Below are 60,948 nucleotides of genomic sequence, written 5' to 3' on the forward strand. Positions count from 1 at the left end.
ACTTCGCCAGCAGAAAAATCATCAGCGGGAGATAGTAATGAATCCGAGCAAAACGAGAAGGCAATATGAATAAGGTCAGAGGGAGATTGCCAGCGATTCGAAGGAGACAAGAAGGCAATTTCCACATTTGTTCAAGGGCCGCATTAGTGGAAGATCGTCAGCGGGAAAGGAGGTGGTTTGGTTGCGTTCATCAGCAACTGAGTGAAATATACATGTATATAATTTATGTTAATGTCACATGGCTGAGATGGTGACAACTGACTCCTGAATGGTAATTTTTCATTAAAATCCACGTGCTCTAGCAGTTCAGATTGCCACAAAAAAGTCCGTAATTGAATTTTTATGTATTTTTATATCATTTTAAATTAATTTTATACCCCCCTTTCTTTGAAAAATATTCTTTCTCTTTTTCATTTACATTTTTTTTATTTTGAATGTAAAAAAAAGCTATTAATGATAGGTAAGGATAGTGGCCAATGAAAAATCCAAATGAACAGAAAAATTGAAGGCGTTATAAGTATTAATTAGACTTATTATACCAGTAATAGACTGATTATATCTATAATTCATCCTCTGCTGTATGCGTTGGCGGCCATTTTGGTTTATCCATACCAGAAACGCGGTAGTACGCAGTCAATTATCCTACTGTGTTTTTCTGGCAGGAAATAGGTTCACAAGAGCCACAAATAAAGTATATCTGTCGACTTTTGGTTGTTTTTCTATTTTCCCTCAAAAATTGACGGCCATATTGAAAATGCTCAAAGTCTTGGAAGTAGACACCAAGCTAACTTAACCTTTCTAGCCCTAAAGGATGGTTTTCTGTAATGAATGTTTACAGGAAAGATCATTGCAGGGTTCGACTATTTAGTATATGGGAGTCAGTATAGATATTCGCATGTATTGTGCAATATCACCCAGTGACGACATCATGACGTCATTATAACTGTTATACATGTGCACAGTAAGTGTATATTTCTCACATTTATTCATATTATCATAATTAACGCCGGTAGTGCTCATTTAAGGGAATTTTGAATGTACGTAAAAATGCTGAATCAGCATATTTTAAGAAAGCCGCTCATCCGGGTACTTGTGAATTTTGGAATTGCCCCCCGATCCAAAATTGACAAACACCCAATGGTCATTCATCGTGGAAAGTTTCATGCTTTTATCACTTTTTGCACAATTTTTTGGCTTAGCCGCCTAACTATATGAAAATTTAATGTTTGGTATTGTCAGTTACAGGGAGGTTTAACACACTGTTACTAGTGCACATCTCCATCCATTTCACTACTGGATACACTCAACACACACAATGCATAGACAGACAGACAGATCGATATCTTATTTATTTTGAATTGTCAACAGAAGCACAAGAAATAGGGAAAACATTTTAATTCATTTTAATTTACTCTCACAGTAGCAGCAAGTCAAGCAGTCAAAATTGAATTACATCTTTACATCTGTCTGCATTCATATAACTACCTTGGATGGGCTTGGTTAATATAAAATTGCTGTGAAACTAGTTATTGCTACTTCCACCTTGGGTCCGTTATTTATTTTTATAACATTTGAAATGCCCATAAGCGCTCTCCAAGCTTCCCTTTGCTTTGTGTAAAATAATAACGGTCAAGGTCACAAGAGAGTAAGCGTCAGTTTGACTGCTTGTATTGGCTAGTCAGTTCATAACATTGAAAGGAAAAAAGGCCCAGTATCTAAATTCAAATTATAACTCAATGGCACGGAATATGAAGTTGGCGGAACCAAAAGTAATTTTAATTATTATAACTAGTTTATAGCATTCCTAATATAGGTATTTTTCACTCGCAAAAATGAAAAAGCATTTTCACTTCTAAACGTATTTTCCCAAACGACCTACAGTGTAATGGGCTTTAGTTGAGGAAGTCGACTTACAAAAGCAAATATCACAAACTAACTCCAGCCGTTGTTGAAATGATCGCTATCACGTGCATTTTTAGGCCTGTAGAAGCACTGTGGTCAAAACAAAAAACTGCGTTCTTTTTTTATCCCAGCCAAAATTCTTTAAAGATGCATACAAGGTCAATTTTTGTCACAAAAACCAACCAAATGCCAGCATATAGTTTCAAGTAGTATAACTAAGAGAATTACTAAAAGGCATTGTTTAATTTTAACCGAAAATAATGTTTGGACAGATTCTTCTGCTGGCATTCTAAGTTGTATGTCAATGGAGCAGGAAAGTGGGTCACGAAAGTAGGTTAAAGGGATAATAACTCTTCGTATGAGACCTATATTTCACAATAAAAATCTTGTGAATAACTCATAGAAATATAATATATTCTGTTTTACCACAAAACAGCAGTTATAGCTTTTATTCTGATATTTGAACTTGTCTTTAGACCACGTGACCTCCATTGATGTCTATACTCTGTTAAAATCTCTTAAGAGATTTTAACAAAAAACCAAACTTTTTAGAAAAAAAAAACAGGGACTAACTTTGAATGTAAAAATGGATTCATTAACCATTGGTAAGTATGGGAAAATTGTTGTTTACTCCAGGAAAATTTATTTTTTGGCCGAAACGAAGAGTTATTATTGCTTTAAATTTACAACCAAATATTTAAAGAAAGGAGCAATCTAAAGGTCTTTTATGTCTGATCGAGTGATCTATTCAGTTTATTCTTTGGCATGTCGAATTTATTTGAGTCATATAAGAATCTAGTAGAAGTGGTTTACATGTGTCACTGGGAAACCACGCTCCACCGATGCTCGGTTCGTATGTACCTTTAAGCAAAAGTCGGATGTTGATGTGTTTCCCGGATACAATATTTTTCTAAACATCTACAGTCACAACAACATGATCCCTGGACCAACTGATTTGCTGACTAAATATGCCCGACTCACTTAAAAGCAAGCCACCTCATTCCCTGATGGCCTCCACGCATACATGCGGGCCATCGCTGCAGGGGCCTTGCAAATAAATCTCAGAGCTAAGATTTAATCCGTTATATGGTGTGTGTGGAAGTGGGGAAACAATCAGAGGATTAAGCAGAGCTGCTTATAAGTTTGGTCAGCCATATTTAATCGGTAGATCAGTTATAATATTTAAACATGAAAAATAACCATAATGCCTTGCTGAACAGTTTCTTGTTTGTTTTTATTCATTATTTCTTGAAAGGCATCAGTTGGATATTCCTTCATTTATGATGTAATTCCTTTCTCAAATTCACTGAGGAGAAATGACTTGACCAGAGAATCTTTTTATCCTCCAACTTGCTTCAGTCCCCAACCAACTGGAACACTATCTTGGCTTAAGGTACCTGACATAGGACCTGTGACCTTTGCATTGAAAATTCGAATTGACTGTGCACCTTTCCTAATTTTCAACACCGGCTCCATGGCAGTCTCTGAAAACTTCAGATGAAGACAAATCTGTGTGCGTGTTACTGGCTGAAATAACATCATCTCCTTCATCAACATAAAATCTTATGAGAGATGAGAGTCTCTTATGAGACTTTCAAGGGGAGCAGTTTTTGTTCACATTTGTCCTTGCCTGCTTGTGCCGAACGAAGAAGCATATCTGGTCAGATAAAGCTGGTATTTCTATGGAAAAAATAATAGGAGTACATCATCTAAATAATAATAATTATAATAATAATAATAATAATCATCTTTATTGGAAAATCGCAACCCGAAGGTTGAAGTTATATAATTATGTAATTTATTTAAATAAAATGAATATTCAAGTCAAGGAAGCCTGGTCATTTTTGCACTGGTGCACTCTGTAGACGTTCTCACCTCCCTGGGGAGGATACAGCTCGGCTGCCATATTAGGCGCTAATAGCTAATGTAACATTTCTGCACTGCCTGACCAGGCCCCTGCTTCAACCCCTTAATGCTGAGTGCCAAGCGGGGAGACAGCAGGTACCGTTTATAAAGGACTGGTATGTCCCCGGACGGGTTTTGAAACCACGTCCTCCCGCTCCAGAGGACACTCTAACCACAAGGCCATCCGGACGGTCTTAATCTAATATTTCTCCAAGGCCATCCACTTTTGTTTTCAGCTGGCAGCCAGATTTATCCAGCAGAAATATAACTGCAACCCAGTTCTAAGTGGCTTTCTCCCCGCAGTGGATCTGACAAAAAGAATGAAAATATTATTTTACAAATACATCCTTGCTAATAATTTTCTGGAAACTATGAAATTTACCCAGATGAAAGGCTTTTCATTAGCAAGGTCCTATCTAGCAATGATAAAATCCACCTTTAAAGCTAATTATTACAACAAACATCACTGTTATTGAAACAAACATTGATTGGAATACTAAACAACATAATAGGTTTCAAAGAGAATATCATATAATCATATAATAAGCCAAAGGAAGTTTTTTTTAAAGAAACTAATGAGTAATATAAAGAATGACGAATCTAAAGCAAAGGCATGGCACAGAATCTCATTTACCTCATACCCATTACTAGCATACTTCATGACCCCAGTGGTGCGAACACACCTTGGAAATCTAGACACCAGTCGCTTGATTATCAAAGGATTTTTCTTTCCCTGTATGAAGTGGGTGCTGGCACTCTCTGGATTGAGTCTATTCTGTCCCTAGTCGAAATCTGTGAGCTGGACATACCGTTAAGCTAAGTAGCTCTCTCTCAGAGCGTCTGAAGAATGGGCTCCCTATTATCCCTGACTTGACCCTGGACGCGAAGCACATTCAGATTTCGTAAATGATTCTCAACATGTCTGGTGCACTCCCCAAGCAAAATACAACTTGTTTCATATTTATAGGCACTTGTAGTGTATAAATATGGACTTAACAGGGGCAGATCCAGGATTATTTAAAGCCGGGGGGAGGGGAGGGATTGGGAAAGACAGGCCTCGGATGGGAAGCCGACCATCGCCAACAAGGCGTGAGATTCGGGCCTGCTCAAGGGCCCCGAAAACTTTTTGATGTTTTGGAGAGCAAACAGCGCCCTTAGGTACGGGTTGGAACTTTTCTTTCTCGATTTCTCAATTATGCGCAGGGTCTCCAACTCGTTTTTGCAGCGAGTCATTTTTTTGCACTAAACTTAATTTTATTGTACATTTGATCTTTTTTTTTGGTTGGGAGCAAAATGGTCTGAAACCAGAAACAACCTCGATGTACAGATCTAAGGCGATTGTCCGTTAAACTCGATCAACGACAAAAACCCTGTTTGCAATGACGTTGTACTGACAACCACTTACACTGAGTGCGCGATTAGGTTAAAACACCTTTTTTTGTGACCACTATTGTATGATTATATCATAACAATTTGAAACGAAATCCAGATTTCTTGAAATAGATTGATTGATGCCATTGACAGAAAAACTAATACCGCACTTGGAAAAGTTTAAACGATCCATTTTAATGCAATTCTAAAGGATCTCTTCCAAAGAGTGCTAAATATGGTTTTGAATGTTGTGTCTGGTTGTCATTAGTTTAATCATTTCAACAAGATGATGTTATGAAAATTTAATGTTTGCCATTGTGAGCTACAAGGAAGTTTTACACACTGTTACTAGTCCATATCACCATCCAGTTCAATATTGGATACACTCAACACACACAATGCATAGATGGACAGACAGATCGATATCTTATGTAATAGGGAAAATATTTTAATTCATTTCAATTTTCTCTCACAGTATCAGCAAGTCAAGCAGTCAAAATTGACTTACATCTTTACATCCGTCTGCATTCATATAACTACCTTGGATGGGCTTGGTTAATATGAAATTGCTGTGAAACTATCTATTGTTACTTCCACCTTGGGTTCGTTAATAATTTTTTAATTCATTTGAAATGCCCATAAGTGCTCTCCAAGCTTTCCTTTGCTTTGGGTAAAATAATAGCGGTCAAGGTCACAAAAGAGTAACCGTCAGTTTGACTGCTTGTATTGGCTAGTCAGCTCATAAAATTGAAAGGTAAATAGGTCCAGTATCTAAATTCAAACTATAACACAATAACACGGAATATGAAGTTGGCGGAACCAAAAGTAATTATAATTATTGTAATTAGTTAATTGCATTCCTAATATAGGCATTTTTCACTTGCAAAAATGAAATAGCATTTTCACTTCTAGACGTATTTTTCCAAACGTCCTACAGTGTAATAGACTTTAGATGAGGAAGTCGACTTACAAAAGCAAATATCACAAACTAACTCCCGCAGCTGTTGAAATGATCGCTATCACGTGCATTTTTAGGCCAGAAGAAGCACTGTGGTCAAAACAAAACAAAAAAAAAAAAAACTGCGTTCTTTTTTTAGCTAAGCCAAAATTCTTTAAGCAAAAGTCAGCTGTTGATGTGTTTCCCGGATACAATATTTGTCTACACATCTACAGCCACAGCAACATGATCCCTGGACTAACTGATCTGATGACTAAATATAGCCGACTCACTTAAAAGCAAGCCGACTAATTTCCTGATGGCCTCCACGCATACACGCGGGCCATCGCTGCAAAAGCCTTGCAAATAAAACTCAGAGCTAAGATTTAATCCGTTAAATGGTGTGTGTGGAAGTGGAGAGATAATCAGAGGATTAAGCAGAGCTGCTTATAAGTTTGGTCTGCCATATTTAATCGGTAGATCAGTTATAATATTTAAACATGAAAAATAACCATAATGCCTTGCTGAACAGTTTCTTGTTTGTTTTTATTCATTATTTCTTGAAAGGCATCAGTTGGATATCCCTTCATTTCTGATGTAATTCCTTTCTCAAATTCACTGAGGAGAAATGACTTGACCAGAGAATCTTTTTATCCTCCAACTTGCTTCAGTCCCCAACCAACTGGAACACTATCTTGGCTTAAGGCACCTGATATAGGACCTGTCACCTATGCAGTGAAAATTCACAGTGACTGTGCACCTTTCCCAATTTTCCACAACAGCTGCATGGCAGTCTCTGATAACTCCAGATGAAGACAAAGATGTGTGCATGTCACTGGCTGAAATAACACCATGTCCTTCATCAACATAAGGTCTTATGAGCGATGAGAGTCTCTTATGAGACTTTCAAGGGGAGCAGTTTTTGTTCATATTTGTCCTTGCCTGCTTGTGCCGAACAAAGAAGCATATATGTTCAGATAAAGCTGGTATTTCTATGGACAAAATAATGGGAGCACATCATCTAAATTAATATTTCTTCAAGGCCATCCACTTTAGTTTTCAGCTGAAATTTATCTAGCAGAAATATAACTGCAACACAGTTCTAAGTGGCTTTCTCCACGCAGTGGATCTGAAAAATGAAAATATTATTTTACAAATATATCCTTGCTAATAATTAACAGGAAACTATGAAATTTGCCCAGATGAAAGGCTTTTCATAAGCAAGCTTCTATCTAGCAATGATAAAATCCACCTTTAAAGCTAATTATTACAACAAACATCAATGTTATTGAAACAAACATTGATTGGAATACTAAACAACATAATAGTTTTCAAAGAGAAAATCATATAATAAGCAAAACGAAGGTTTTTTTTTAAAGAAAATTAATGAGCAATATAAAGAATGACGAATCTAAGGCAAAGGCATGGCTCAGAATCTCATTTACCTCATACCCATTACTAGCATACTTCCATGATCCTAGTGGTGCAAACACACCTTGGAAATCTAGACACCAGTAGTTTGGTTAGCAAAGGCTTTTCTTTCCCTATGTGAACTGGGTGCTGGCACTCTCTGGATTGAGTCTATTCTGTACCTAGTCGAAATCTGTGAACTGGACATACCGTAAAGCTAAGTAGCTCACTCTTAGAGCGTCTAAAGAATGGGCTCCCTATCACCCCTGACTTGACCCTGGACGCGAAGCACATTCAGATTTCGTAAATGATACTCAACATGTCTGGTGCACTCCCCAAGCAAAATACAACTCGTCTAATATTCATAGGCATTTGTAGCATATAAATATGAACTAAACAGGGGCAGATCCAAGATTCTTTAAAGCCGGAAGGGGGGGGGAGGTGTTCGGAAAGCTGACCATCGCCCACTATGCGTGAGGTTTGGGTCTGCTCAAGGGCCCCGAAAACTTTTTGATGTTTTGGAGAGCAAACAGCGCCCTTAGGTACGGGTTGGAACTTTTCTTTCTCGATTTCTCAATTATGCGCAGGGTCTCCAACTCGTTTTTGCAGGGGTCATTTTCTTGCACTAAACTTTATTCTATTGTACATTTATTGTTCATTTTTTTTAGTTGGGAGTAAAATGGTCTGAAACCAGAAACAACCTCGATGTACAGATCTAAGGTGACGGTCCGTTAAACTCGATCAATGACAAAAACCCTGTTTGCAATGACGTTGTACTGACAACCACTTACACTCAGTGTGTGATTAGGTTGAAATGCTTTTTTTTTTTTTTTTTTTTTTTGTAACCACTTTTGTAAGATTCTATCATAACAATTTGAAACGAAGTCCGGAGTTCTTGAAATATATAAATTAATGCCACTAACAGAAAAACTAATACGGCACTTGGGAAAAGTTTAAACGATTTATTTTAATGCAGCTCTAAAGGATCTCTTCCAAAGAGTGGTAAATATGGTTTTGATCATTTAATCATTTCAAAGAGATGATATCGATGCTATGAAAATTTAATGTTTGGTATTGTCAGTAACAGAGGGGTTTTACACACTGTTACTAGTGCATATCGCCATCCAGTTCAATATTGGATACACTTAGCACACAAAATGTATAGATGGACAGACAGATCGATATGTTATTTATTCTGAATTGTCAGCAGAAGCACAACAAATAGAGAAAACATTTTAATTCATTTCACTTTACTCTCACAGTATCAGCAAGTCAAACAGTCAAAATTGTCTTACATCTTTACATCCGTCTGCATTCATATAACTACCTTGGATGGGCTTGGTTAATATGAAATTGCTGTGAAACTATCTATTGGTACTTCCACCTTGGGTCCGTTAATTACTTTTAATACATTTGAAATGTCCATAAGCACTCTCCAAGCTATCCTTTGCTTTGTGTAAAATAATAACAGTCAAGGTCACAAGAGAGTAACCGTCAGTTTGACTGCTTGTATGGGCTCGCCAGCTCATAACATTGAAAGGAAAAAAGGTCCAGTCTCTAAATTCAAATTATAACACAATGGCACGGAATATGAAGTTGGCTGAACCAAAAGTAATTATAATTATTGTAATTAGTTTATAGCATTCCTAATATAGGTATTTTTCACTCGCAAAAATGGAATAGCATTTTCACTTCTAGACGTATTTTCCCAAACGACCTACAGTGTAATGGACTTCAGTTGAGGAAGTGGACTTACAAAATCAAATATCATAAACTAACTCCCGCAGCTGTTGAAATGATTGCTATCGGGTGCATTTTTAGGCCTGTAGAAGCACTGTGGTCAAAACAAAAAACCGTGTTCTTTTTTTAGCCAGCAAACTGGGTATTTGTATATTCCAATGTACCTGGGAAGGCGGCTTGAGAGCCAGGGTCTTCTAGGTCTTCCGGAAGACGGTCAGATTTTCAAGTTTACATTGACGGTATCTAATTTTTTCTGTCGGAGGACGGTCAAAATGGAGGATGGATCAACAAAGATAATTTGGAAGACTGTCAGAAAATATCGCTGTATACGCCCCTGAGAGCATGCCCAAATTCTTTAAGCAAAAGTCGGATGTTGATGTTTTTCCCGGATACAATATTTTTCTACACATTTACCAATTTGCACTACAGAATTCAATCAGCAATTTACAACACATCATTTTAATCTATATATAATTTTGGCAGTTTCCCTTTATTTTTGAATTGGATAGCATTAAGAAACCAATAGGTCACTTCAAAACCTAAATAGCATCTAAAATTTTTCATACATCATCATGCCTTGCCACATAACTCCGTGAATTATCCCACATCCAAGTCTAATTGCCCTTCCTATTGAATACAGTGACGTACAGAGGTATCTGCATCTGCCTCCAAAATTAGCACAGTTCTAATGGCATACTTATATCAACAATTTTTAACATATCCCACCTTGAATTTATACCATTGTAAAAAAGTTATACAGAGAATGAAATTCTGTCAATATAAAAACTGAAAAAATTAAGTGAGGAAGTCACCAAATGGTGCTATTCAGTCTCAATTTTTTTCATTTTCATTCCAAGATTTCTGTCATCGTCCTATTACCACCAGTGACTCTCATTTACTGGTTTGGGTTGCCCCCTAAAAAATGGAAGAATAAATTAAGTCCTGCGACAGTTCACCAGGACCATGTCATAACATAAACTCCATGCACCACTACAGTATCTTACTACACGTGATAAGTGTCACTTTCCTTAATCTCTTTTAGTCATAGACTGGGTTCCCATACCTAGATTGATCCATCTGGATCGACCTAACTCCGTGAGGAGTCTCACTAAAATGCTATCATCTAACTGGCTTAAATGTCTGTCATGCCCACCAAATCAGCTAGAGGTCAAGATAATTACCCCCTAACAACTTTACTAGGCGTGACAGACATTTATGCCGGTCAAGTTGACAGCAATTTAGTGAGATTCCCCAGGGAGATAGATCGATCCAATTATCTGTGAGAATGGTCCCACAATGTCCTTTCGCAGTCAGCAGCATTTAAAAAATATATCCACAGCTTCCTCTTGTGTTCTCAGTGTTGACAAAACCTTGGTTGACACTGAACAAATCTAGCACCCTGATGACTCTCACTTGGAATTCCAAGTTCATGAGCTGTCACACATTAAATGCCCCTCTTCCTGGTCGCTTTGTCCTCTTTCCTTCCTGTCTGTTCTTAGTTTCTATGTATCGTTTGAATTTATTGTCTTCCTCCAGGTCGTCCTGGCTGATGGGTTTAGTGTTGGCACATCCCGCCACCGGGCACCTGAGGGGAGACATAGACAGTTAAAAGTAGCGCAGACTAATTCCCTGATGGCTTCCCGCCTCCACTGAGGGGAGAAATTGACATAGAGGGCATTCACTAAAAGTTGATCCCTGGACAAACTGATCCACTGACTAAATATGGCCGACTCACTTAAAAGCAAGCCGACTAATTCCCTGATGGCCTCAACGCATACATGCGGGCCATCGCTGCAGGGGCCTTGCAAATAAATCTCAGACCTAAGATTAAATCCCTTAAATGGTGTGTGTGGAAGTGTTAGCTGTATACTAACTTGGTTGTCACCCCTCATTTTCAACATTGTGTTAGCTGTGTACTTACTTGGCTCTGTCACCTCTCATCTTCAACATTGTGTTAGCTGTGTACTTACTTGGCTCTGCTGCCTCTCTTCTTCAGCATCTCCTCTACGGCGGCTCTGTCATATCTGTGATCACACAATTTGTTCCTCATGGGGTTGATCATCTCTTGACCCGTGTACGGACACTTGGTGACCACCACTTGCTGGGTCATGGCAAGGTCATCATCATCAAGGTCAAGGCTGGCCTGCTCTGGCATTAACTCATCTGGACAATAGAAAGAAACATGAAAAGGTATTCCATCTTCATTTGAGAACATCCTTACTCATACTTTTTATCAGTCTATGTCAATCCTTCAAACCTACTTATATTTTCCAACTAATACCTTCAAAATGTTCCAACCCTTCAAATTACTACCTAACATTAGTATACATTCTTAAAATATATATATTATATTTTAGTATATATTCTTATATTCTTCTTCATTTGAGAAATGTTCCGACCCCTCCAATAACCACCTGATGTAAGTACATTTTCTTCAAAAATGTATAGGGAGACATGGTGGTTCAACATACAACGAAATGATTTAATTGAAAATGGTATAAAATATCCCAGTCAAGCAAAGATCCCTGAGTAAGAAAATATTGCTTATTCTTAAGGAAAATGTGACTTAGTTGGAAAGCCCAGATAGGATGACTTTGAACATTTACAGGTGATTTGGGAGGGGTGGGGGGGGGGGGGGGGGATGGAAGAGAATGACAGCATGCTTGTCAATGTCTCTGACAGTAAAAAGGAACATTACATGGAATGGTTCTCAAAAGCCAAATAGAAAAGTTTAGTGATCAGGTCGCCAGTAATAATGTAACGGTTCCAAAAGGGGTAACTAGAAAATGTGACACCAGTTAAGAGTACTTCTGGCAGAGCCTCACCTGGGTGAAGTGTGTCCCATATCTTCTGATTCAGATCTTTATATTTGATGTGTTCCTGTAACCTGGCAGGGTCTATTGTCTTTTTCCTCTCAGTGAATTCTCTGTCCAACATGTCCGCCATGCCCACCGTGTCACCAGTGCTCTGGGGTGGTCAAAAGGAATTACTTAACAATGAGTAAGCATACTGTTCTATGGGTACTTACACAAACTTACACAAGAATTTGAATAAAGAGGTGAATTAATTTGAAAAACACCCATATTTATAACACACTAACTGTTTGACAATCCTCTGTTCATAAGCAAAGAGAGTTGTACATATGTAACTGTTACATTTTCTTGTGTAAATCTAATCCAATCCTTTTTTTATCAAAGAATGCTGCTCATAGAAATGTACAAAATACAGTGAAATTGAATAAAAGAGCACAAAGTATAGCACAAACGCAATTTATGCAAGTTATTTGACCCAATCTAAAAAAAAATTATTCCAGAACCAAAAAAAAAAAAAAAAAAAGCTTACAGTACTGATATTTTCTACAAGACCACAAGATGTCACTTTGACAAGAGAAGACAGGTTCCAGTTTACCTGAGTTTTGACGTGATCAACTGCGGAGAGGAAATGCTGAAGCTCAGCCTCCATGCTTATATACTGCAGCATCATGTCTTTTAACTCATTCTCTTTATCCGTGCTCTCACCTAAATATAAACCATCAATATATGAACATCAAGACTTTCCACATCACAAAATGATTAGAAGTATTTTAAGCACTAAATCTTTGGAATGTAATGTTAACATCAGTCATGCGATCTGAAGTCTAGGGAGTGTTGATGATTCTTCCTAAAACCCGTTAGTCTAGATACCCTTGAGCTCAGAAAGAATCGGACATTACCAAAAGTAACAATTTTTAACAACTGGTTACGCCCCTCTTTTATACATGGATTGCGTTACTTGAACACAATGCATGAGTTATCAACAGACAATACATTGCAGCATGGGATGTTAACCCTGGTCTAAACAGAGGTATCAGCTCTAATACCCTATAACTATCACTGTTAGCTAGATATCGCTGTGAGCTAGCTGTTAACAGATAATCTAGAGGGTTCTTTCTGACCTCAACTATATGTGTTGTTGTTATTTACTTATAAACTGTTACACTGGTCAATTACAGCCAACTGCACATCTCACTGTGGGCTCTTTTCATTAATTGACCATCTCTCCCCCCTCTCTTCTCAAGTTAACGCCAGAATGTAGTTATCACATTTATCACTGTATGATCACACCTTTGTCACACTGCACAAAGTCTTGTGTCACGTCTATAACGGTCTCCATTCCAACTGTGATGTAGTCTTTCACTTTATCCAGCTTTTCCAGAGCTTGGTCAACCACGGCGAAGCGGGCTTGGTGATTGCCAGGCATTTTGTTGCTTGGTCTGCAATCAAAAACAAACACTGGATGTGTCTTAAACGGCTCTCAAATTCTGCCGTGCATTCTAGATATATTGGAATACAGAACTATATTAAAAGTGTAAATTACAATAAGAGGCAGGCATGATTTTTTTTTGACTGTATTAGGATTCTGCATCAAACATATTTAAATTTCTTTTCGCAATAATTCTTTTCATCTAACATTTGAATAACCCTTCAACGTGCCAATAATTTTGTGAATCTTTCCCAAATTTTTATTTTTTAAATGTGGCAAGTGACTAATCTGAATAAACAGGAAATTTGACAAATAGAAAGTGCTCTGTTTACAAACCTTGCCGCGAATTGCACGGAATTGTGGGATATGTCAAGTCCGCAGCAACTGGCTTAAAAATATTTCCTCAAGTTATTGTGAAAAAAAATTCCATTTTACATATAAAGATTATTCTTAACGCCAAAATAAAATGAAATACATTTCTTAGTTAACAGATTATATGATACTTGAAATAACTCTCAAAGATTCTGCAAAAATATAATTCGCTCCGTGACGAAGCTACTTTGAAATCGAGAATGGGAAGTGGGATTCAATCTCGCAGGAATTAATACTTAAACCTCGGGCTGCGCGTGCATCTGACGTCACGATGCCTGACGTGCTGTCGGTGCCAGAATTCCTGGCAGAAACGTGGGAGGATTTCCACTCCCCCACGACCTCTGCGTTCGTCAGTAAGATGGGGCAGTGCCGCAACACAGTAGCAGGGCTTGAAGAGGTGTGTATGAAATTCCTCAATAATCACTTGAAAATATTTTTTACAGGGACTCAGATTTCCTCGCTCTCTATATTAACATTGCACCTGTTTGCTGCAGTTGCCTTGATTGCGATGCCAACAAGTCGTGAAAATGAATTTTTCAATGATTTGTTGAGATAATAGATTAAAGGGAAGATAATCTCGTTTTTACTGAAGTCTAGAGTAATCCGTTTATATGCATACAACTAAAATATTGAAATGGAAATAAAATGGGAGGCTGCGTCTGCAAGAGTTAATTGCAAAAGTTAAAGCATTTGTCTTGTAAGTCACTCTGTTGGAAAAACCCTGCTCCCAGTGTGAAGCTCTTCTCTGGATCATACATGATTCATAGTGACTGAACAGTTGTATTGATCCTGATAATAATAGTATTAATGGTCCCTGCTTTGTTCTGTGAGCTGCTCTTTTGTTGTGTAGTGATCAACCCTGTTTTAGAATATTTCCAATAATTAGCGTCCATTGACTCAGTGGGAGTACCAGTGCATGTTATTTCACAGGAGGGGGGCGTGTACATACATGGATTTGTTTCATGTCAATATTTTTAATGAGAAATGTATATATATACAGTATCATTTATGAGTCAGAACTAACAGTGTGAGTCTGTTAATGCAGTAAAGTTGTGGTGCTGTAACTCACCATGTGATAATGATTGACAGTTTGCATGCAATCTCCTGGAGCAATAGATCTGTAATGTTGTCCTGACCCCTGAAACCCTAGATACGCTCCGTCGTGATTTATTGAGAAAAAGTCTACGGCTATAACTCATCTGTAACATTGACTGAATTATCTCCGGCCAAATCAGCATGTAGCTACTGCAGTGGAAATATTTTGAAATGAGTGAAACAGATACTCGTACTGGCCTGTAGCCCGCAAATTCAAAGGGGTGGTTCTTTTTCTAAAAAAGTGGACCTTTTGTACAATGAAGTCTATATGTGTACTTAGATCAAATGTTACCCAAATGGACCTTTTCCTGGCAAAATGGGCAGTTCTTTCGAACCCCCCCTTCCCCCTGGCTACAGGCCTGTCGTATGTCTTGTATTTTTTTAGTCGGTTGGTCATATTCTCTCTCTCTCCCTCTCTCTCTCTCTCTCTGTTCACTTTCCTTTCCTCCTTCCTTCTCTTCTCTTCTCTCTTTGTCTTTCTCTCTCTCTCTCCATCACTTCCTTTTTTTGTTTTTCCTTTCCTTCCCTCCCTCTCTCTTTCTCTCTCTTTTCTCTTTTTTCTTTCCTTCTCTCTCTCTCTCTCTCTCTCTCTCTCTCTCTCTCTCTCATGTGTTAGTTCAGGAGGTATATACTAGTATATCAGTGTAGATCTGCAGGCTGCAGAAGACATGTTTTGTTGTGGAGGATATAAATCAGTGCCAGGTGGGAGGGGAGGGAGGTCAGCTCACTTAGGCAGAAATTTGTCCTGGACAAAACTTGAATTTTGAGTAAAAATATTGAATCGGCAAAGAGAAAATCATAGCCAAAGAAAAATCTCTCGAGTTATTTCCTGTTTTGGCGATTTTTGGTGTCTGCCTTTATATGTTTTGTTTCAAATAATTACTAGTAGAAGGTGATGTTTTGGTCATGGTGAAAAAGGAGCTGTGATCAGATCACAGAAATATGATTGGTTTTAGAAAGATTTAGGGTAGTTACATCACAATTAATGTAAAACAAGTATAATAATAATAATAAAAAAAAAACAAGTACAATAAAAATATCAAATCACTGCTGCAGCAGTATGTTATGCTGTCAAAATCCCTGTTGAAAGCTGATTCATGACCAACATTTCACGATGGTAGTCTGCGATCTGCTATTAAACCAAGACAGTACTTGTAAGCTTAAAGGTGCTGGAGAACTCTGAAATTCTCAGTTGATATCCTCTTGGGGAAACCGTAAGTGCTCTGTATTGATTGTTGGCGTATGGTGTTCGTAACAAATCCTGCTCAGGAGAGAGAGATCCATCTCCATAGAGCCTTGCCAAAATTATAGATTAACTAGCTGAACTGATAACCAGACTCTTCCACTAGTCTCGGGCTCTACTAGGGACCATTCCCAGACCCTGTGGTACTTACTGTGGATCGATCTATCTCCTAGGAGATTCTTGCTAAATTGCAATCAACTTAAGCCTACTGAAGCTGCTAGGAGGTAATTAATTGTTGTTATAGTAGGGCTGTCAGACATCTTAGCCATTTAACCTGAAAGCATTTTAGCGAAAAAAAAAAAAAAAAACACTTGGGAGATGGATCCATAAGCTATTTAGCCAAGAAACCCTTGGAGATGGATTGATCCTGTTAAATCGATCTAGGTATTGGAACCCAGTCGTTGTCAATCTTCCCAATTTCCTTGCCACAATTAATGATAAGGTTTTTTAACTGATAACAGTGGGCTCTTCCGTATTTCTGGGTGTTCTCTTTTCCTTAACTGGTTCAAATTGGGTTATCTGTTATAACAGTGTTTAAGACAAAGAGAGCACACAACACGTCTGCCTGCAGGATAAGATAGTTATTACCGTACTGAAGAAGATGGACCCCAGGCAATGGGTGTATTAAATAATCTCTGGGTTGAAAGATGATCCAGGCAAAAAAAGGCTGGAAAATGTAGTTGGTGCTAGTAACTTTGCTTGATAGTTGGTAACAAGCTGCAATTTTTTTGAAGAAGTATTAATAGTCATTGTTTATAGAGGAAATCTGAGTACTAGTAATATGCTGTCTGAGATAAACAAGAGAAGACCACAAAAATGCCATAAAGTGTCTCTTTTTGTTTGCAATTCAAGATCCAAAGTGTAAACTGTAATAAATTTCCTACAGATCCAGATCCAAAGTGTAAACTGTAATAAACTTCCTACAGATCCCAATCCAATGTGTAAACTGCTATAAATCACTTACAAAGAAATTGAGATTTTTTGAGGTTTGTAGGTTACCATAAAAATTTCGTCATTTGCTGTATAATCTGTCTACATATATATTGACCATGGAGAGAGCTAGTGTGTGTTCACTATTAAATTATATGGTTTGTCTGCTCCCAGTGCACTTTACTGATAAGACCAGCCATCTTTATTTTATCATCACCATCATCCATAACCAGGGCCATCTTTACACTTATCATCCACAGGCAGGGCTGTCTAACCCAACCAGTGCTTACTGTCAAGTTTTATATTGCCAAATTTTGAAATCCATTTTCACTGAGGACCTATTTTGATGTGGGGACATTTTATTAAATCATTAATTGATTTGATTACAAATTCAGAATTTGTCTTGGCAAATACTTGACTTACTCTGGTATGACTTTTGCCTCAGTTCATATCTTTAAGGGAGACTTTTTACAGGGTGATAAGAAATCGTAATTCAGGAGTTATTAGGACGTGGCAGATCTGTGGTTCAAACTTCATGGCCCCGGAGTGAGGATAGATGTTAGGATTGATTGGAAAATATCCTCATCATTGTTATCCTGAGCAAGGGCACTAGGGTGTTATAGTTGAGACTGGTATAGTGGATGACTAATAAAAATGATGGAAGTGTTTTTGTGGTGGAGAATCATAGCACTGTTTTTCTTTGTTAAAAAATACATGGTGGAATATTAAAATGATTGGAAAGAATTTTTTTGTGTGTCTGGCTTAGAAGATAAATGGGCGATACATACAAGTAAGTAAGAATGATCATAAGATAGAGAGAATTATAAATGTTAAGCACAACATTCCAGGCCCTTGTCACACTTTCATGAAGATTTTTACAAGCTGCATTGACATTTGATACAACTCAAACCTTTTTCTTTTAATCAGAAAAATGTACTTGAATCAAACTTTTTTTCATCATCCGTTGTTGCCCAGATATGCATTTTAAAAAGTGGAAGAATTATATTCGTCAGTCAGGGTAATAAGGTAGAAATTTTTATTTTCAGACTTTGGATTTTGACCGGAGTGGACTAATAAAGATGAAGAAGTCAATTAAAGCCATTTATAATTCTGGAAACCGTAAGTAACCTAAACTTGTCAGCATCATTCCATTCATGTAACAATAAATATATATATTTTGTAGAATCCATTCTTTATTTTCTTTTAATGGATCAGTTTTGTGAAGTTGCCTAATTTGAAGTTCCATTTTTCCCATGGTTATTCCACACACACACACACACACACACACCCACACACACACACTACATTGTGTAACATTTGCATAATTTTGACTCGTCAAATTATTTTCTCTTCTTTATTCAATACAATACCCTCTATTGGACACAAATGTACAGTAGAAGCAATGTCAAAACATCATGATGGGGCTGAAATAATTTTGTGGAATGACCCTTCTGATATTTTATCCAAATGCTAATCTCGTCTATTAAAAAAGATCATAGGGGCATTGATGACTGGGTTGGGTTATCATATATCAGTGACTTCCTACAAAATGGTCTGCAGGCCGTGGTGTAAACAAATGTTTATTTCAAAATACTACAGCTATGTCCTGCGTGCATCACATTGCTTCTGCCAAATAATTAGTTGTATAGTCTATGAAATAATATTAAGAATAGGAAAACAAACAAAAGTAAGAATTGTTTTCTTTTTAAATGATATTTAATTGCATTTGGATTTTTTCTCCATGTATAAACTGGACAGTCCTGACAGAACTGTTTTCAATTATAAAAACAACATTTTTACATAATTACACAAGACAAATGATCTATAAATGTGAAATTCCTGATTTCGTATTTCAGTGCACGTAGCCAATGAACTTTATATGGCAGAAAACCTGGAGAAGCTGGGATGGAATGCCTTGAATAAAGAACAGGAACAAGAAATAGGTATGACACATTTGTGGATTTTTTCCCAGTGTTCAAGGGACATGTTTTTGAAAAGAGTTTAAATTATTTATAAAATACAGAAGTTTGTTTCCAGTATTCCAACCTTCAGCCCACTGTAACTCTCTTGTCGTTATATATTCATTTAGGAAAAAAAGCTAATTTTCATGCAGATATTTCTTGAAAATGATCAAACTTAAATTTCACCACAACGGAACAGATCTGACCAAATAAACATAAAGTTAGGCTACATTCAGAACAGTGGACTAACTAGTGCATAGGTCAGATATGGTGACCCACTACAAAAGCTTGTTGTCTAATCAGCTAATAGACACTGAATAGATATCCCGTGGGGAAGTATTCAAGTGGGTCAGCCATATTTGACCTGCGGACTAGTTAGTCCACTGTTCTGAATGTGGCCTTAGTTTAAAGCCGTACTTTAAATTATTAATATAAACATAGGAACTAGTCTCTGTTACTGATAATAACCATACGGGTGCTGTATGTCTTATTTTTCTGTCCTCCAGGGGCCGCCTTTCTCAAGTTTGCAGTCGTCACAAAGGAGTTGTCAGCACTCATGAAAAACTTGGTAATTTGATATGTGTTTAACACTGTCAAGAACAGTTTGAAGTTGGTTTATTTTGTAAACTGCAGGTTCCACTTTGTAAAGTGAAAAGAAAAAGAGATTTAAAGCAATAATAACTCTTCGTTTCGGCCAAAAAATGAATTTTCCTGGAGTAAACAACAATTTTCCCATACTTACCAATGGTTAATGAATCCATTTTTACATTCAAAGTTAGTCCCTGGTTTTTTTCTAAAAAGTTTGGTTTTTTGTTAAAATCTCTTAAGAGATTTTAACAACGTATAGACATCAATGGAGGTCGCGTGGTCTAAAGACAAGTTCAAATATCAGAATAAAAGCTATAACTTCTGTTTTTGTGGTAAAACAGAATATATTATATTTCTATTAGTTATTCACAAGGTTTTTATTGTGAAATATAGGTCTCATACAAAGAGTTATTATGCCTTTAAGCCCTGTTGCTTTAGATTTAAGTGCAAGTTATATGAAATAAGATTTAAGTCTGGTTTCTTCAAGAAAATAAATAGGTAAATGCAATGGCAGATATTAAGCTTATTGCACTATATTAGTTACTTTTATAAAGTCAGTTTGCTTTTATAAATAGAAAAAATTTAAGAATCTTCTTGAAAAAAAAATTATAAAAAAAAAATATTTCAGAAGAACAAAAAAAATTCAGAGTTGAAGTTGAACCAGTCTGTGACTATTTCAGATGCAGAACCTGAACAATATTGTGATGTTTCCACTTGATTCCTTTGTGAAGAGCGAGTTGAAAGGAGGGAAAGGTGATCTCAAAAAACCCTTTGACAAAGCCTGGAAGGAGTACGAGTCCAAATTGTGAGTATTTGTGATAGCTTACTTTAAGTTGACCCTCATGAGGAGCTCATTTGTTTCTTATTTATATATATATATATATTTTATTCACAAAAAGACATCAAAAATACATATGTAGACACACACACACACACAAGAACACACACAAGACATTCATTATACATTAAGTAAACATGAAATATATGTAGATAGCCAGACTATGTACAAAACAGTATATTACAAATGATGCTGCACATTACACGATACAAACATTTTACATTTTACATAAAAGAGATTAGCGAAAAAGTAAAGTAAATTTATAAGTGGAGAACTATGTATATTTTTTTAATCATACTGCAGGAAACTGACAATAGAGTCAGTTACTTCATTTGGTGCCGTGCTCATTCGTTATTCCTTTCATTTGTTAGTACTGGCATTTGAATAAACCATTCGTATTATTTCTGCTCAGATATAATCATTATTATTTGATAATTTTTATACCACACTACATGAAGTATATAGCATAGGTAGTGCATTATTACTTGTTTAATTGATCAAATATTTTTCAGTAATCTTTACTCAGTGCTTTTTGAAAAATATTAATGCTTTTAACATAGAAGCTTTATAGCACATGCTGTATCGTCCTTTGAAATGTATGCATGTTATAAAAAGTAAAACAAGAAATCACCTCGTAAGCTTGTCTGATATATATTTATTTTCCTAACAATGCGTCCTAGTAACAGCGTTAGCTCAGGTCGGCTGCCGTTACTGCTACAGTGGTATAACTTCAACAGTTCACAACATTTCAATGTCGCTAGCTTAGAGCCAGCTTAGCTTCTAGAGAAGGGATGCTTCTAGTAAGCCTTCTTGATGTATGCCTTGCTTGGGTAGCTTTGCTCAGATCTTGGCTTGGTCTGTTTGGAAAGTGTTTTTAAAGAACGTTTCAGGAAGAGATGAGGTGCTCAGAACCAGGGTTCTCCTATTCCTGTTTTCTCTGCCATCTTTTGAGGGTTCTATACAAGAAACGGTCACCACTCATTGGGTTTTATTTCAAATTCCTTGGCTAAAATTGTCCGCTAGACTTTTAAACTTGAGTGCAGTTTCAACCTGTACTGAAAAAATGGAGGTTATTTCTAAGGGACCATTCCCAGACCCTATCGTACTAACTGTGGATCGATCTATCTCCGAGGGGATTTTTGTTAAATTGCAATCAACTTAAGTGGCTTAGATGTCTGTCACACCTACTGAAGCTGTTAGAAGATAATTAATTATGGTTTAGCAGCTTCAGAAGGCGTGCCATACATCTAAGTCGCTTAAGCTGAAAGCAATTTAGCGAGAAACCTCTCGGAGATCGATCGATCCTGTTAGAGCCATCTAGGTATGGGTACCCAGTCTAAGAAACTGTCACCACAATTTGGGTTTGATTTCAAATTCCGAGGCTAACAGGTTTTCCTGTAGACTTAAACTTGGGGGCAGTTTAAACCTGTGCTGAGGAAACGGAGGTGATTTCTAAGTGAATAGTGACAGTGTAAGAGGCTGGTGGCTGGAGAAACGTCACAAAATGAGATTGCTGAAAATACGGTTCACAGAGTTGTAATTAGAATCTCATCTAAAACAGAAGATATCTTGAATATGTGACTTTAAATTTCACTTCCTGGAATAAAATGTTCATGTCTATCAAAGACTATTACTTTTAACTCTATACCTTTCGAAAAAATTTTAAATATATATATATTTTTTACAAAACCATACACATAAGGTTTGCACTGATATGTATTGCATTCCTCAATTTCAGTACAAAAATAGAGCAAGAAAGAAAGAAAATTGCCAAGGAAGCAGGCTTCCATAAGGCAGAAATCTCAGGACCAGAGGTAAGGTCAAGGTCACTGAGGTAAGGTCAAGGTCAGATACAACCAATGTCAAGGTCACTTGTTTTGATATTGTATCATCATACAAAGAAAATTTTTAGAAAATGAATAAAGTTTATATTTCACTTATGTGTAAAGAAGGTCAGTAGAAAAAACATTTAATGGAAAACATAATAGATTAAAAGCAAAAAAATTATGGGGACATGACATGCAGGAATAGAAAAAATTATTTTATCTTTTTTGTTTATTAATAAGGTATAATTTTTCAGATTGCGGAGGAAATGGAGAAAGAAAGACGGATGTTTCAATTACAAATGTGTGATGTAAGTTTTGACTGTTTCCCCATACCATTTCTTATCAAAGCAGATAAGACAAAAAAATAAAGAAAGGACTAGTGTATAATATTTTTGTCATTTTCACGATTTAATGATTTTATAGATGTGGATCATTTTCAACTTTCCAGATTCTAGATTGTTTCCTTTATCTTCCAGTATCTGGTCAGAGTGAATGAAATCAAAACTAAGAAGGGAGTGGATCTCCTGCAACATATGGTGGAATTCTATCACGCTCAAACAAAGTAATAGAGAAAACTCTCATAAGAAGATCTAGAATAGTGTTCACATTTTCATGCTTGGCACATGTTAACACCGAGGTTGCTTTTGGATCAGTAAAATGTCACAGATTTTTGACTTGAATTCTGCAAATAAGTGGTATTTTGCACAGATGACAATGAGTTAAAGATTACCTCAAAAGAAATTTAAATTTTTGACAAAAACTGTTAACTGTTTTTACCTAAATGGCATGACTGGTTGACCTTTACATTTGAGACAAAATGCTCATTTGCTCCACACAAGATAAAAATTGCAATATTTTAACTCCTCTGATGTGAAACATTTTTTCCTGCAGTTTTTACCACGATGGTCTAAAGACGATAGAACACTTCAACAGTTATATCCTGGAGCTGGTGACGACACTTGGCGCCATCAAACAGCGCCAGGACCAGGAGAAACGCCAGCTCATAGAACTCCGGGAAGAACTAAAGGGATCCATGACTACGCTGTACAAAGAGGTATAACAGTGATTATCTCGTTATTGTAACAGTTGTAAATATTGACCTTTTAAATGCAAAAAGGTGTCATACATCGCAATAAGACAAACAGGAAAGGGAAACTTTTTTCTTTCAAAGGTTGTGAGATTGGAGAGGAAGTTTATTATATTTGAAAAAGTAAGCCAAGAAGCAGTATCTGCATTGGTCTTGGCTTTCTTTATCTTATTCAGTCAGCATTTTCTTATAATATCCTTACTGTGTCTGATTTGGTAATTTGGTGATCAGACAGTCAGTTTAATTAGATTACAATTTGCAGGCATTTCATTGATTTCACATAGCCAAAGTGTTGTGTTGCAGTCAACACATTGCTGTTGCTAATTCACTGTCACACCTAACACACTGTCATATCTAACACACTGTCATAGCTAACACACTGTCACATTAATTACACTGTCACACCTAACACACTGTCACATTTATTACACTGTCACACCTAACACACTGTCACATTTATTACACTGTCACACCTAACACACTGTCACATTTATTACACTGTCACACCTAACACACTGTCACATTTATTACACTGTCACACCTAACACACTGTCACATTTATTACACTGTCACACCTAACACAATGTCACATTTATTACACTGTCACACCTAACACACTGTCATAGCTAACACAATGTCACACCTATTACACTGTCACACCTAACACACTGTCACATTTATTACACTGTCACACCTAACACACTGTCATAGCTAACACATTGTCACACCTATTACACTGTCACACCTAACACACTGTCACATTTATTACACTGTCACACCTAACACACTGTCACATTTATTACACTGTCACACCTAACACACTGTCACATTAATTACACTGTCACACCTAACACACTGTCATAGCTAACACACTGTCACACCTAACACACTGTCACATTTATTACACTGTCACACCTAACACAATGTCACATTTATTACACTGTCACACCTAACACACTGTCATAGCTAACACAATGTCACACCTAACACACTGTCACATTTATTACACTGTCACACCTAACACAATGTCACATTTATTACACTGTCACACCTAACACACTGTCATAGCTACCACAATGTCACACCTAACACACTGTCATAGTTAACACACTGTCACATTTATATCATTGTCATAACTAACACAATGTGACATTAAATTCTGTCTCAACCAAAACCACTACCAAACCCAGCACCATGTTATACATCAGATAGTAATCCAAGGTTAAAAGTCACAGTAAGCATATCTGCCCCTCTCCACTCCATTCTGCTTGGATGCTAAACACTCTGTTCTTCCGTGTTTCTGTTGCCAGCTGACCAAATTAAACAGCCATCGGTTTTCTGTGCTCCTCGCAGTGAGTATTCCCTGCATGTGCATGCGTGTCTGCATGGTCGTAAAGCCAGTGGTTTATGTTTCACTCCTAGTACGTTCAGTCATGGGAGACTGTTTACCACAGAACGGACTTAGACCCCATTCCCACAGACACCATTGGTCTGCATGGATCAACCCAACTTTGGGTACTCTCGCTAAGTGCAATCATTTTAACTGAAAGACACGCCTCTTTTTCTTTCTAATGTACTTGTATAATCACCAGATTTTCTGTATTTTACTTAATGCCAGATGGATGTGTGTCATTCAGTTCAGCTGATTGCACTTAGCAAGAGTCCCCGCAGAGTTGGGTGGATCCATGCAGACGGATGGTGTCTGTGGATGTAAGTCTAAAAGTAGAATTACGTACAGACTGGAAATTTAGCCTACTTTGATCCTAGATAAATTTGATAGTCCACTTAATGTAAGTATGTAAATATATTGATAAAAATTTATTTAATGTTTCAAGCCATTTCATATTCTCATTCAATGCCGAACTAACCACATTCTGTTCATCTAGATACTGATTTAGTTAAAGGTCAGAGTATCCTTTTATGAATTCCAAATTTTTAGTCTTTTATTGAAATTCAACTTTCTGTTGAACTTTTTTTAATGGAACATAATCTCAGCACTACTTTAAACCTCATTGTGAACAAACTTGCTTCATGATCAGCAATAGCTAAGGACAACACATCAACTGTGTATGTGCCTAAAACATTTTATGTATGTGATCCAAACATTGTGTTTCATACACTAGTTTTCTGTGCCCAGACTGAGCTTTGTGCATCCAAGTTAGTATGCTCTGTTGTAAAGTTTTCATTTAAGAGCTAAGATTGTAGATGGCTGCGCATGTGCATTGCATTCTCTGTCATGTGCATGCATGTGTGTCTTGACATCCTTCGGCTTATACATGTCCGCGTTCATACCAGGTTTATCTTAGGCCTTGTCTTGAAACATGCCAGATGATGTTCTGCTCAAAGTGAGATGTCATTATGCCATATCATTGCCTGTCACATGTTTTTATGTACAGACACAGATGTGTCTGTACATATAGCCATCATCTGCGTCTGTCGTCACCGTCGCCGTCGTTGCCGTCGTCGCCGTGCACTTTTACCGATAACACGATAAGTGGAAAACTGTTTTTTCTTTTTGTTTGAAACTTACAGAACTGATGAATATTCATAATATGCACGTCAAGTTCGAAAATCAGCATGATCGGGTCACTTTTAGGGAATTTGTGCTGTTTTTTCACTTTTTTCAGCATATATGCAGCACCGATAACACGATAAGTGGAAAACCATTTTACCTTTTGGCTTGAAACTTACAGAACTGATGAATATTCGTAATACGCAGGTCAAGTTCGAAAATCAGCATGATCGGGTCACTTTTAGGGAATTTGTGCTGTTTTTTATGTACAGACACAGATGTGTCTGTACATAAAAAACAGCACAAATTCCCTAAAAGTGACCCGATCATGCTGACACAGATGTGTCTGTACATATAGCCATCATCTGCGTCTGTCGTCGCCGTCGTTGCCGTCGTCGCCGTGCACTTTTACCGATAACACGATAAGTGGAAAACTGTTTTTTATTTCAGCTTGAAACTTACAGAATTGATGAATATTTATAATATGCAGGTCAAGTTCGAAAATCAGCATGATTGGGTCACTTGTAGGGAAGTTATGCTGTTTTTTCACTTTTTTCAGCATATATGCAGCACCGATAACACGATAAGTGGAAAACCATTTTACCTTTTGGTTTGAAACTTACAATACTGATGAATATTCATAATACGCAGGTCAAGTTCGAAAATCAGCATGATCGGGCCATTTTTTGGGAAGTTATGCTGTTTTTTCACTTTTTTCATCATATATGCAGCACCGATAACACGATAAGTGGAAAACCATTTCACCTTTTGGCTTGAAACTTACAGAACTGATGAATATTCATAATACGCAGGTCAAGTTTGAAAATCAGCATGATCGGGTCACTTGTAGGGAAGTTATGCTGTTTTTTTCACTTTTTTCAGCATATATGCAGCACCGATAACACGATAAGTGGAAAACCCTTTTACCTTTTAGCTTGAAACTTACAGAACTGATGAATATTCATAATACGCAGGTCAAGTTCGAAAATCAGCATGATTGGGCCATTTTTAGGGAATTTATGCTGTTTTTTTCACTTTTTTCAATATAAATGCAACACTGATAACACAATATAAGAAAAACGGATTGGCCAATTGTCATTATACTCACAAAAGTTGTCAATCTTACTAAAACGCAGGTTGAGTTCAAAAATCAGCATAAGCGGGCCATTATTTTAGAAGTTATACTGTTTTTTCACATTTCCTCAGATTCAATTATTAGGCATGTTAACAGTCTCATTATTGAACTAATAAGATGCGTAAAAGTGTTTGTTATGTACAGACACAGATGTGTCTGTACATATAGCCATCATCTGCGTCTGTCGTCGCCGTCGTCGCCGTCGTGCACTTTTACCGATAACACGATAAGTGGAAAACCATTTTGCCTTTTGATTTGAAACTTGCAGAACTGATGAATATTCATAATACGCAGGTCAAGTTCGAAAATCAGCATGATCGGGTCACTCTTAGGGAATTTATGCTGTTTTTTCACTTTTTTCAACATATATGCAGCACCGATAACACGATAAGTGGAAAACCATTTTACCTTTTGACTTGAAACTTACAGAACTGATGAATATTCATAATACGCAGGTCAAGTTCGAAAATCAGCATGATCGGGTCACTTTTAGGGAATTTATGCAGTTTTTTCACTTTTTTCAGCATATATGCAGCACCGATAACACGATAAGTGGAAAACCATTTTACCTTTTGACTTGAAACTTACAGAACTGATGAATATTCATAATACGCAGGTCAAGTTCGAAAATCAGCATGATCGGGTCACTTTTAGGGAATTTATGCTGTTTTTTCACTTTTTTCAGCATATATGCAGCACCGATAACACGATAAGTGGATAACCATTTTACCTTTGGACTTGAAACTTACAGAACTGATGAATATTCATAATACGCAGGTCAAGTTCGAAAATCAGCATGATTGGGCTATTTTGAGGGAATTTATGCTGTTTTTTCACTATTTTCAATATAAATGCAACACTGATAACACAATATAAGAAAAACGGATTGGCCAATTGTAATTATACTCACAGGAGTGGTCAATCCTACTAAAAAGCAGGTTGAGTTCGAAAATCAGCATAATCGGGCCATTATTTTAGAAGTTATACTGTTTTTTTCACATTTCCTCAGATTCAATTCTTAAGCATGTTAACAGTCTCATTATTTAACTAATAAGATGCCTAAAAGTGTTTGTTTGATATTTCCTGCATCTTTACAACATTGTTAGTTGATTATGTAAAAAACATGGTAAACTTGTTATCATGTATTGTGTAATAAAGTGTCAAAAATGGAAATAAACTCATATCATTGCAGTTTGTCAGATTCAATCATCCACTATGTTCAGAATCTCAGAATGGAGGAAATTGGACATTTAACACTGTTCTATTGATACTTTTCCCATTTCATCAATTTTTTTAGTTGGTCATATAAAAATGGCAGTAAAATGTTTATTTTGTTTTATGTTAAAAAAGTGTTAAAAATGGAAATAAACCCATTTCAGAACAGTACTGTCTTGTTCAGCATATATGCAACACCGTAAACCCGATAAGTGAAAAACTGTATTACATTTTGGCTTGAAACTTACAGTACTGATGAATATTCATAATACGCCGGTTAAGTTCGAAAATCAGCATGATCGGGTAATTTTTAGGGAAGTTATGCTTTTTTTTTCACTTTTTTCAGCATATATGCAACACCGTAAACACGATAAGTGAAAAACTGTGTTACATTTTGGTTTGAAACTTACAGAACTGATGAATATTCATAATTTGCCGGTCAAGTTCGAAAATCAGCATGATCGGGTAATTTTTAGGGAAGTTATGCTTTTTTTCACTTTTTTCAGCATATATGCAACACCGTAAACACAATATAAGAAAAACAGATTGGCCAATTGTCATTGTACTCACAGGAGTGGTCAATCTTGCTAAAATGCAGGTTGAGTTCAAAAATCAGTATAATCGGGCCATTATTTTAGGAGTTATGCTGTTTTTTCACAATTCCACAGATTCAATTCTTAGGCATGTTAACAGTCTCATAATTGAACTAATAAGAAATGTAAAAGTGTTTGTTTGATATTTCCTGCATCTTTACAACATTTTTAGCTGATTATGTAAAAATGATGGTAAACTTGTTATCGTGTATTGTGTAATAAAGTGTCAAAAATGGAAATAATCTCATATCATTGCAGTTTGTCAGATGCATTCATCCACTATGTTCAGAATCTCAGAATGGAAGAAGTTGGACATTTAACACTGTTCTATTGATACTTTTCCCATCTCATCAATTTTCTTCATTGGTCATATAAAAATGGCAGTAAACTGTTTATTTTGTTTTATGTTAAAATAGTGTTAAAAATGGAAATAAACCCATTTCAGAACAGTGCTGTCTTGTTTACATTTTGGCATTTTCAATATGTGACTTTAAAGTTCCATGGGCCTGAAGACTTTTGCTAGTCACATTTTCTGAATAACCATGATACTAATATTTTATAATTAAAAATTGATGGTCATTATGCTGCAAAACATTATGTAATGTTGCATCAAAATTTGAAGAAACCCCTATTTTGGGCACTGCTCCCATGATGACCATTTAAGGAAAATCATGTCAATTACTGTTCTCAAACTTACAGGAAAGAAACATGGGTCTAAAATACAGCTTCAGTAGACAATGCAGTCTGTTTGGTAAATTTTTCTGGCAATTAAACAGTTTTTTGTGAAAATTTAATTTTTTACTTATTGGCATTTCCAAGGTGTGACTTAGAACCTCCACGGGCTTGAAGGCCCATGCTAGTCACATTTTCTTAAAATCCATGACAGGTAGTGCATCTTTATTTTCTGGTTTTTGTCTGTACATTTGACAGCTTTGCTGCCTTGTTTGTCGTTTTCTGTTGTGTGACCCTCGGTCGTTACTGCTGAATGCAGTCTTGTGGAGCCAGCATGGTTCTGTGTTTCTCTTTGTAAATAAACAAAATGCGCATGAGCGTAAATAAGCTCTGGAGATTGTTGTCGCCATAAAATGTTGTTTAACTACGCCAAACATTTCTTTTTCACTTGATACAAAATAAATAAAAATTGTTAGTACACTGTATCTCATGTACCCAGCTCTGTAGTATTTATATTGTAAGGTTTATTTGGGTTCAAATCTGAGTGACTGTGGAAGTGTTCTATTCCCACGTACTTGAATGAAGTCATCATCAAAAGATGTGTTGGCATTCATAAGGTGTGTGAAAGTTATCTTCCAGAGTTTCTCAGCGGAAAGTGAAATAGCTACATGTGAAAGATTGTTATTTTGACTGGCAATTTGTTATAAATATCTGATTGAAATTGAAAGACACCTTTTGATTTGGAACTAAAGATGGCAGTTGAGTTCCCCTGCGAAAATTTGTCTCATTTAATGCTCACTTACAGTTCTCAATCTGTCGTAGAATACAGTTTTTTCTATTTTAATGAAAGATGTTCTTAACCTGCTCTAGGACATTCTGAAGGACTTCCCAAAAACAGTTCTCGAGCTGTTACATTCATTACAGAACAACATAAGAATTGTAAAAAAAAAGTACTCCAAATGTTCTAAATTAGATTGAGAACCGTAAGTGAACATAAAATGAGACCAATTTTCTCAGGGGTTGTTCGTTGGCACAAGCATTACTTGCTGATATTTATTAAGATGTGAATTATTTCTTGTTTCACCTCCAGCCTGTCCTGGGCAGCACCCATCCTACCCACGCCCTACCCCAGATCCTGGGGAACAAGACCCTGGGGACAGAGAAGAAGGGCCACTTACTAAAGAAGAGCGAGGGGAGAATGAGGAAAGTTTGGCAGAGGCGGAGGGTGGCCATACAGAGTGGGATCATGTCCGTCAGCCACTCAGATGTGAGTATTTTGGTCAGGTGACATTTCTTCAGCCAATCAGGTATTAGCATTGTGTAATGTGGTGTTGTATAAAGGGATTAATGTGTGGTCATAAGCAGGTATTTGGGATGCTTGCTGGCCAAGAAGATTTCAGGAATAATGTACAACCTTGCAGGAAATTGCGATTAGAATTTGGCCGTAATTTGTAGCACAGTCAAGAACAGCTCATTAATTAATCCCAGAGAGGATTTTCTATGTCCGAAGGCCAAATATGAATAAAGTGCCTAGAAATGGGATTTATTTAAACTTCATGCAGTCACAACTTAACTTATCTATATGTTTGATATGTTTTTCTCTCTTCTCCCCAGGAAAGTAAAGACCCTGTGCGGCTGAACTTGCTCACGTGTCAGGCTAAATTGGTGCTCGATGATCCGACCAAGAAGTGCTTTGATCTCATCTCCAGTTCAAGTGAGTATGGAGACAATATTCTTGACTTGGTGTTCTTTATTTGAATAGCCTAGGGCATACAGTGGTTTTGAGACGGGTACTTTCTTTACATACAAGAAAAAAATTACTTAACTTTCAAGAAAAAAGATGTAGTTACTGACTCTGTCTATGATAAAAATTTATTATAATTCTTGAAAAAAGTCCATGTTTTACTGTTAATGAATTCTATACAGTAATAGATTGTTTTGTTTTAAGAAGTGTAAGGACAATTGCAAAACCTCATTTAAGGGTTAGAAAAAAGAAATAAAGAATATTTACACTTCCTGCATGTATGCCGTAGTTTACTGTAGAGTAGATTTAAGCAAAATGCAAAACACCTTGGTATTTGTGTACAGAAATATGCACTTGTTTTTATTGCAGATAACAGAACTTACCATTTCCAGGCAGAAGACACGGCAGACATGGAGGAGTAAGTGCTTTTTTCCTCCTGTCGAAATCTTCCCAAGAGAACAAATACACCAAGCAAACTGTTTCCTGCAGAGAACTAGATCAATTATTTCATAAGAGCAAAAAAACAAGAACTACACTTGATTTCACAGTTCCCGATCAGTCAGAGCAATCCCACAATATCAGTTTTGAATTTGGCCTAATCAGTTTTATATTTCCCCATTTTTTTAAATACAATATTAAAGAGTTTGGTTTAAAATTACATGATGAAAAAGCAACACTGACAGCTGAATAACTTTGAAGGATGAATTAAAAAAAAAAACAATAAAAATGAACCCTTGGGCGACAGGGCTTTCAGAAATACAGTAATCACCTGTCCGAAGTCAAACAAACTGGTGTTGTTGTGTATTTCAACATGTTCTTTCTTCATCTTCCTACAGGTGGATAGCCGTCCTGAACAATGCCAAGGAGGAAATTCTCATGAAGGCGTTCGGGGACTCCACCGGGTCCGGGCACCTGCGCGAACTGACTCGCTCCATTATAGACCAGATACGTCGTCTGCCGGGAAACGCATACTGCTGTGATTGCGGCGCTGAAGGTCAGTAGGTGTTATTACTACTGACACCTGTAAGAGTGCAAACAGAACAGCCAATTAACAGATCCGTGGATCAAATATGGCCGACCCACTTGAATGCTAGTCGCGTAATCCCCGCGGGGAATCTATTCAGTGTACAACCAGGAATTAAGTGGCAAGCTTTTTAGTGGGTCGCCATATTTAATCCACGGATCTGTGAGTCCGCTGTTCTGAATATATGGTCTAATATGATACACAGGTCACAGAGATGGATTATTTCTATGAACTGTATAGGTGAAGATAACAGTGTTAAGAATATTAAAAAAGTAAATAAACGTGTTTATGCCAGAGAGTCTCTCCAGTATTTTGGGCAGTTCAGAATGATTTAGTACCAGCTAGGTAGTACACGCTAATTCTGTGGGAACTCTTGCTTAAGGCAGTCAAATTACTGGACTTACACATCTTGGTTTTTCTAACATAAAAATGATTCCTTTAATATTATAGATATCAGTGCTAGTTATTTTCAGTATTGTTATTAATGATATTCTGATAATTTCCAGACCCAGAATGGCTGTCCACTAACCTGGGGATCCTGATATGTATTGACTGTTGTGGTATACACAGGGACCTTGGTGTCCACATCTCCAGGACGCAGTCTTTAGTCATAGATGAGATTGGGACATCACAGTTACTGGTGGGTTGAATTATCTGGTAGCAGTGTGTAAGATGTGAGTGTGTCAGTGGTTGAAGCAGGGGTCACGTCTGGCATTGGAGAAATGGTACGTTTGCTAGCTTTGAACACTTATACAGCAGCCAGGCTGTATCCTCCTCAGGGAGGCAAGAGCAACAACTTTTGGTATGCAACAAGGCCAAAATGACCAGGCTTCCTTTGATTTGTGAATTTATGCTTGTATGTGACCATGACATGACTTTGAAGAACTTTCTTCCTCACATTGTGACTCTATTTCAGCTTGCACGGGTGGTTAGCAATAGAAGTTTCAACGACATCATGGAGGCCACATTAGATACAAGTTATAAGCCTACTTCAACAAGCACAATGTAAGTGCATCTGTATGAAATTTAAAATTAAGTTTTTCTGGATTTATCCAAATATATAGGTGCTGTAGTGCTGGTCCATCCCCCCCCGACCGTATGCATAGTCTCAGTAGCCCTGCACACCTTGGTGTGTAATATCCCTGAAAGTTTTTTTTCAGAGGTTCTATTTTATCTCTCTGTACTTTAGAATCCTTTCTAAAAGAAAATGTTATGGAATTTCATAATGTAAATGTAGTATGGATTCTGTCTGCTAAAACATTATTAAAATAACTAAATGATCGTTTCAGTTATTTTTTTCTTAGATACTGAGGCTGTGATAGGTTTTTTCTCACAACAAATGCAGTTTCAAAACTATCTTTAAAAGCATTCATTTTAACAATTTAGCAAAAATATGAAAGGAGTATGGCTTAACAATATGTTAATCTTTTTGTATCAAAAGGGAGGAGAGGAAGGAATTTATCCGTGCCAAATACGAGCGCCACCGCTACGCCATCAAGACGTGTTTGACGATGGAGGACCTAAAGCTGGACTTGAAACAGGCAGTGCTCAGTGCTGACATCTATGGGCTGTTACAGGTGTACGCGGAGGGGCAGGATCTGATGGCGGTTTTACCAGATACTGTGAGTATTATTTTGTAGTTTCCTGTTCATGACTGTTTATGAATACAACACCTTGTTTGCTGGTGATTGAAATTTGAATTGATGTAGACACTGGTTGCTACACAAAATATGCAGAAAGGAGATAATTTTTTCAAAAGCCTGTCTTAAAAGAAATATGATTTTTAAGATTAACCAATGTTAGGTTTTTGTTTGTTTGCATTGTTTTAAACTGCTCAGGTTATTGGGACTTTCTATGTAGTGCATGATTAAATAATCTGAGTATATGTTTCATAACAGAATGTTATTGACAAGTTGTATTAAAATGTGATGGCATAGTGACACTGAGTACATCGAGGCTGGGGACCACTTTAACAGTAATGTGTGTGTATATGTCTATGTATGGCCTGTCATTGGTGAAAATATTGCAGTGACTGAGACGTATTACCTCCTTTATTCTATCATTTTAGGAAGATGAAGAGACTGCTCTCCATTTAGCAGTGAAACAGACAGATGGAATGTCACTATATATTACCTCTTTTATTATATTGTTTTAGGAAGATGAAGAGACTGCTCTCCATTTAGCAGTAAAACAGACAGATGGAATGTCACTACATATTGCAGACTTTGTCATCCAGAATACCAACAAGTAAAGTATAGCTGTATAGATGGGAATATAGAACCAGAAGCTGATCAAAATTGAGATTTTTAATGATCATAGTAAAGATAATGAATATTTAGAATTCTGTGTGACAACCTTGACTACTAGGGTAAAAGTGCATCAGAATTTCCCCAAAAATTCAAACACTTTCCAATCAATTTCTCTCTTTGTATGGGCTAAATTTTTGGTATAGATTTAAAGCTATTCTGATGGACTGAACATTGTTTCCCACTTAATTCTGATCCATGTATAGATTTATACAATTTACAGTTAAATTATTAATAAATGTTAAGTGATTGTAAGAATACACATTTACACTATTTTACATTTTTTCAGTCGTAATTTAGACATGGCCACCAGGGATGGGTATACAGCCCTCCATTACTGCGCCCAGGCAAACAGAACCGAGGAGATGAAGTTACTGTTGCGAGCATGCCCCGCCCTGGCATCTGTGGAAACCAAAGATGGCCGCACTGCGATGGACATTGCACGGGAGGAGAACAATGAGCACTGTATAGACTTGGTAAGATGTAGTGGAAGAACGCGGTAGAGGGGGGGGGGGGGGGGGGGGGCTTCTGCAGTCTGTTTCCATTGGAGATAAGCCAGACTAGCTCAATTTTAAGGCCTGTTACCAGTGTAGATGTGCTGGCCTATCTTAATTTTAAGTCCTGTTTCCAGTGAAGATGTGCCAGCCTAACTTAATTTTAAGGCCTGTTTCCAGTGAAGATGTGACAGCCTCAGTTAATTTTATGGCTTGTTTCCAATGGAGATATGCCAGCTTCACTTAATACATAAAGTCTCATTAGACAATCTGATTTCAGTTAATTAATGTTAAATAACAGTGACCATGGGGAGTGGGGGATGGGGGGGAGAGAGGAGGAAAGGTGGGTAAGGGTGACAACAGAGAATATCTATCCCAGTCCAGTATTGACATTGTCTGGTTACAGCTGAAGCATGCCCTGGAGGGGAAGACCAAGCTGTTTGAGAATGTGAACATTGACTGGGACCTGGTCAGCTCTGATGAGAACACACTGGACACTGTGGACTACAGTGATGATGAGCTGGAAGACAGAGTAAGTCAACATGAGTGTGTTAGGTGTGACAGTGAGTGTGTTAGGTGTGACAGTGAGTGTGTTAGGTGTGACAGTGAGAATGTAAGGTGTGACAGTGAGTGTGTTGGGTGTGACAGTGAGTGTGTTGGGTGTGATAGTGAGTGTGCTGGGTGTGACAGTGAGTGTGTTAGGTGTGACAGTGAGTGTGTTGGGTGTGACAGTGAGTGTGTTGGGTATGACAGTGAGTGTGTTGGGTATGACAGTGAGTGTGTTAGGTGTGACAGTGAGTGTGTTGGGTATGACAGTGAGTGTGTTGGGTATGACAGTGAGTGTGTTGGGTGTGACAGTGAGTGTGTTAGGTGTGACAGTGAGTGTGTTGGGTGTGACAGTGAGTGTGTTGGGTATGACAGTGAGTGTGTTAGGTGTGACAGTGAGTGTGTTAGATGTGACAGTGAGTTTGTTGGGTGTGATGGCAAACTTGCACCCCATTTCCATAGATTTTTAGATCGATCTATCCCTGTGGGGAGTTTCACTAGATTACTGTCAGCTTAAGCGTCTGTCCCGCCTACTAAAAGCTGTAAGGGGGTAATTAACTATGGTGCCCGCTCGGCTGACTGCAATTTAGCATGAACCCCCAGGGAGTTAGGTCGATCTAAATCTTAATCTCTAGATCGATCTAAATCTCTGGGAAAGCACCCTTGGACAACAGAGTAAGTCACAGGTACTAGCCGGATTGGAGATGTTAGTGTGTTAGGTGTGTCAGTGTGTTAGATGTGATAACGAGCTGGAGGACAGCATTTATGTCAATAGTTTGGGTTTCTTCAAATCAAGAAAATTCCTTTGTAGTTTATTACAGAAGTAATAGAAGTTTTGCTGTTGAAATCCGGAGACAGGTACAAAATTTCATCTTAAATAATACTATCTGCATTTGAACGTTCCAAAATTATTCATATTTTCTATATATATCCTGTAAAGCAACTTTATCACAATTAATTCCATTTTCTGTCACCAGGGCACACCTGACAAGAAGAACCGCTCCAGACCTCCAAGTCTGGTCATGACCAAAGACAGTATTATCCCCATTCCAGCGCGTGAGAGGCGCTCCAGTCTAGGTGATGGGCTCAAAGTGAACCTTAACAACCTTCCTCCCCCACCTCCCCCTCAGTCCAGCAAACCCAAAGGTATGTTGTGTTCTTTTCTTAGACCAGCCTGTCTTGTCACACCTACTGCGCCCCCTACAGTTCTGTTAGCCCAGAGATGTGTTGTTGTCTCATCCACCACAATCTAAGTGTCTCATCTAACACATTCTGTCCTGTAACTAGACCTGTGTGATGCCTACAGACCCGGTCACTGACCCAGTTAGGGTGTTCTAGGTTTCTCCAGCCAGGGAGATTAGTGGACAGAAGGAAGCCCTCTCTTCCCATAGTTTCATACACATGCCTAGAATTTTGTAACACATGTATCCTGTGGTTAGCAAACAAAGCAACCACACCAGTGTTGTGTCTGTGTAAACAGCATGTATATAAGGACAGCTTGGGGAACTCTCTCTGTAGTTTAATATGAAGTACCCGGTATCTTTCTTCAGGTACACTTCACAGGCATATCATATTCATAAGATGTCAACGCAAACATTACTGACTGCAGGAATGTTACTTTTGTACAAAATGGGTATCAAAACTTTGTTACAGTTCACTTTAATTGACTGTTTGTCAATTACAAATTAATCAGTGATATGCCTGTTTCTTACATGTTTCTCCCTCATCCTTCTCGGGAGACATTCCCTCCTGTAATTTACAAACGTACAAATGGGTGTATATATTTTACTATAACTATTGTATCATTTGTCATGTATCTCTTTCCAACAAAATTATTATAATTAATATAATTCTCTTTCTTATGGCACATGTTGAAATCATTCTTTTACAATACATTTTAGCCGGGGTATATACTGTTTTCAATATATTTAATGTATAGTACAACAATGAATTAACTTTAAAAAATAATGTACATTATCAATATGGTAAATGTAAACCATTGAGGGGCATTATTAACCAACACACTGCCCTCTTCTCCCCCAGCACAATGATGATACTGACCACATCTCAACTAATGCAATCATCATCATTGTGTTTCCCTCCCCAGCACAATGATGATACTAACCACATCTCAACTAATACAATCATCATCATTGTGTTTCCCTCCCCAGCACAATGATGATACTGACCACATCTCAACTAACACAATCATCATCATTGTGTTTCCCTCCCCAGCACAATGATAATACTAACCACATCTCAACTAATGCAATCATCATCATTGTGTTTCCCTCCCCAGCACAATGATGATACTAACCACATCTCAACTAATACAATCATCATCATTGTGTTTCCCTCCCCAGCACAATGATGATACTGACCACATCTCAACTAACACAATCATCATCATTGTGTTTCCCTCCCCAGCACAATGATGATACTGACCACGTCTCAGCTAACGCAATCATCGTCATTGTGTTTCCCTCGTCTTCCTTCCAGGCCTGACTTTCTCCTCCAATGCCCCCCTCGCTTCTGTCTCAGTGGGGTTGGCTGGGAAGAAAAAAGCCCCCGCCCCTCTTCCCCCAGGGGTGGGGAGTGGTCACACCCGTATGGTCTCTGATCCCAGTGGTAAGTTGCTGTTTCTAAATGTGCATGAACTTAATATTATTGCATGTGGAGATGTCTTATCATGTTATTATTATTATTATTATTTTAATCTTAAAAGATTTACATAACTGATTCTTTGAAAAACTTGAAGGATTATATTCTCAAACCAAAGTACAGATGATATATAATGTGCATGGTTGTGGTACAATATAATGTATAATCTGTTAGAAGGTGGTTTAACATAGACACTTGTTTCTATTACTTAATCAACATTTTCTTAATACAGTCCTTTACCCCCCCCTCCTCACCCCCCAAAAAGAGAAAAAAATCAACCACAAACCAACCAATCACTCAATAAATGAATGATAGTCATAACTAGCACATTTTTGAAAATGTCTTTTCACGATTTAAACAAGGATCTGAAGAATTAAAGATTTATGGAAACAATAAGCATGAAAAAGAAATTAAATTTCCTGATCTAGATATTTATTGATTTGTGCTCAGTTTGTTTCATATTATTGACGTGCAAGTAGTGAATGTGCATGTGTGTGTGCGTGCGTGCAGGTGCGTGTGAATATTTGTGTGTGATGTCCAACAGGCCCAAGTGCAAGAGAATACAGATATCAAATTCTGTTTTATGTTTCTGTGATATATAATTTACACTATCAAAACAGTGAGTAGGTATTATAAACAACAGTCTTGGCGTACATCAACTACATACCTTAGAGAATGGTGAAGCTTAGGAACCATTCCCACAGATATTTTGGAACGATCTATCTCCCTGGGGGGTCTCACTAAATTGCTATCAACATAACTGGTTTAATGACAGACATGTATGCTGCTAGAGCTGATAGCAATTTAGCGTGAACCCCCAGGGAGTTAGGTTGATCCAGATGGATCGATCTAAGTATGGGAACCCAGTCTAACATGGAACTGTTGGTAATAACACATGACCTTTATTTTCTCCTTCCTCAGGTATAAACCTGGATCAGGTTAACCGTGCCCGCGTCCCGTCAGACCCCTCCATGCCACCGCCATTACCCATGAAGAACAAGGATAAGATTCAGGCGCCGCCTGGTGGTAAACTGGTGCTACCGCCACCTCTGCAGTTCAGGAACCAGACTGGCGCAGTGTAAGTTAGACAATGGCCTCAGTCAATAGGTGACTAACTAGTGCAGGGGTCAACTGTGGCGACCCACTACAAAGCTTGCCATTTAATCCACTAATAGACACTGAATAGATATCCCATGGGAAAGTATTCAAGTGGGTCAGCCATATTTGACCCTCGGACTAGTTAGTCCCTATTCTGAATAGGGCCAATGTAGATATATGTGACACAGAGTAAGACATGGACAATGGCGGTTCTCAAACTCAAAATTAATGTAGTAAAATACACACAGGTCTTCATGAGCATTTTATTATTCCAACCTGCTTATTGTCTTTGTTAAAGAGATGATGAAAAAACAGTTGAAGTATAGTTTGTATGTAAGTGTGAAAATGCGGTTGACAAATTACATGCACATGCATGTCAGCGCATGCATGCACGCATTCACACACACACACACACACACACACACACACACTTCCCCCAACACAATTCCTGCCTTATTTTTACTTGAACTTAATTTCATCTCAGCAGCAGCAACAGCGGTAAAAAGTCGCGGACATCCAGTGCCTCAAGCGATAAGCCAGTTCCAGCGCCAAGAAGAAGTACTATAGGTGGCGCTCCGGTGTTCTCCCAGCCCGAGGCCGTCAAAGCTGCCAGCAGTATGGAACGTCTTTCCAACGGGAGATCCAGCGAGAGTCTGGACTCCACGGACTCGGCAGCGGGCGGGGGTCTTCAGCCGCACCCCACCCCCAGGACTAAGGTAACGAGTCCTTACTGCCACCTACACTCACAGTATTTCTGCTAGTGGTCAGGAAGTGGCAGATTTGGGGGAGGGCGTCAAGGGGGAGAATTTTAACTAGCTGAATTATGGTTCTAAACAATACCAAAAATTTTCGGGGCTTTTTGGTGGGCCCCAAACACCATGCCAAGGGTGGAGGGTCGGCTTTGCATCCGAGGACCCCCCTCCCCCTTCAAATAATCCTGGATCCTCTCCTGTCACGGGGCTGGAAGATAATATTTTTGTTTGCTCACCATTTATTGTTGAATTTTTAGTGTCAGTATTTTATTATTATTATTTTGTTTTGGCAATTACTTTGTTCTCAGGCTTTATTCTAAATATTTCATCATCAGGAGGTGTGGATTGATCTCACTTCTTGTTTTTTTCTCCTTTCCTGTAGAAAAAAATGTCTTTGAGGAGACAAAGGAAATGCAGGGCATTGTACGATTGTGATGCTGATAATGACGATGAATTGTCTTTCAAAGAGGGAGAAATTATCATACTACTTAGAGAGGAGGATGAGGATTGGTGGGTAAGTACACGGATTTTCATTGGTTGTTTGTGTGAGAATTCTTACATATATGAAAAAAATATAAAAGGTTTGTTTGTAAGTGTTAACAATATACGTTTTATTAGATGCACATAAAGAGCTTTTTTAAACATTTTTCCTTCTGTGTCATCGCGTGCCATTGTCATTTTCAATTTCATTGTCAATTTCAGGAAGGAGAGGTAGATGGAGAACCACATCGAAAAGGACTCTTTCCAGCCTCTTTTGTGGAAAGAGTTGTAGAGGATTCTGGGGGATAGAGGGCAGTGTCTCAACTAACGCAATCCTGGAACTCCTAACACAATCTTCACAACCTCACTGTGGGCGTGACATTCCCAAAGTCACCTCTTCCTGGTATTGTGTAGGCAAAATAAGGACCCTAAGGTGTCCAGCTCAGCAGTAGGGCTGTTCAGAGACTTCATATGATGTCATTCAGAGCAGAGTGGTTCTGGATAAACAAAGAGATGATAGACAGCACCAGAGCTTCCCCACATTTCTTTGCTTGAAAGAATGTTCTCTCAAAGGGATTTATATTTATTTGTTCTCGACAGTGAAAATGATATTATATTTTTTGAAGCTGGAGGAAGCGGTCTGTTGTTGTGTATAGGTACATTTATTGAATGTGACAGTGTCTGATATAGAAATGATATAGAAATGATCTGTACATAATTGTCCTTACGTACTAGTGTTGGGAGACTGTATAAAGATGACTTTCTCCCATGATTGACAGTGACATGTTATTTAGGACAAAGACAAATATCAATTTTTTTTGTCTTTTGTCCGATAATGATACTGCAAAATATGAATTTGCAGTGTTTTAAAGCCTTTTGAATAATATGACATTATTTTAGCATGAAGCCAATATTTGCTACATTTGATGTATGATACTTAGTTTCAGCTGAGAATAAAAGGGAGATGCAACGGAAAGAATGATGGCAAATTAGTGTAAAAAAATAATAAGTTGATATTAAAATGTTATAGAAAATAATGAAAAATCAGATCACTATGTATTTTGTGTTGTTATAAGTTACAGTTCTACACTGTACATTATGTATTGAAAACATTAGTTTCTTCATTCCTTCAGGACCAAATAAGTTTTGAAATTTTGTATAGATTATAGTTGATAGCAGTGAGGAGGTTCCAGGTAGAAGAAGTGGGTGTTCCAGTTTACTTGGTTGTCATGGTTTTATTCTTCCATATATATTATATTGAGTTATAAGACATTCCAAACTTTGAATCATTTCCTCATTAGTCTCCAGTGAAAGGCTTACAAATATAGCAAAGACTTCATCTTTTTAATGGGCAAAAATTATTGATCCTTCAGTTATATAATTATATTTCTATTTAGCCTCTGTGGTGCATAGAATAGAACTATAGGGTGGCTTGCCTTTCAATATTATTGCTGCCACTCAATAGGAATGTTGTAATTTAAAGAATTTATGACTTAAAAATACAGCATCTGTAAAATTCAATTTTCCCCCATTTACAAGATGGAGTCATTGCCGCAAGTGATGGCGTTCAATGACAGGACAAATATTGAAAATATGCATGCTCAGAATACATTTTAAAAATTTCCCAGTGCTTCCTCTTCCTTCCTTCCTAGTTGAGAAAAAGAAGTGGCCTTCTATGTTATTGACAGCTGCTTTTGTGTTACATATATTTTGCCTTTTGTCAGAAAGTGACGTCTTGCAGGTAATGCTTGACCAGTAGTGCCACCTCTTGCAATGTCTCGCAAGTAATACTTTTGTAAAATACTTTCTATGTACTTGAAAATCTTGGCAAATATTGACAAATATTATTCTTTGGAGGAAATAATTGAATCTTTAATGTTCTCAAAATAACCTGAAGTCTTACTTTGTATCTCAACTTATAAAACCTAGCTCACTCACTAAAGCATTACTCTGTGGAGTGAATCAAATCTTTAAATGCAGAAATGGTGTTAGTAAGTCCATTTCAGTAAAACAGTTGCTCAGTGTATTGGTATTATATCATACCTTCAGAAGAGTTCTTAATCTCTTGATGCTAATGTTACTGATGGTAAAACAACAAACAGGAAAGGGAATTGGCACTTGAATTGCTTTACCTTGAGAGCAATGGAGGTTTTACCTTGAGAAGAGCAGACTGTGGTTAAAGGTCAAGGGGATGCCATTTTCATTTTTGGTTATTCCCCCACATTTGTGTCTGTGTCTGAATATTATAATTTAAATATGACAAATATATTTTGGTGAATATTATTGATAATTGTCTTCTTGCACGTAATAATTATTCCAGGTACTTATTTGAGATTTTAATAATGAATTATTAGTAATGAGTGTATGTAGACTCAAGTGGTGTCAAAGAACAGGAATTATGTGTTAAATTTTACATAATGTACCAATATACCTAATCTCGGAGTCAAAACAGCAGTTTTTATTTCATATGTACCATATAAGTCTATGTTTCAGTTGGGAGGATAAGAAGTACCTTAAAATAAAACAATACTTAAATAAAGCATGCTTGTTACACGTTGTATTATGAAGTATTTTTTTAAGAGAGTCCATTAGACTGGTGTCACAGCTACCACAATCTACTGTCACACCTAACACAATCATTTGTCACAGCTACCACACTTCTGTCACACCTAACACAATCATTTGTCACAGCTACCACACTTCTGTCACACCTAACACAATCATTTGTCACAGCTACCACACTTCTGTCACACCTAACACAATCATTTGTCACAGCTACCACACTTATGTCACACCTAACACAATCATTTGTCACAGCTACCACACTTGTCAAATCTTAAATACTTGTCACAATCAACTGTCACATCCAACAATCTACTGTCATTGCTACGAAATAAATCTAGAACCTTTTATTAAAGACATATACATTGGCATGTGTGCCCATATCACAATTTGTTTGTAAAATTACTTGCATAATTGATAAAAAAATCCATATAAACAGATAAACTGTAAGTTGGACAATATGGAATTGATAGTTGATAAAAATAAGCTACCCTTGGTAATACTTACTTGGTTTTCCTTGACTTTATATTTCAGCAAGTTCTAAACCAAGGGAAATGTGAGAATACTATACATTTAACAACAATGCTGATATTTTGTCATTTGAGCAGTACTTAGCACAAAAAAGTGATCACTTTTGATTAAGCTTTAATCAAAAATACTTTGTTTAATAAATTGTATATTAAAAAATGTGCTCAAAATCATTGTCATGAGGAAAATTGTTGACCATTTTTCAGAATTGATCAAGATGCCTATAGGATGGATTAGGAGGTGAGGGCACGCCCGGGGGGGAGGGGGGGGTGATTTACTTATTACCATCAGCATCTCTGACAGGGGTGGATCCAGAGATATTTTCTAACAGTCTTCCAATTTCTCTTTGTTGATCCATCCTCCATTTCTGAAAATCTTCCGGTAGAAAAATAAGATACCCACAAACTTTAAAGTCTGACTGTCTTCCGGAAGACCTAGAAGGTGGCCTCAATCCACCCCTGTCTGGGAGAGTACTTAATATGCAAGCATGCTAAGTGAAGCACACTTCTTCTGCCTTTGCCAATTGTACAGCATTTCAATGCATATAGGCTGAAACAGCAGGTAACATGCTTGTGTCCACATAAAAATACTTAACTAATCTCTTCCTTTTTACATTTTCTTTAAACTACAAATGTAAGGCTTCGTATTGTTCATTTCTCTGGAGTGTCAGTCATCAATACATGGTACTGATAAAAAGACTCCTTGAACAGCAAATAACACAGTTCAAAATACACTGGGCAGAAAAATTTAACCTATAAATTAATTGTATGGCGAGTCTGCCACTTCCGTTGTAAAATGCCTCCTGCTCCTTGTGTGAATATTTTTGGCAGCTACCGTTTAGTCTTCTAAAATAAAGTGACAAATGATCAAATTATATGCAGTATGTATATGCACATAATATGCACATATACACTTCTCTAAAAATAACATAATTCTAAATTTACAGGAGGTGCATCCGTTTTCTTCTTTTCACGTTTTGCAGCAACTTTTCTTATTTTCCGCAGAGCTGACATTTTCCAAGTCAAGATCAACTGAGCTTGAAGTCCGTTTTTTACGCTCCTCGCCCTCGGGCAAACAGTGCTCAAATATGTACTCAAACAACCGTTTCACGTTCTGTCCGCTGAGACTGGATGTCTCAAAATAGGGTATCACAGGTTTGTCATCCTTTGGAGGCAAATGCTGATTGATTTCGCGTGCAAATGCAAGCACCTGCTGGCTTGTGACGGCGCGTGTTGATGGTGACACGAGGTCAGCTTTCGTTGCTACAACAACATGGAGACAGTCTTTCTCAGCTGCCTCCAGGAGTGGAACAAATCTCTCTCTGAAATACACAAATAGTCAATTATCTACTTATTAATATAGTGTATAATAATAATAATAATAATAATAATAATAAAAGTTGCCTTAAAGTCTTACATATACTGCATATGTTTTCTGGTGCTATGTTTCTGTCCTGTGATCAAGTTACTAGCAAATTTCCACCAGCACTGTCTTTGTTCCATTTTGTGTATAAAGTGACAAAGCTATGAGTAAATATATATCTCATGTTGAAGTTTTGAGAAACAGCTTAAGTGTCAAACACTGAGGCAATTACACCTTGGAAAGCAGCTACGGTGTTCAGGCCATGTCTCTCAGATGGAAGACGAGGATGTCTTAGGCAGGTTTTTTGGTAGTTATCTCACATATGTTGTGTTGACTGAGCATATATAAGTACTGTGTACTAGTACTTGAGTTGTGGTCTGAATGCTTTTATGGTTATTTTTTTTTTGTACTCAGGCCTACCCAACTACCAGACTCGGCACATAAGGATCCTGAATTAACCGGTATACCGGACCACACTACCCGTTTTCAAGGTGTGTGTCAGATCGCATTTCGGAGTATCAGTCAGAACACCAACAGGATGAGCCCACGGTCGTCCTACAAAATTTGTTCTGGGTATGATACTCCGAAATGTGATCTGACACACACCTTGAAAACGGGTAGTGTGGTCCAGTATACCGGTTAATTCAGGATCCTTATGTGCTGAGTCTGGTAGTTGGGTAGGCCTGGTACTGTGATACAGTTGTTAGAATACATGTATTACTTTGTGCCAACCTTGTCTGGATCTGGGGTGGATTGAGGCTGTCTTCTGGGTCTTCCAGAAGACAGTCAGATTTTCAAGTTTACATTACAATTTTTCTGCTGGAATACGGTTAAAATGAGAGAACAGATCAACAAAGACAATTTGGAAGACTGTGAGAAAATAGCTCTCGATCCCCCCTGTGGATGATTTTTGGCATAAAGATATGATCTATACTTGTAGAAACATATTTTGATCTGTGAATATTTTGAGTTGTGTGACTGTTTGTTCTGTTGTATTCTACCTCAAAGCCTGGAATGACTGCTGGGAGCAAGGATCAAAGGCTAAGATGGCCGCCGACGCACCACGACAGTAGAAAGAGCTGAGACCAGAAAACCTCTCTTCTCCCGCAGTGTCCTGGAGACGCAATAATATCAGAGGTCAAAGGTCACAGAGGTCACAGGTCACAGAGGTCACAGAGGTCAGGTGATGTGAAATAGAAAGTTTGTTAGATTTCAGAAGAGGTTTTACTGTAGACAAATGAAACCCTGATGATATACACTTACTACAGCTTAGGGTAATAACATCTACATAATATGATTTTAATAAGAACTTTTGAATGTTTCATATTTCACAACATTACATGAATTTAACAGATATATATTTAAAAACTATTTTCAATAAAAAAATTAAAAAGTCATCTCTGCATATAACAGTTCTGTAAATGTCTGGCATTTCAATTCTAAAATAAATTTTCCATAGGAACATTTTTTATTATAAAAACCAAAAAGAACTATAGCTGGTTTGTAGCCTATGAAAGTGAAGCTCCACAAGTTGTACAGAATTATTTTGTGCAAAAAAGGGTCAATTACCCATAATGCAACATTATAGTTTCCCCATTGTTTCAAATAAAACGATGCACCTAGAGTCTGAAAAATAAACAGATATTTGCAAGGAACAAATTTAGGTTAAAAATACAGATTATTTTTATAATCGGATAACTTTAAAAGTTGGCTGATGATATACATACTTATAAATGCTACAGAGGTGCAGAAGTGAAAGTGAAAGCTGATTATGAATTTAAAATAGCTCACTGCACCAAATGCTATGTCAATGATCTATGACACATCAGTTTTAATATTATGAAAATTATGGAAACAAGATACATTATAATAAACAAAACGTTGACAAGTGTATGTGTGTGTATGAACACTGTCCTTACTGTAGATGTATCAGGATCAAATGTTCCTTCAATGTACCGTCGTATAAGACATGTCTTCCCGATACTCGCCTCCCCGACGATTACCACCTTCAGGTCACTAAAACAGGTCAAACAACAAATTATAATCTTTATGGAGATATGGCATACCCCGAGGGTAGAAATTATACATATATATACTAGTATAAGTATTATTTAAATCACAAATCAAAGGAAGCCTGGTCATTTTGGCCCTGTTACACACTATTACTTGTCGCTCTCGCCTCCCTGGGGAGGATACAGTCCGGCTGCCGTATTAGGCGCCCACAGCTACTAAATGTACCATTTCTCCACTGCCAGACCAGTCCCCTACTTCAACCCCTATATTTATAGATAGAAATATTCAGGTGGAAAACTAATGATATTTCTTAATGTTTCTTATCTGGATGAACAGTTGACTTATATGTGCGTTTTGGGATATCTGTAGTAGGTATGATTACACTGGAGCTGGGCATGTCCATCTCACTACCCCTCACTAGCCTCCCACACACGTGTGGTAGAAAGGAGCCAAGGAATAATTACTAAGAGGCGTGTGACAAGCGGGGAGGTTTAAGCAGTCTTTCTTTCATGTAGGGTCTGCCCTATTTGATCCTTGGGTCATTTGATACTTGGATTTTCTACTCTGAATGGCCTCAATAATAAACTCAACCACAACTGCACTTGTTCTGATATATGTAACAAATAATCAAAACATTTTTTATCTAAATAAATAGAGATGTATAGATATACCAGCATGGCATTTAGTAACACAAAGAGATACAGGTACTTGTAGCTAATAAAGGGAGATAGGATTGAGAGATTAACTGTTATCATATCTGCGGTGTTCTGGATTATATTCAGTGTTTCAGTCAATAATTTTGATGGCCAGATACCGTTATCTGATAGCGGTGCCTGCTTTGCCTGCAATCTGTGCATGTATAGATGTTAAATGGCAGAAGGCATGGGACTGTCACGAGGGGATCATCAAATACAGGACATTATTGCCCTGTGGAAGCACAGTCATCTTTTCTTTTTTTTTTTTCAACTGTAATTTTAATGTGTGGCCCTGTTACAACATTTAACGCTTAACTCAATGTAGAGTTAATAATAATAATAATAATAATAATAATAATAATAATATAGCAGTTCATTAATTCATTTATTAATTAAGGAATTGTGTAAGTAAAAAATCAATTCAAAATTTAATTTAAATTTATCAATTCTTACGATAAATCATTCAACTTCTGGTGTTCCCTCGATTAACATGTTCATATTATGACTATACAAACATTTTAAAACTCTTCATAATATTAACATGGTGTAAACTAATGCATCAGGTACTTTCAAACATATGAAATATTGGAGCGTTTGTTAAGAGTTCAGATTCAAAATTTGTACGGGGGAGGGGGGTTGTACCAGCCGATGGGACTGGGGGGGGGGGGGGGGAGCATGGAGACAGGGTTGCCGTTTACGTGGAGGGGGGTAATTTTGAAGTCGAAACATAAAATCCAAGGCGAACATAAGTGATTCTTTGGGCTCATATAATTGAACAATCTGATTTATCTGGGGTTAAAATTCAATAAATAATCACAGCAAACTGATTCATCGTCAGATGCGCTCACTGTCTCTGTCTCGGGACAGGATGTAAACAAACTGGAGTCGCCGCCCATACTTACGCTTTCTTCTTCTTTGCCGTATTTGACATAATGTGGAGACAGGTATATCAATTCCTATATTCCCTCTAGTCCTTTGACGTACTTTCCGGCCTGAAATAAAACTTTGAGCGCTACTAAAATCCCTGATCAGGTTTATTGTGCCGAATCCACCGCCCCACAATCCACCGCGTTGACCTAATTCCAGCACCGGAAGCACATGGCTTTGGAGGACGTCAACAAACCACCCCAGAACTGGTCGTGTGATGAGAGTTATTATATTGTGGTGCTTTGATCAGGCTGTTTAGGCGAGATGGAGACGGTGCTGCTAGGAGTTTGTGACGAGGAGGTAGGGGAGGATGATGTCACGGACTGGAAAACAAACAAGTTTGGTGGGAATCCTGTGAGTTCTTAAGAAAAAATACCCCTCTCTCTCTCTCTCTCTCTCTCAAGACTAAGTAAAGCCTTGAGCAGTGAAATATCTCTTTACCACTCAGAGAAACGTTTTTATCATGATCATATCATTATAAAAGATAAACTTATAAAACTTGATTTCACTCAGTTGTGTATTTATATATATATATAGTACTGTACCAATGATCGAATCCCTTTTATATATCGATCCCAGCTCTGTGCCAGCGCTTGTATTTTAATTTTAATTATAATTTTAATTATTATTAAAACATTGTCATATTTCAGGATTTCCCCAGCAATGTCGAGCCCCCAACCCCAGTGTGTGAGCTCTGTGGCAAGAGGCTCTTGTTGATAACCCAGCTCTACTGCCCTCTACAGGGCTCTCTGTACCACAGAACTGTGTACATATTTGGCTGTGTTACCAAGAAATGCTGGAACAGGTCTGAGAGGTACTGTATGTGTTTCTTTTTGGGGGAAATACCTGACCCGACAAGGGATCAAACCAAAGATGTTGTCCTGGCTAACTACTGCTGAGCAAGCTGTGTAGCTGTTGAGCTCAGGTCTATCCCGGCCAGTCACTAAACTACTGTAGTGCTCTCCCTAGATGACAAAAGAGGGAGTCCACTGCTTCTTACACTGCTACCACCACTGAATTATTATTATTTTTTTTTTTTTGGGGGGGGGGGAATACCTGACTTGACCAAGGTTCGGCCTGGGACAGTTCCTTACCTGCGAGTGCTCTACTAGTGAGCCCCTGGTCTGCACTGGCCAGTCACTGTACACTTAGTACTAATATACAAAGGGACCCCAACACTTAAGTTGTTGTGACAGCAGGATTGTGTGTAGTGTATCACATTTATATCATTGCTCATGAGCTACCAAACTCTCTTCAGTGGAACTTAGTTACGGTAGCAATAGTCTGAAGGTTCAATAGTCTGAATGTTCATTGGTCCGAATGTTCACTGTAGAACCTTCAGACCAATGAACCCTTGGTTAAAAAATAGATAAAAATGATACCACTTTTCAGACAAATGAACCTTCAGACCAGTGAATCTTCGGACTGTTGAGACGCCCCCGTTAGTGGGAGTGTGGGAGAAATTCTGATCATGCATTCATACTGTACATGTAATAAATAAGCGTAAAACCCAGAGCAATATGATAGTTGCACTTTATTTTATTTACATGCTCGCGTGTAATTTAATATGCTCCAGTATATTCAGAGAAACAAAGCGAAATACAAATGCAATCCTCCTATTATTTGAAGTGCCAGTTATGGTATACGTAAGTCAGTTACAACTACCAGTACACGTCTTCCACTGTATGTGACATACAAATGGTCATTGTATCTCATCTGTGCTTGGCTGTGATTACACTCTCATGTGTGGCATACAGTATACAACTCATGTGGTTACGAGTTGTTACAGTAAGTATACCAAGCAGACAAACAACATTGATTCACCGTTGAATCAACGTTAATTTTGGTGGATCAACATTGAATCAACGTAGAATCAATGTTGTTTGCCTGCTGGGTAATTTCATTCAGTTATTGGTTATCTGTATGCTATTACTGAATAATCTATTACTATTCTTGTATGTTGCATACAGCTCATGTTGTAACTAGTATTGTAGGAATTGGTTCCATTCTACTATAATAATACTGTTATTGGTTGCCTGTATGCTGTTGTTGTATAATGTGTTTGTCCTTTTTTCCAGCTGGAAAGTGCTCAGAGTTCAACAGTTAGACAATGGTGCAAGTGAACCACACCAGGCAAACACCACCAGTGATCAGGATGTTTCCAAGGAGACTGTTGTCATGGCTACCACAGATTGGTGTGATGATGCAGATGACTGGGGTGTTGCCAAGGTAACTGGTACCATGGCAACCACAGATTGGTGTGATGATGTAGATGACTGGGGCACATCCCATAATACTTACACTGATAGTGTTGTATCTACCCCACCAAACATTGAAAAGGATTTGAATAAAAACACTCCCAACCTTAACACAGAGGCTGAATCAGATGAATTAGCTAGTAACATGAAAACTTTACATCTGCAGGCATCACCTTCAGAGTCCAACAGGTCATATGCGTCTGTTGCCAGGGCAACCAGCCCAGCAATGGTTGCTATGGAGACAGATCCAGCAGACTCTGTTGATAGTGGGGTGGACTCTGTCCAGTGTATTGCTGAAGAATTCCCTGCTGTTGACTGGGATAGCGTACTGTCTGTGCTTGCCACTGGGAACACCACTGGGAACACCACCCGGAACACCACTGGGAGAACCACAGGTCAAAGCACGGGTCAAATCACGAGTCAACTGACCTCAGGTCAACTTACCTCAGGTCAAATGACCCTTACCCATGGAACTGCAACTGGTGTCGGGGGAGTGACCAAAGATACTGCTGACTCTTCACCACGAATCTGCTTCAAACCATATTATGTTAATGTATTTGAGGAGAATGAGGTCAAGGTCAGTGCCAGTAACCTTGACAGTGACCTTGACCACATTCAGCAGCTCCTGAAGGCCTACAGCAGTCAGGAGGGGGTCAGCGTGGATGCCATGATGGACGACGGTGATGACTGGTGATTGATTGCTTTTATGAAAACAAATTCATTCTTCTGATATGTTTTACATATTCTTTTATTATGGAGGGGAATGGATGCGATGGAATTCAGTGAGACTGCTGGGCTTAGTTGTTTTCAAGATAATTGGTGTTTTAAAGGAGAGGCAAAATTGTTAATTACTAGAAGCTAGGCACATGCATGCAGTACTGCTAGTACTGTAGATCCCTATAAGCAAAAAGCATAATAGTGTATATATAACAGTGTATGAAATGGCCGCACCCCGAGGCTGGTAACTTTCACGCCGGGCGGGTAAGATTTACAAATTATTAAGGTTCTTTGCCTTTCAGAGTTACCTGCTCGGCGGTCTGGCTAGTAATTTCCTCTAATTTCATACACTGTATATAATATACAGAGGTATACTGTTATCAAAAGAAGATTAGATACAAGGTGATATGCTGGTTTTGTACATCATTTCCTTATTAGTGATCAACTTCAAACATTGATTTTGCAGCTCAGCCAAGGTATCTGGTAGGAAGGTGAAGGTCACTGGTGGCAAGGTGAAGGTCACAGAAAGTGGGGATGGGTATGAAAAGGTGGTGGCAAGACATGGAGATGTGATATTTGAAAAGTTCAAGAAGAGAATTTTTCTCTGTCCACAACAGTGTATAAGGTATTTCATGAAATATTACCCAAGGTAGTAAGGTTGTTTGGCAGTAATAAATATACTATTTTCCCCCTTTGTTTTATTATTTTTATTATTTTTATTATTATTATTATTATTGTAATTGTTATTACAGTTGATACTTTTATCTGATAAGATGAACCATCTTGAAACAAAATCTTGATATTTCTCTCAGTATTATTATTTTTTTTATTTGAACTATAGCAAAGAGTAGCTACATTTTCTTTTGTCCATCTGATAAATTATGCTTTTATAGATGACCGTCTTTCTATTTTTTTTTTTTTTTTCATTTTTAAAACAATGTATATATGCTTGGTAACCCATTGTGTGATATTAAATTTTGTTATATTTAGGTACCAGTGGGCAGGGGAACCTCTCTACATCAGCCAGGCATGGGGCTCGTCTTGGAAGTGTCCTCCATGCCAGTCTTGTGGAAGCCCCCGCGTATTTGAATTGCAGCTGTTGCCAACTTTAGTCAATGTGCTTAGTATTGGAACAAATAAAGGTACCATTTTTTTTTAAGGAATGTAGCTGTAAGTTGAAAAATACTGTGAGTAAAAAAAAAATGTCTTACCTGTATTCTTATACTTTTCTCAAAAGTCCAGTATAAAATTTACTTGAAAATTTTAATTAAATAGCCAATTTATCTAAAGCTTTTTAAATGGCAAATATTGATGATTGATGTCAGTTAATGACAATCAGACATTTTCAAAAGTTTCTTTCCTTTTACTCCGTTAATTGTAATGGCGGTAAGATGTGGAAGATTAAATCAACTCGGTTGTAATGTAAAAAATTAGGTTTGAAGAATTGACATGTTCCAAACTTCCAGCATAAGAGCAATGTTTTAGCTGACGCACCTAACACAATGAAATATCCTCACGTGAAGAGAACGGGAACTGCGCTCGTTTTAGAAAAACGGCAATTTTTGTTTAACAGACATATATTGTTTTATTGTTTTGAGTTGGTTGCATATTTGCAAATTGATTTGTTATTATTTTAGTCAGTTTCTAAGAATATGTAGTACCTTAAATGTGATCATGTTGACTTAGTGTTTTGTAGCCCTAGAGGAAGGAGGAGAGCGAGGGGGGGGGCATGGATCTGCTTATGCTGGACAGTCTTGCTTGGTTTTATTCAAAACTCTCATCCATATTGGGATTTACGGCCCTTCAGAAACTTAAAGGTGCACTCTCACGAGATTTACCAGCCAAAAATGGATTTTCTCGGAAAAATACGCAATTTTCTCCTACTCAGCAACCATTTATTTATCCCTCTCTGCAATTAGCTCCGACCTTTTACAGTAAACTTTGTAAAGGTTGATTTGAACGTAAAATGACTGGCCAGTCATTATAACAGAAACCATTAACTTATAAGCTCCAATGGAAATATTAATTTTTAAGGTATATTTAAAGTCATAATAACTCTTCGTTTTGGCCAAAAATTGGATTTTCCTCGAGTAAACGGCAATTTTCCCGTACTTACCAATGGTCAACGACCCCATTCCTGCATTCAAAGTTAGTCCAGGGTTTTTTCCTAAACGTCAGCCCTCTCTGACATTGCATAGTCACGTGATATCGAGCGATATTTTCTGGTGATCTACTTAAAACCGCGGGAAAAGCAGACAACAACAACACTTTATATAATAAAGTAATATAAGATTCATAAGATATATTCGTCTTATTGCTCAAAATGCATTTTTATCTACAATGTGTGCAGTTCTTGGCTTTTCGTTTTCCGACGCACTGTACAAAAACTCGCAACTTACGTCTGAGGATTGCATCATGTACCTCCTCTCATATGGCGCTTTATGTTATTTTGGTCTCGAATGAACTCATTGTTAAATTTTACGATCCTCGGGGTGGAACATGATGTAACCCAGGGGCAATGCTTTTGGCACTGTGACACCCTAACGTCAATGGCAACGGATGCCTTGACGACCGATAAGAAAGGAATCGAAAGCCCTATTGACAAGCACAGACTTAAGTTTTACTACAATGACAGCCGTTTTAGTGGTAAAATACAATATAGTATATTTTCATGCGTTGTTTACAATGTATATCTTGTGGAATTTTGAATCTCAAAGGAAGAGTTATTATTGCTTTAAGGTTTTATAAGAAGCGGTGGGTGGTTAAAATAAGCACTTTGGAGTCAGAGGAGAATTTCATCAGCTGTGTTAAGTTGTAAGAATGATGTGATTTTTTTCTTCAGTGTACAGCTAATATTGAGATAGTTTTTACTTCCAATATTTCGATGTCTATCAGGTGAATAGCCTCTATTCAGGAGATATGCTTGCAGTGTTCTTTGAAAGCAACTTAGATCTACCAGTATTCATAAATGCCAATCAAATTACCGTCTCTCCTGTAATACATCATTATTTTCATTTTTTTTTCATTCAGAGACCTCTGTAGAGTTCGGAACTGTGCTGGTTTTCACGTGCAAGAAAGCGTGTTGGAGTAACAACGACGTGGCGGTACAGGAAGCAGTACATGTGCAAGCTGACCCCGATAGCGATTTGTTCAGACACTGACCGTGACACAGATAACAGCAGCGAATGCCTTTGGTCCCAATCAGAATACGGGACCAACTAGTCCGAGGGTCAAATATGGTCGACCCACTTGAATACTTACCAATGGGATATCTATTCAGTGTCTGTTAGCGGATTAGACGGCAAGCTTTGTTGTGAGTCGCCGTATTTGACCCTTGGACTTGTTAGTCCCCTATTTTGAATTAGTCCAGGAAATTGGTGAAAAATTGTGCATTTTTTACCTACAAGCATGAAATTTGGCACACTTATGGACAATAAAATTCTAAGCAAATTTGGATATATGGGCATGTCTGAAAATTCCAAAATGGCCGTCAAATCCAATATGGCCACCAAAATACCTTTTCAAATTAAAACTTCAAGTACATAGTCTTCTAATGACTTAAAATATCATATAAAGGTTAGAAAACACCATGGTATGAATCCTTCAGGTGTATTAAATCCAAAATGGCCGCCAAAAGTAAAAAAAGCAGACCATTTATTCAAGATATCCATTTGAATGGGGAATTCATCAAGCACTTAAAACTACAAGCATAAAATTTGGCAGGTTTGTGGAAAATGAAATTCTGAGCAAGTTTGGATGTATGGGCATATCCGAAAATTTAAAAATGGCCTTCAAATCCAAGATGGCCTCCAAAAATACGGCTTCTAATTAAAACTTCAAGTATATAGTCTTTTAAGGGTGTAAATATCATACCAAGGTTAAAAAACACTACGGTATGAATTCAGAATCAACATTTGCTTTTTTAGGTGTATTAAATCCAAAATGGCCGCCAATAGTAAAAAGCACTCTACTAATCCAAGATATCCAGCAGAGTGGTTAATTCATCAAAAACTACAAGCATGGCATTTGGTACAGTTGTAAAACAGGATTCCAAGCACTTTTGGATGTATGAGCATGTCTAAAAATTTCAATATATGGCCCCCAAATCCAATATAGCCGACACAAATACCTGTTCAAATTAAAACTTCAAGTATATATAATCCTATAATAACTTAAGATAACATTTTATGGTTAGACAAGACTATGGTATGCATGAAGTATCAATATTTGATTCTTTAAGTGTATAGAAATCCAAAATGGCCTCCAAAAATAAGAAAAACAGGCCACTCACAGAATGAAGCATCAAGCATGAAAATTGGCTCAATTGTACAGAACAGGATTCTAAGCAATTTGTTATATAGGGACATGTCTGAATATTCTAATATGGCCACTAAAACCCTTTTAAAGTAAAAAAAGACTACTATATAATCTGACTGACAACAGTCTTTACTCTTTTTTGGTTTTTCGCTCCTTTAGTTACATTTAGACCCAAATGACCATAAAAAATGGAACAGGACTCCTTTTGGTCTAGTTGTGACACCACATGCAGCAATTCTATAAATGTCAAGGATATGAAAATGTCAAGGTATTTTCACAAATAAGTTTCAAATTAACGAAAGTTATTTTATCAGGTAAGTGTTGCACATTTTATGGGCGGTCAACCTTTTACTTTAGTAAATGGACAATATCTCAACAGAGGATAACAGCTAGCTACACCGAAATTTCTACTTATTTGGTTAAATAATTTTCATTCATTAATGTGTGCCTAGCTTTACTAGTAGTTGTGCTTCCCTCAGCCTTCCCAGTATTTCCTTAAAGCTAAAGCTTCTACATGTAATCCACTTTCCCCAACAAAATACCAAGAGGCATTGGTCGTTTTTAACACCAGAAAGCATCAGTTTACATGCATGAGGGTCAATAGGAATATGAAAGTGTGGTAGGGCATAGTAGTAGATGTAGGTTACTAGCTATAGTGTGAACCCTTATAGGACCAGTCTTCCAATGCTTCTGACTCAGTTTACATGCATGACGGTCCATAGGAATATGAAAGTGTGGTAGGGCATAGTAGTAGATGTAGGTTACTAGCTATAGTGTGAACCCTTATAGGACCAGTCTTCCAATGCTTCTGACTCAGTTTACATGCATGACGGTCCATAGGAAAATGAAAGTGTGGAAGGGCATATTAGTAGATGTAGGTTACTAGTGTGAACCCTTATAGCACCAGTCTTCCAATGCTTCTGACTCCCCTCACCACAGTTATCAACCGCACACATAACTACAAACAGATGTGGTAGGAGCTACCTGGTAGATTTTGTAAGCTGGGTAAGTGAATACACCTCATGGCTTCATTCTGGATTGTCCCACAGAGACAATGATGCCGGAAATCTCATGAATTTTTACCTTTCAAAGTCCATATTGCACTAATTTCTTGGTGTAATCCTCAGAATACATCGTTTTTTGAAGTTTTGTATGTATTAACTGTCTGGAGGATTTTAATTCTTTTATTTTCATGTTCAGTTTTTTGAAAGTATAAGTTTGTAACTAAACAAGTTGCCAAATGATCAAATGAAAACCAAAGTTTGGTGCCTATCAGTGCTTCTTTTTTAGTGCACGAAGTGTGAAGTCTGCAATGCAACTCTTGGATACAGCACGTATCAACACCTGCCCTCTGTTTGGGGTACAGGTATTTCTTTGCTCATAAATTTTCACTAAATTCTCGGTAGCCATTACTGCGAATGTACTAAAGCCAATTTTTTAAATAAGAAGCTTTTCTAATTTACTTTTGAAGCACAAGATAACATCAGAACATTATGGAGTGCAAATGTGCCCCGCTTTTAGTACTTTACCAATGAAAAACACCAAATTGTTGAGACCTGTATGTTTGATTAGCTGTCATTTTTGTTATATTTATGAGCATTTGATGAAGCGGCATGCACTGATCTAGCTGAAGAATCATAACCAACAGACAAAATTGGTACACCCCAAGTTTTTTATATTTGCCTCTTTAAGGCTAACGCCCCATTTCCATAGATTAGATCGACCTACTTTAGATCGACCTAACTCCCTGGGGGTTCACACTAAATAGCTGTCAGCCGGGCGGACACGAAAGTTAATTACCACTTGCAGCTTGTAGTAGGCGGGGACGGACACTTAAGGGGGATTATCTGACAGTAATCTGGTGAGACTCCCCGCGGTGATAGATCGATCTAAAGTTGTGGGAATAGACCCTAAGTTATTCTGGTGTTTCTTTCACATTTTATGGATTTTGCACGATACTTTTTTTCTTAGAAAGGGGGAGTCACTCATGAGTGCCATATAAGAAGATTGCTAACTGGGAATTGATCTAAATGAGAATCCAGAGCAAAAAGTCAAACTTCTTATGTTGGTTTATCAAAAGAAGGACTGTTTTCAGTACATAATAAATGTATCACGCTTGATGGTTTTTTAAAAACTCTGTAGAATAGCTCCTGCACAGGTAGGAATATGCTGATTATACAGGTAGTTTGCAAAGCCCACATGCCTATTCACGAGTGATTACAATTCAATAGTTGTGGTCTGCTGACTTTTGGAGACCATTTAAGTGGCAGATACTGATACTTCATTCATACAATGGTATTTTCTAACCATTAAATGATATTTTTATAAAAGACTATACAAATAACTTTCACCTTGAAAGGGTATTTTGGGGGCAATATTGAAATTGGCTGCCATATTGGAATTTTCAGACATGCCCCTATATCCAACGTTGCTTAGAATCATGTTCTACATAACTGTGCCAATTTTTATGCTTGTAATTGTAAGTGCTTGATGATTTTACAAAACTGCTGCATATTTTGCGTAAGTAAACTGCTTATTTTACTTTTGGAGGCCATTTTGGAAATCTATACACCTGTAGAAGCGGATATTGATAATTCATTCATAGCATGATGTTTTCCAGCTATAAAATGATATTCTAAACCATTTTAGGACTATATATTAGATGTTTTAATTTAAAAGAGTATTTGTGGCGGCCATATTGGATTTGGCGACCATACTGGAATTTTCAGACATGCCCATATATCCAAAAAAGCTTAGAATTCCATTATCTACAACTGTGGCAAATTTCATGCTTGTAGGTAAAAAACGCACAATTCACCCTTTTTTCTGCACCAATTTCTTGGACTAAATGGGGCCTATGATGCTTTTTATCTAGATATTTATTTATGAAAGACAAACTCTGTTATAACGATATGACCTGTGTTACCTGTTGCACCCTGATGTTCATAATTCAGCTGCTCATGAAATAAAGTGCTCAACCCAGTTATCGTGGTTCGTTAAATTTTACGATCCTCGGGGTGGAACATGATGCACCCCAGGGGCAATGCCTTAGGCACTGTTGCCAAGGTAACAAGACCTTAGACGCTGTTGCCAAGGTGAAAACCTTGGTGATGCTTCGACCCTTCACTAGGGATTCTGTGCTGTGCCGAAAGATTCCATAAAGTGTTCATCTTGACATGTTTGAAATGTTTCTTTTCAAAACAACAATCAGCTTCATCCTTCCGATACATTAAAACCTTTTCTCAGATTAAATTGGACCTTCGATTGCATTGATTGAGTTTGTGTTGCGTTTATTACTAGTCATTACAGTTAAGATTTTTTTTCAATTAAAAGAGATACCGCAGTCGTATGAACCCAATGATAACCATATTTTTCGTTAGTGTGGCACGCTATTTACTGAGAAGACTACTGCAGCTGGTATATTAATTTGTAGTATTTGTTTTGTATTCAATCCTGCAGGGCTTGGCTTTATCATACTTTGTACTACTGCGCTGAATAATTCTTAATCTCCGTTTTTATTAAAGTATTTATTTACAGTAGCCATTAGCATTGGTCGTGATTGGAAATGGCTTTGTGATCTAAATGACTTCCTATAGTGTCTTATTGAATTATCAGTAAGTGGATAAATTGAAAGTTATTGCCGACGCTTTGTTCAAAGGGAAATATGATGCGTTTTATTGATTACGCAACTCAACTGGGAAATCTTCAATCATCTAATAGGCATACAGTACGTCGTTTCACACAGAAAAAAATAATAAAAGGGCATATGGACTTCTGTGAAAACGTGGTGCGTATTAGATAGATGGATAGATCTTTATTTTTACCTCTGTCCAGAATAGGTAATTACATGAGGACTTGCTGCGTCTAAAAAAACGGAAATAGGCAATGTGCAGGAAGCAAGTGGACGTTACGGAATATCGACAAAGGAATTGGCGAGCACAAGAACAGCTAGTTTATCTTGGGAACCAATGTTTGACAAGATCTACACCCACTGTAGACTGTTTATGAGGTAAAGGATGAGCCTGCGGTTTGAAGTCGTCATGTTTTTTTAAAATCATTATCGGAAAGTTCTGTCTATGAATATTTTAACAGATAATATGCGTCCCAAAAGGCGGTTAATTAGATAGGGATTAGCGATCGGGCTTGTGGTATTTCCTATAGGTGGTTAGAACTCGTGCACACCCTACCCAGGAACAGGTGTGGCAGCGCCGATATTTTTCACTTGTGTAAAAAAGTGAAAAAATAATAATTTTGTCTACCCAGATGCTGTTTACAGAGTTGTTGCTCGTTATAACCATCTTATCAAATGTATGTGGCCGAGCAGCTATTGTTTTAAAACAGAAATTTATTTTTAAAAAGTTTTATGACTGATTTGACTGGCTGTTATGTTATCAATGTACTATCTATTTTAATATCTTAAAATTTTAACTATCCATATATTCATTGTTCTATACATTTCAATATCTTGATATCGTAACTGTCTATTTATTTGACTTTATTCATCTTATTCTTTACATTTTACCCATGTAAAGTCTACTGAACATTTTATGTGGATTTAAGACCATATTTATTATTATTATTATTATTATTATTATTACACTGCGTCTTAGCCATATTGTTCACGACATATTGTTTGTTAAGAAGCAACCAAGTCGTGCACCTCTAGTGAACGTATTTATAGTTTCATCAAAATGAACTTACATTAAATCTAAATGTTCATATGTTGGGTATTTTAGGGCACTTGGCATAAATTCATTACAAAAAGAGTGGAACAATCTTCAGAACTTCCTGTTCTGCAGGGAATGGGTTTTAGAACAATCTTTCAGCAGTAAACAACACGTGCCACTTTTCGAGAGAGAAAAACAATTCTCCTATAGTTTCATATGTTTA

At 37.5% G+C, this 60,948-nt stretch overlaps 4 protein-coding genes across 9 annotated transcripts; 2 read left to right on the forward strand and 2 right to left on the reverse strand.

The window, feature by feature from the left end:
- Positions 1-8,758: 8,758 nt before the first annotated feature.
- On the reverse strand, positions 8,759-14,022 carry LOC106154967 (E3 SUMO-protein ligase NSE2-like). Its single transcript, XM_013529540.2, has 6 exons — positions 13,844-14,022; positions 13,369-13,517; positions 12,674-12,783; positions 12,091-12,232; positions 11,236-11,428; positions 8,759-10,850 (listed from the first exon to the last, which is right to left on the reverse strand). Exons 2-6 carry the CDS (start codon positions 13,502-13,504, stop codon positions 10,703-10,705), a joined length of 729 nt encoding a protein of 242 aa, XP_013384994.1. The 5' UTR covers positions 13,505-13,517; positions 13,844-14,022; the 3' UTR covers positions 8,759-10,702.
- Positions 14,023-14,050: 28 nt separating this feature from the next.
- On the forward strand, positions 14,051-43,218 carry LOC106154966 (arf-GAP with SH3 domain, ANK repeat and PH domain-containing protein 2). 5 transcript variants are annotated; one of them, XM_087018983.1, is made up of 25 exons: positions 14,051-14,276; positions 18,194-18,266; positions 19,004-19,090; positions 19,615-19,676; positions 20,377-20,501; positions 22,273-22,348; positions 22,615-22,668; positions 22,837-22,922; positions 23,252-23,414; positions 30,665-30,841; positions 31,189-31,288; positions 31,688-31,736; positions 32,155-32,312; positions 32,849-32,982; positions 33,259-33,347; positions 33,784-33,964; positions 34,498-34,589; positions 34,938-35,124; positions 35,549-35,674; positions 36,666-36,834; positions 38,188-38,316; positions 39,271-39,427; positions 39,932-40,163; positions 40,582-40,713; positions 40,902-43,218. In XM_087018983.1, the coding sequence occupies exons 1-25, from the start codon at positions 14,151-14,153 to the stop codon at positions 40,986-40,988; spliced, it is 3,051 nt and encodes a 1,016-aa protein (XP_086875109.1). In that variant the 5' UTR covers positions 14,051-14,150; the 3' UTR covers positions 40,989-43,218. The 5 variants fall into 5 exon arrangements, with proteins under 5 accessions (XP_086875109.1, XP_086875110.1, XP_086875111.1 ...); XM_087018984.1 differs by having other exon boundaries at positions 39,935-40,163; XM_087018985.1 differs by having other exon boundaries at positions 36,666-36,765.
- A 355-nt stretch (positions 43,219-43,573) lies between these two features.
- On the reverse strand, positions 43,574-48,908 carry LOC106167304 (ras-related protein Rab-20-like). Its single transcript, XM_013546048.3, has 5 exons — positions 48,742-48,908; positions 47,051-47,147; positions 46,701-46,757; positions 46,133-46,245; positions 43,574-45,090 (listed from the first exon to the last, which is right to left on the reverse strand). Exons 1-5 carry the CDS (start codon positions 48,768-48,770, stop codon positions 44,739-44,741), a joined length of 648 nt encoding a protein of 215 aa, XP_013401502.1. The 5' UTR covers positions 48,771-48,908; the 3' UTR covers positions 43,574-44,738.
- Positions 48,899-59,041, forward strand: LOC106154970 (uS5 assembly chaperone PDCD2L-like). 2 transcript variants are annotated; one of them, XR_015335665.1, is made up of 7 exons: positions 48,899-49,120; positions 49,417-49,580; positions 50,845-51,714; positions 52,208-52,366; positions 52,732-52,883; positions 54,772-56,700; positions 56,937-59,041. XR_015335665.1 is itself a non-coding variant. In XM_013529542.2 (6 exons), exons 1-6 carry the CDS (start codon positions 49,031-49,033, stop codon positions 54,900-54,902), a joined length of 1,566 nt encoding a protein of 521 aa, XP_013384996.2. In that variant the 5' UTR covers positions 48,899-49,030; the 3' UTR covers positions 54,903-59,041. The 2 variants fall into 2 exon arrangements, 1 of the variants encoding a protein (XP_013384996.2); XM_013529542.2 differs by having other exon boundaries at positions 54,772-59,041.
- Positions 59,042-60,948: the final 1,907 nt, after the last annotated feature.

This window comes from Lingula anatina, chromosome 8, assembly GCF_051362555.1.
Source record: "Lingula anatina isolate TDL-2025a chromosome 8, LinAna3.0, whole genome shotgun sequence".
NCBI classification, from domain to species: domain Eukaryota; kingdom Metazoa; phylum Brachiopoda; class Lingulata; order Lingulida; family Lingulidae; genus Lingula; species Lingula anatina.

What these genes read in the sequence shown, in the direction of transcription:
- LOC106154970 (XM_013529542.2), top strand. Translation starts at nt 49,031, where the DNA reads ATGGAGACGGTGCTGCTAGGAGTTTGTGACGAGGAGGTAGGGGAGGAT. An exon ending in TGCTGGAACAGGTCTGAGAG is followed by an intron (nt 49,581 to 50,844) that starts GTACTGTATGTG and finishes CCTTTTTTCCAG; the next exon opens with CTGGAAAGTGCTCAGAGTTC. An exon ending in TAGTATTGGAACAAATAAAG is followed by an intron (nt 52,884 to 54,771) that starts GTACCATTTTTT and finishes TTTTTCATTCAG; the next exon opens with AGACCTCTGTAGAGTTCGGA.
- LOC106154967 (XM_013529540.2), bottom strand. Translation starts at nt 13,504, where the DNA reads ATGCCTGGCAATCACCAAGCCCGCTTCGCCGTGGTTGACCAAGCTCTG. An exon ending in CTTTGTGCAGTGTGACAAAG is followed by an intron (nt 12,784 to 13,368) that starts GTGTGATCATAC and finishes GTTTATATTTAG; the next exon opens with GTGAGAGCACGGATAAAGAG. An exon ending in TTGATCACGTCAAAACTCAG is followed by an intron (nt 12,233 to 12,673) that starts GTAAACTGGAAC and finishes TGACCACCCCAG; the next exon opens with AGCACTGGTGACACGGTGGG.
- LOC106154966 (XM_087018983.1), top strand. Translation starts at nt 14,151, where the DNA reads ATGCCTGACGTGCTGTCGGTGCCAGAATTCCTGGCAGAAACGTGGGAG. An exon ending in AGAACAGGAACAAGAAATAG is followed by an intron (nt 19,091 to 19,614) that starts GTATGACACATT and finishes TCTGTCCTCCAG; the next exon opens with GGGCCGCCTTTCTCAAGTTT. An exon ending in CTGTGATTGCGGCGCTGAAG is followed by an intron (nt 32,313 to 32,848) that starts GTCAGTAGGTGT and finishes GATAATTTCCAG; the next exon opens with ACCCAGAATGGCTGTCCACT.
- LOC106167304 (XM_013546048.3), bottom strand. Translation starts at nt 48,770, where the DNA reads ATGTCAAATACGGCAAAGAAGAAGAAAGC. An exon ending in ACGGCAAAGAAGAAGAAAGC is followed by an intron (nt 47,148 to 48,741) that starts GTAAGTATGGGC and finishes GACCTGTTTTAG; the next exon opens with TGACCTGAAGGTGGTAATCG. An exon ending in TTGATCCTGATACATCTACA is followed by an intron (nt 46,758 to 47,050) that starts GTAAGGACAGTG and finishes TTTATTTTTCAG; the next exon opens with ACTCTAGGTGCATCGTTTTA.